The sequence below is a fragment of the Mytilus edulis genome, chromosome 6 (assembly GCF_963676685.1).
Source record: "Mytilus edulis chromosome 6, xbMytEdul2.2, whole genome shotgun sequence".
Classification (NCBI taxonomy): domain Eukaryota; kingdom Metazoa; phylum Mollusca; class Bivalvia; order Mytilida; family Mytilidae; genus Mytilus; species Mytilus edulis.
This window is the reverse complement of record NC_092349.1, coordinates 88496901-88548619: the sequence shown is the minus strand read 5'-3', so window position 1 is coordinate 88548619 and position 51719 is coordinate 88496901. Positions and strand designations below refer to the sequence as shown.

Below are 51719 nucleotides of genomic sequence, written 5' to 3'. Positions count from 1 at the left end.
TGATTAAACAGTGAGCAAATTGACATTAAATTTGGACTATGTGGAAATTTAGTTTTTTAAAAATATTTTTTTTTCAATTGCGAACAGCAAAATAAATAATGAAATTCGTCGCCTATATCACCGCACCTTCACAATGCACATGTCTTCAGTTAACACATGAATTTACATAAGATTGATAACATTTTTTTGTCATAAAATTATTCACGTAGTTCTTAAAGTCCAATGTTTGTTAGAACAGTCATTCAATATTTTATGCATTCTGGGAGTTTTGTATTGACGAGTACCATGTATTTTTTATATTGTTCAATTAGCCTCATTTTAATGTTCTAATAAAGCCACTTTGAGAAATGTCCATTTTATAGTTGAAAATATTTTAAAATCAGCACATGTTTAAAATATCTTGAACATTCTTGATCCATTCCATGTTTTCATTTTTCACACTGTTGATAGTATGCGATCTTGTTAATCAATGACTACAATTTTTATATAACTGTCAATCTGTCTAATATTAACAAGTACATATATAGAACATTTCTATTCGTCCTTATATATCAAAAGTTAAAATGTGTTGAAATGACACTAGTTAAGGAATACAGGAATATGTATGAGCTTAATCAATCTAGAATGATGCAATGGTAACAACAAAAAACATAAAAATTGTTTGCTAAAGATTCGAATAATGACTAACAAAATGTATGACAGAAAACCTTGTAAAAAATGTGTCTTAACAGGTTTATTGTAAAATTTATCATGACATATTCATATTATAAATATATCTTAACGATAGATAGTCTGTTAAAATATGTAGTTAGATTGCATCAAAACAATGTATGTACATGTGTTAAAGGCATTGGCTGTTTCTGTGATTTCTGTATTCTGTGGTACTTTTCTTGTGAAAGGGGATGCAGGTAAGAAAACTTTGTTTTTTCCAGATATTTTCAATATGATGTATAAGTTATTTTGTTTTAAATCTGATATCAACAACTAATTTTTGTTTTTACATCAAATTTAAATTCTATTCGAAATGAATGCAATGTAAACAAAGATTATTTGACGCCTGATGTTTGTATTTGCGTTGTTTTTCGTATTATCAATGTTTTTTGTAATATTTGGTCGGTTTCTTTTCGACTAGAAAATTCTGATTTTCTCAATTAAATATTCCGCAAATTTAGTTTACACATATGACAACGATCCAGTAAAACTGAAATTAAAAAGACCGTTAACTTATATAACACTGCTAAACATATGGTGATCTATAATTGCTTTGGAATATATAGATACAAGTAAAAAAATACAAAAAGAAGAAATTAGGATGGATTCGTGTCATTCACTAGTTAATAATATGAAGGAGACCGATCCTAAAACAGTTATTTACATTTAGGTAAGATTGATATGATTCAATATACCTGAGGTCATACCAATGTTGGAACAGTGTCACTGTTGCATTCAGCAAAATATATGAGCGGAAAAGTTTCATTTTTATCTTGGAGACTAAACAAGTTGTATGTTTCATGATAAAACAATATGCAAGTCTTTCAACATAGCGAACTATCTTTAAAATCTACGCAAAACAGCCACAGCATCTATTAACAGATTGAGATATCTTGGTGAAAAACTATAAATTATACGGAAAACTTGTAAAAAAAGAAATGAACAACTAAAATATGTCACAAGCATTCATTTCATGAAAAGAACAATAGCAAGTTGTTCTATATATTTGGAGAAATAAAACACAACATTAGTTGAATAATTTGCTTACGTACGTGAATTTAAGCGTAGATTACATTTGAGTATTCGTCATTACAGAATCAGGTCGTGTGGAAGTTTTTACTATGTGTAATATGTGGACAAATCATTGAATTGGTGAAACTATATAGTGAACAAAGATACAATTACAGAATAAACAATGAGAGAAAACTTTTGTGTAGATAATAAGTAAATGTTGGAGGATAAACATGTAGTTGATACCATACTAGTAGTTGGTAGATGTGATTATCCTTAATGAAATTGAGAATGGAAATGGGGTATATGTCAAAGAGACAAGAACCAGACGATATAGCAGAATACAGCCGAATCCTACCAATGGGTCTTCAACGAAGCATGAAAATCTCGAATCCGTAGACGGGTTTCAGCTAGCCATAGACTAAACTATGTACTAGTTCAGTGAAAATGGACCAAAACATATAAATGAACTAAACTTAGAAATCAGACAGTACTTACAAAGACAAGAGGCTCCTGACTTTGGCAGGCGCATACATACGGTGGAGTTCAATTTGTTGTGTGAGATCTCAACACTCCCCATGCCTCTAGCCAATATAGAAAAAAACGCACAGAATAACGCAGAGTAAAACTCAGTTTAAAAGAAGTCCGAATAGGTAATAAAAAAAGAAGCAAAATGGCAATGATACATTTATCAACAAAGAACTACTGGCAGTTACTGAGATGACAGCTTCAGACCTGAATTCAACTGATTGACAGGTTATGACAAGTATCATATGAACATCAAGCACAACCCCTCCCGTTAAGAGTTTAGTATCACACCATTACAAAATATACGTGAAGAAAATAACCAGTATCATGCCAACAAATAGTGTTCAAATAAATACGTTTACTTTCGATGCAAAGGCCCTATCAGTGAATCAATAATTATACCATATCATGACACCTTTAATGACCTGGCAACAGTATTGTAATTATATATCTTTTGTATAAGTCTGTTTAAAGCTTTGGCTAGCTTTTGGGTTGAATGCCTAAATTTTAGTGTTTTTTTTTCAAAGATATCACCATATTGGAGGTGAAATACCTGAACGTATAAGCTAGATGTCTGCGTTTTGATAGATATTTACAGAAGATGTCTTCGTACCGATAATACCATTTAGTAAATGTTTTGACTATTTTGTGACATCGAACACCCTAAGGTTGTAAGTTTTCAGTAATACAGAGATTTCTTTGGTTAACATCATATACGTTCTTATATACACAGGTGAATCGAACAAGTTGAGATTTATAATCACCAGAATATAGCGACAAGGGAACCTCAACATCTAAAAATGGATATATTCTTAGTCGATACCACAGCTGGATAAGATAAGAACTGTAAAACGAAAGGTCTATTTTGAAATTGCTCACAAGTATTTCATATTTTCTGTTTTTTCTTTCATTCCAGGAAACATGTGGGGATATCAAGATGGTATACGTAAGTCATTTGTTCATTTGTAGTCATAAACAAACATTTCAAATATAATGTTTGGATTTTATGATACAATATGAGATTCACATAATACAATACCACAACCCTGACTCCATTTAAGAATAAGTCTCTTATCCATGTGCTTCGAATAATAGATTAGCTAGAAGATCGGATTGCAAATGTATTTTAATTAATGATTAGATACAAGCTTTATCTTTTTTCTATCGGTGCTATATATCTGTATTCTCATAAACCAAAGTACAATGGTACAGAGACATACATGTATACAAATAAATTAACATAGTATAAATTTTAAATACAAATGTACAATAGAGACATTATTGATGCACAGTGCTTGATGGCCGAAAGGACGAAGTAATCAAACTCGCCTGCAAATATCTCTGTGAACGCACTCTTTAGTGATATTCGATAGAAACTATAGAGATAATACATATACAACCCTATTGAACACAATGTGAATATGCTGTTCTATTCAAAACCCAATTCATTAGAAAGCCTGACTAAAGTTATATCAGTATGGAATAATAAATTGTTGCATATCACAGCTTAGATTAGATTCGACACCATCTCGTCCCGAACATGCACAAGTTGTCGTTGGACGCTTGCAAGCAACGACCAATCAAAACATCACTAGAATCCAAAATCATAAAAAATGCTATTCTAGAGCCTGATAATTGGTCAGCAGATGAAATGTTATGGAAATGTTGTGTTATTATTTCTTCATCATATATTTTATATACTGTTTTCTAATTTCACCACAAATGCATTATGTTAGGTAGTTATTCTAACGAAATGGGAATTTTGGTTCCACTATAGCAGAGAAAAGGGAAATTTACCAATAGCTGCGCGTAACTCTTTATATCTTTCTTCTGTAGCTCGTGCTATATTGCCAAGCATATAATTAAAATATAAAAAACAGTATATAATAACTTACCAGGATTTATTAAGGTGACACAGCAGGTATATAAAAATAAACAAATCCATGCAATTAAAACCACGGTATACAATAAATACATGCGGTTAAAGTCAAAGAGTCACCGATCGACAAACAAACCAATCAAAACACGGTTTATCTCTTTCTTCTGTAGCTCCTGCTGAATGGCCAAGAGAATATAGAACATGTGGTGGTCGGCGTCAATCCCCGATCGACATACAAACTAGTCAAATAGTTGTAAATGAACGATTGGGCAGATTTGACCTGAGTGATTTGAATATGATCAACAATATTCGGTTGACATTGAAAAATAATGGACACACAGGTATATTGATGAGACAATTGTATTAACATTTACAGTAAAAAAAAAAAAAAATATCACGAGTTACAAATGTTTACGGCACCAATGTTAACAAATAATAATAACATGTTCAAATGATAGTTTCTGTTGAAGCTCAAATTACAACGAATTGCATTCACTTGTGTGCATATGTTCGTTTGCCTAAACATCCACAAAAATGAACAAGATTCCGACAAAAATGTAAACATTAAATGACACATTCTAAAAGTTAGGGTTTTCTATCGTTAATACTCATTACCTAGATAATCTACAAACAGTTGTAAGAATTGTACTAAATAGAAATCGTGACTTTGAAACATTATTTTCAATGGTAAATAAATTCATCAATCATTTCTGAAAGGCAGTTGTTCTTATTAAATCATTCAATGACTGCAAAATATTGAACATACATAGATCAATTGTAGGCACGAATGCCTATTCAAAATTTCTCTCACCAGTTTTCTCCCTTACATAGTACATTTCATTTAGTTGAAGTTGACGTAGAAGGACGTAACAACTTAGCAGTTATTGGTGGAGGACTACCTGGCCCTTATCTTGTAAAACAGTTCCACTTCCATTGGGGATCACAGGACAGTCGAGGATCAGAACATGATATAAATGGACGGTTCTTTCCTATGGAGGTATGGACAGCTCTAGATATTCTCCCTTAATGCAGTGGACAATATAGAATATCATTACATATCTATAGCCGAAAATAGTAGAAATAATGCATTAAATTTTCATTTATTTCATGATAATTCAAACGATTGTAAAGACCCAATGTTTAATGAAGTATAAATGATAGTAAATAGTAAAATGTATGAAATGTATCATCATTATACATATTTTCTTGTAACTTTAATTATTTTCGTGATTTTAGATGCATGTTGTGACCTACTCACAGAGATACAGAATGTTTGAAGAAGCTAAAAATGCAACAGGAGGCCTCGCTGTGCTGTCGTTTCTATTCGACGTACGTATATTGTAGGGCAGGAGATACATATTGTTGTTTCACGTTAGATCCCCACTTTTTTTTTTCTGAAACTTATCGTTTTAAAGTTATTTCTACTTAGTAATTACAGTTAAAGTGGTAAATAATCCACTCATCAAGATGTTTCCTGTTCGGAATTTCTCTAAGTTATTAATTCAAATATTCTCTGAAACAAGGCTGTCAAACGTGTTAAAAAATCGTTTGTATTCTTTTTGTATAAATGAATAACGCTTCGATAGTAATAAAGAACAATGATTTAAATACCAATTTATAAAGTTACTATTATTATAATTACCGCTTGTTTTAGGGACATTTTATTCATTTATTACACTCCACTTATAGCTTTATAATACCAGTCTAATTAGTTAATACGAGAGTGGCATTCAACTCAAACACATGGCTTTGATAGCGACAATTTTAAAAAGATTCATACACTGGTTTTAGATTTAATAGCAAATAAAAACAGTTCATTTAATGTAATAAATTATGACATATTTGGATGAAAGAGCGGATTGTAACTTGAAAAAAAAGTTTTCCATATGAGCTTTCATTTTGGTGGACACTGTTTTTTCCGATTAACATGCTCTATTACCCGTCCAACTACATGCATGAGTTATTAATATATATATGTTAGTTCTAGTAAAAATACTTAATATCTATAACAACTCTTTTTAAGGTTGGTGCTGATAATCCTGCATTTGACGAAATGATTTCTCATATGAACGAAGTACAACACAAAGGTAAATAAATATTAACATTCGAGCATTACGGTAGATATGGATAAAAATGACAAATACATGTGTATCATTTAGTCATAAAAACTGCATCTGAACACCTAGTTTGTCTTTAAGTCCTTTTCTTATTTGCTATGGCGTTGTCTATTTGAGCGATATCTTTTTGTGCCAAAGAGTAACTCCTTTGCGTCACAACTGAATTGCGCCAATACTTCATTTGCGCCACCTAATTTTCAAAACTATAGGTATCATTTACGCAAAAAGAATAACTTAAATCATCTAATTGTGCGAATTTCATTTATTTTTATTTATATATATCTATATGTCAACTTAATGATTGACTTCTCTTCTTCTTTATCTGGGCTCGGGACCGGCAGTTTACAGAATGGCGAAGTTAAAGTCATTTTAATAACAAAAAATATGCTGAATTAAAATGAATATGATCTAATTCTCCATTCAAAAAAATTGTACACGATTCATCTGTGAATAACCTAGCACAACACGACTTAACTGTACCTCTCCACCTTATTTCTCCAGTTTTCTTTACAAATGCCCGACAGAATTTGTGTTCTTCAACAATGATGACCGGTTTTCCTCTCTATTTTCTTGAATGGTATATCAGACATCTTGACTCGTGAACAAATATTCTATTACTAAACAATTTATTTCTTGGTGAGTTTTCTAAAATTTGTGTTCATGAAGGGTGTTTGTTACTTCATGGATTTATGTCCATAAATAAATGGTCTACATATAATTTGAAAGAATCAATGTTACCTGAATCTTTTTTTGCGATAACTGTCGACAGATTTTTCTGTTTACCAATATTATGTTTTGGTTGTAATCAGTAATACAATGGATCAACAGCACATGCGTTTGCTAATTTTGTTGCTTTTGATTTTGGTATCAAAGCCGTTTTTTGTGATATATTAATGTAATTGAGTAAGTAAATTGTTTATTATAGTGACATGTGTTTTTCACAAAATATTAAACAATACAGTAAAATATAAGAACAATAATTAGAACACCCGACCCTTTTGGTCTATAAGTCACTTTAAACATAAATTTTAATGGTACGACAAACAAAAATGAATAAATGATTATCGACAATTTTCATATAAAAAGTTTTTTCTCTTACTGAAAGCTTGCAAAAGATATTTAGCAGTTTTTCTCGGATGTTGACATAGTAAATATTTAAACTGTTCTTCATTTGATAGTATACATAAATTGTCTATTTGTGAGAAATGTTGCAGTCGCAGAATGTTATAAAAGTTACAGTTGATAAAGAAATGAAATTCGTTTTCCATACAGTTATCGCTACACATTTTACACTAACGGTCACATTCGTCTGCACCTACAAAACGACCAGTTTCTAACCTGAGAGGAAGAATACCACATCTGAGTTACGGTATTATGAATCGTTCAGTATGGTTAAGATTAAGTTCAATGTATTGTTCACAGCAGTATTCAGATTGTATGAGCCTGTATGATCGTAGTTTTGGAAACTTGTTAAACCTTTCTTCCAATCTGCGGAGCAGTTATCTTTAAGTAAATGTAAATCTGTTTTTTTCATCTTTTAGCCGTTCATATTGTTTTGTCCTCTAAATCTATAATATTTCTATCTTAGTAAAAATAATATACCCGAGTTCACGTGACATCAGCAGTGTACATTTAAAACTTCGCCTGCATATGGGATATACATTACCTATTTATTTGGTATTCAAAAGGTAAAATCACAAAAATACTGAACTTAGAGGAAAATCAATTCGGAAAGTCCATAATCACATGGCAAAATCAAATAACAAAACGCATAAAAAACGAACGGACAAGAACTGTCATATTCCTGACATGGTACAGGCATTTTCAAATGTAGAAAATTGTGGATTAAACCTGGTTTTATAGCGCTAATCCTCTCACTTTGGTGACAGTCTCATTAAATTTCGTTATAGATACATTGATGCGTTAACTAAACAGACACAATAAATAAAATAGTCAAAATATGGGTACATCAGTCATCATCGTATAACAATTTTAAAAGGAACCAAGAGCTTGCAGAAAGTTGATGAACAAGGTGTATGTCAAAGTATGTCGTCTCGTCTTTTTTCTAAAAAATAATTCATCGGAGGTACGAAGACCTTGTTGATAAATATTTCGTATCAACTTTACAAATGATACACAATTGTTTTGAAGTATATATTCTTAGTACTGACGTTGTTTATCATCTTAATAACGTGTTATAGTGTGCTTTTATTGTCTTTATTAATATATTAATATAGCTTTTAATGTTGAGTCAGCTTTTGGTTGTACATGTATCCACTTGTCCTGGCTCTGTGATTATACGTTATTGTTCTATGATAGTATTTGTATTTATGTCTTTTCATTTTTGTTGATATGCGTTGTCTATTAGACCTTTTGCGATTCTTTGTTACATATGACGTGACTGTATTTATGCATACCGTCATTGTGTTACGTATTATTCTTTTATAATTTCTGTCATTCATTTTTTCTTATATTCTTTGTCTATATGACGTTTTGTGTTTTCTTTTTACGTATGACTTGGTTCTGAATTTAACCATCCCGCTATTGTGTTATTTTGCCATAATCAATGTTTGTTACCTTATTTGTTTTTTTGACACAATAATGACTGTTGTACCCCTATTATTGACATTTTTGTATCTGCTGTATCTGTTAGTTTTGTTAATACATCGATGTCAATGTAATGAAATTGTATGCGACTGTCATACAAGTGAGAGGTTAAGCTAGCTATCAAACAGGTTTAATCCGCCATTGTCTACATGAGAAAATTCCTGTACCCAGTTAGGGATATGACAGTTATATTCCATTCGTTTGATGTGTTTGGGCGTTTGATTTTGACATTGATTAGGGACTTTTCTTTTTGATTTTTTCTAGGAGTTTTATATTTATGTGATTTTTTTTGTAATTGGACATATAATAATTTATTACTTTTCATACATTGTTACTGTTCTAGAGAGTTGTCTTATTGACACTCATACATGTAGCACTTCGTCTTAATTATATATACTGTAAACCAACTTATTTTCGCGGATACTTTATTTCGCGTTTATACCCAGCGAGTCAACTTCGCGGCAATTTAATTTCGCGATTTTCTTATTTCCTTAATGTAGTTTGATAGGGAAAGATCCAAGTTATTCCTTTTCGCGACAATTTAATTTCGCGTTATTTTTCTACTCGCGAAAGTCGCGAAAATAAATCGCTCGCGAAATTTAGTTGGTTTACAGTACATCTTTGTTTTCAGACGACCATGTAGAAATTCAAGCGTTTCCTTTAGGATCCTTGTTTCCACGTTCCACTGATGTATTTTATAGATATAACGGTGGATTGACAACGCCGCCATGTTATGAAAGTGTAATTTGGACAATATTTCAGGAGCACATACGAATTTCTGAAAGACAGGTGAATGTTGAATAATATTTAAATAGGTACCCGCCAAATGCAATTACTCGTATGGTTCTACCATACGCGGATGTTCGGACCATGAGTATTTATCTAGTTTCGTTATAAACAAACCGGACCATGTGAGTATTGAAATAATATGGGTATTTTCTCGTTTGGTTATCATGGTAATCAACAGACCGGACCTGATGAGTATTTAAACAATACAGGTATTTTCTCGTTTTGTCATTAAAAAAACGGACAAAATGAGTATTTAGATAATATAGGTATTCTTTGAATACAATCTTTCTTTCTTAGCTAGAACACACTGATTTTTTCCTGAACCTAAAAGCTCAAACACACCAAACGAATGAATAACAGCTGTCATATTCCTGACTTGGTACTGACATTTACCTATGTAGAAAATGGTGGATTAAACCTCGTATTATAGCTGGATAACCTCTCTCGGGTATAAAATTACAAAAAAAAAAAAAAAAAAAAGAAAATATATGTCAACAGCTTTCTTGGCCTTTTATAGCTGACTATATTTGCTGTATGGGCTTTGCTGTGACCTACAACTGTTAATGTCTGTGTCAATTGGACTGTTATGGTGAGTTGTCTCATTGTTAATCATAAATGTACCACATCTCGTGATTTTTTTTTATGATACATCTTTGATTTATTGTGTATTACTTTAAATATTGTTCAATTTTTATTCCTTTATAGATAAACCAATTCAGACATCTAGGCGATCGTCATTTTGTTCGTTTCCGAGGACTATCAGACAATTATCGACCAACACAGCCTTTAAATGGAAGATATGTTTATACCAATACTCCAATGGGCTATCAATATCGAAGGGAAGGTACATTCGGAATACAACCTCAGCAACCAATGTCTGCTCCGAACAGACAGTTTGTTATTAGTAAATTTATCATGCCGCAGGTAGATGTTTATAGTTTTTTAAATGAAGGCAACAGTAGTATACCGCTGTTCAAAACTCATAAATCCATAGAAAAAAACAAATCCGGGTTACAAACTTACACTGAGGAAAACGCATTAACTATAAGAGGAGAACAACGACACAACATTAAAATGTAACACACACAGAAACCAACTAAGCATTAGACAAATTCCGATGAGAATAAACACAATAATATGAAGGGAAATGTTAGTAAAAGATATGGGATATCCATCTCTGACACATAATAAGTATATGTGCACAGCAAAACACACAAACAGTAAAACTTAAGGAACAGTGCTTGTATAGCTAAACAAATGTTTATTTATTTGATTTATTAAAGTGTTAACATTAGAGCTCCATATGCTCTTAGAGAATCCCGTAATGTTTTCACATAGTTTTCATTGCTAAGCACTTGAAAATTAGAAGTTACGGTCAGTACTCAGATAATGTACGGTTATTGCATGAATATTGAAGAATAGGGTTCCTAGTTTTTAAAATTTATTAATAACATTGATGGCAAGATGGATAAAATAATTCAAAATAAAATAATATGTGATACGTTAAGGGGGTCTTTAGTATTATTTTTTTGGATGTACGTATATCAATAAAAAAAACTCTTAACATTCTTATCTTTTTTGTAATTGTCTTTTTTCAGTTTCTTTCATCAAATACCAGATTAATTGGGAGGATAAACAATCTCAGAAGAACCTCACAAACACGCCGTTATAATTTAAATGGAGGACTATTTCCAAGATACATTAACTTATATTAACTGTGTACATGCTTGATGTTTACAGTAAATAATGGAGTCATAATTGAGTCAAATTTGTTTAATTTCAAATAGCAAAGGATGATACAGGAAACACTTACAGGCCAAACATCTTGTTATGAGAACAACAGCGTTTGATCTGTGTGTGAAGAATTATATAGCACATTGAAAAAACGCACCAGATAAAATTGTGTTGAATGATCGGTATACATGTACGAGTTACGGAAACAACCAAAATAAATAGGGGTGTCAAAGAGACAATTATATCTAGATGTAGATCAAGGCTTTACACAAAAATGGTGTCACAAAATAAGTAACGTTTGGAGTGGGACAATCATGTAATGTAAATAGTCAATGCACTAACCATATATATAGCTCCATTCAAGAGTTTCAGGCACCCCGTCCCTGATTCTGATATCATTACTGACTTGAATGATCAACAATTTATATAGTCCTCGTTTCTCATCTATTATATAGATAAGACCGTTAGTTTTCCAGTTTAAATGGTTTTATATTAGTAATATTTTGGAGCCCTTTATATCTTGTTGTTCGGTGTGATCCAAGGCTCCGTGTTGAAGGTCGTACTTTGAACTATAATGGTTTACTTTTATAAATTGTGACTTAGATGGAAAGTTGTACATCTTATTGGCATTCATACCTCATCTTCCAGTACCACTTTAATGAGATATTTTGCCTTATTTCATTTTTTTATGTTTATATTAGGCTCTGTCCGGTATACATTAGAGTTTTTTAAATAGTTATCTGATGGCTTAATATTGTGACAAGACCATAGGTCCTTGGGAACAGGGCAATTATTTTGAGATCCCACCCTATTTTATTTCCAAAATCCGTTATATTTTCGTTTTATTATCCTTGATGGCAGTCACTGATATATATTAGATAGAGCCAGTGTCCGCCGTGGATAAAAAACTTGGAAATAATAGTTAAAATAGCAAATACAAATCAGTTATACATGTAGTTTATTTAAAGTCAAAATATACAAAAAAAAAACGCAAAAATAATTTAAATTGAGAGAAAACCAAAAAATAATGGATTTGGAAAAAAAAGGTATGGCCTGTTTCCAAGTAGCTATAAACAAGAAAGATAATTGCAACACCAGTTTATTGAAGGCGGTCTGGTACGGCGTGTACATAATTGTACAAGCATAATAAAACTGAGAATAGAAATGGGTTTATATACAATATCAATTGAATAAAACAGTTTATCAAAATTTCTATTAGTTTGACAATAATAGTTTTATTTCAACAGCTAGACAAAGATATATACCCATCAACCTGGCTTTAAATGTCACAAAGCTGGATAATTGACAGTTGTAGAACTTGCGTGTGTCCAGTCTAGTGATAAGTTAAGAATATGGCATACATGTACTTGTATTTACATGTAATTTTAACTATTTAATAGAACAGCATTTCTAAATCTTAGATTGGTATTATTTTCTTGATGACTTATTTTCCCTGTGTTATTTTTTATTCAATATTATTAAACATAATTAAGAATATATAAATGTTCGAACCCCGCTGAGGGAAGACAATTTTTAGATTTAACATTGTTGTGCGTATATTTAGATTCAAATATATGAATTATGGATATAATATGTATTGCCTTCTCTTATGATCTGTCGTAGACTTTCACTTGCTTAGACGTACTTATATATAAACATATTACGGTTTGAATACCGCTGAGGGAAGAGCAAACATTTTCAGATTTAACATTGTTATATATATCTTAAGGAACCCTTTCTGAAAATAATTTAATTTTTTTTTTAAATCGATAAGAATATAAATGCGGCCTTGCAAAAAAAATCATAAACAATATTATTTCAACAGTTTAACATCTGAATGTCCAGCAGTTCAAAGCTCAAAATGTTCTTGAATGGAATAACTCAGCTGTAAAACATCACGGATCAAAACATTGGAATACAAGAAAAATAGACGACTACTTACTGTGAACAGTCTTTATAACCCCGACTCCGGTTAACTGCTCCTTCGAACATTGTTGTCAACTCCAACAATCAAATTGGTTGTCTGCAACTCCTACCCCTATCCTTCAAAAGTAATGCAATTTATACGGCTGTCGTTGATATTAATACGACTTCCATGTGATCAACCAACCGTCGTAGATATTACTCCAACCTCAATGTGATCCATCAACCATCGTTGATATTTCTCCGTTCTCCATGTGATCCACCAACCGTCGTTGATATTACTTCGACCTCAATTTGATCAACCAATCGTCGTTGATATATTTCTGACCTCCATGTGATCAACAAATCGTCGTTGATAACCCGTGACTTCCATGTGATCTACTCACCGTCCTTGATCATCCCGACCTCCATGTAATCCACAATCCGTCGTTGATATTACTCTGTTCTCCATGTCAACCAACAACCGTCGTTGATGATATTCCGACCTCCATGTGATCAACCAACTGTCGTTGATATTATTCCGACCTCCATGTGATCAACCAACTGTCGTTGATATTATTCCGACCTCCATGTGATCAATTAACCGTCGTTGATATTATGTCGACCTCCATGTGATCCACCAACCGTCGTTGATATTATTCCGACCTCCATGTGATCCACCAACCGTCATTCATATTATTCCGACCTTCATGTGATCAACCAACCGTCGTTGATATTTTTACCCCGACCTCCATGTGATCCACCAACCGTCGTTGATGATATTCCGACCTCCATATGATCAACCAACCGTCGTTGATATTATTTTGACCTCCATGTGATCCACTAACCTTCGTTGATATTATTCCGACATCCATGTGATAAACCAACCGTCGTTGATATTATTCCGACATTCATGTCAACCACCAACCATCGTTGATATTACTCCGACCTCCATGTGATAAACCAACCGTTGTTGATATTATTCTGACCTCCATGTGATCCACCAACCGTCGTTGATATTTTCACTCCGACCTCCATGTGATCCACCAACCGTCGTTGATGATATTCCGACCTCCATGTGATCAACCAACCGTCGTTGATATTAATCCGACCTCCATGTGTTCAACCAACCGTCGTTGATACAAATGACGATGTGATGACGATGTGATGCCAATTAACATTAAGCTGTTCAATCTGACCTTTGATTCTGAGATTGTCCAAGACAGTTGTTGTAATGATTACTATGTTAAAAGATCAAGGATCAAGATCATGCAGAAATATACATCTCTAGGAATCACACTAAATTCATATTTTAGTAAAACTTTTTTTTAAAGATAACTATATATATTTTTATTTTATAAAGAGCTAGAGCCATTTTCCCGTGAATTCTTTTCATTCGATAAGATAGGTAAATCATGTTTTAAATAGCCAGATAGATGCTAATTATAGTACATGAACATACGTCACATTATTTATTTTTATACCTTGAAAGGTATTCCAACCAAAAAAAAGGCCAAGACTATTGAATTTTTATATTGACTTTGTTTAATTGTTAACCCCCTTTATGCGTATAAGGTACAGTTCCACGTAACTTGTCAACAAGCCAAATAATATCGAACAAATTCAAATGGGATGCTGTTTTTCTCATTTTGAATATATGTATATCTGTATTTGTCTTTTAAGGTTTTATCGTCTATAAGATAAGATAAGATAATATATATTTTAACCGGAGAACATCTTACCTTAGCCGTATTTGGCACAACTGTTTGGAATTTTGGATCCTCAATGCTCTTCAACTTTGTACGTGTTTGGCTTTATAAATATTTTGATTTGAGCGTCACTGATGAGTCTTATGTAGAAGTAACGCGCGTCTGACTTACTAAATTATAATCCTGGTACCTTTGCTAACTATTTACATCAGTTGGTCATAGAACACCTTGCGTTACTAACACATGTTATATGGCCTTTTCGGGCATTTTAACAAATCGGCCCTTCGTTGTGATACACATGCAATAGCTTCTTGATGCTTTACCTACAATCACGATTTGTAGTGTAATTGATTTGTTCTGTGGAGTTGGTCTGATGACTTAGGTACCGGTGCAGGGACGGTGGTAAACATGTCATTACTAGTATCTACACAGTTAGTGAATTTGCGACAAAATTGCTATTGAATGCATTTGTTACACATAATACCATGTTCAAAAAAGGTTTCGAAAAAAATTGTTTGTGTAGTTTTGAAACTTGTATACAATGGCCTCATTTAAAGATATGTGTATATTACACACGCAGCATTTGGGCTTCATTGCTATATAATAAATGCTCGTGTTATTGGTTAATAATGTACAGGCACCGACATCAGTTTGACGGCACATGTTTCTTGCATATATGTAATAAATGTAAACTTTGAATAGAAACTAAGTCAAGAGTATGGACAGTCATGGGAAGGCACAGCGATACATTATTTTTTCTTTAATGAAATTGTATACTAGTATACTATAAAGTCAAAATGAACCAGAATGACTCTATGAATTAAGCCAACATCCGAAGAAATATATGGTAGAAACATTCAAATTTAATATAACAACACAAAAAATGCAAAAAGTCTAAGCGAGAGTCGAACCTTATCTTCAAAACAGTCTTTGATTAGTAGTTCTATGCTCGCTCTACTGATGGAGCCACGGCGACGGTTAGTTATTCTGTCTTATTTAGGAGCTATATCAATACAATTTAGCGATGTTTCAATTTTTTTTTATTAAAAAGTTGTTTTTTATGTAATAAGGACACACCAAACCAATTTCATTTTTGAGGGAAAAAGTACTATAAATTACAACAGTCACAAAAACATAACTTTTTTTTTGGTTTGAAATGTCCTTCTGGGGGGGGATTCCCTGTTTTCCCCACCTAAAATCACCATGAATTCCGCATATTGGACTTTCATCCTTTTTGAGAGTTAAATTAACTATTTATCACACTTATCATAATATATGTAAATCGATATATTGATCAAAAAGCATTTTTATTTTTTGTTTTTATAGTAAATTCTATTCTGTCGGCACTTTTTGAAATTGGCCCTTCTGTGAAAAAAAATCACGACAAATTGGCCCTACCTCAAATTTATTTTATGACTATACACATCTGCACATGTGATTTTTTTTATTTATATATATATATATATATATGTGTGTGTGTGTGTGTGTGTCTACAAAAGAAACAATTAGATATGATACATTGTAGGTGTACATATAAAGGAAAAATATTCAATAAAAAATGTCAGAAATAGTGATAGATACATGATTAATAATAATATACATGCATAACTATCCATTAGTTAAACTGTACATGTCCATACAAAAAATGTCTGTGATAAAATTAGTAGCTTTTCAAGTGATTTCTGTATTATATTGTTCTGTTCTTGTGAAAGGGGACGCAGGTAAGATCTTCATTATTTTTACAAATAACTTTTAAAGAATAAATTTCATATTATAAAGAGGTCACTTTGACAATGATGAAAATAGATAATATTTAGTTGACCAGATACAGTAACACGAGTAACCCACGGTATACACAGTGATAAACAAAATCATTACCTTTCTTATGAACATAAAATTTAAGAAATAGAAATCACAAAGAAATCATACGATTTGTTTATCATTTGTTACCATTATTTGTTCCTCAATCTTTTTTGTTTGGGTGTGTGTCAAATATCTGACCCAATAGTTATTTCTAAAAAAACAACACACCATAAATCATGCAAACAGGATGTTAAACAAACGGAAGATCTTCAACAGTTTCATGTTTTTCAAAATGTTTTTTAGACTTTGGTTCATTTATAATTTATTGTGTTACAACGACACGTGTTAATGTTCCAACCCGTATGCTTTATTCTTAAGACTGTATAAAAAGAAAGAGATGTGATATGATAGCTAACGAGACAACTAACCACCACCTTTCAAATGAAGAGGATGGAATCAATAACAGTGTTTCTTTTTATACAGTCTTAAGAATAAAGCAGACGGGTTTTAAAAAACGTTTTTTTATGATATCGATGTCAATTTGGGAAACAATGCTATGATATTTGCGAATTACAATGCATTAACTTTATCATACATTTATTAGTGTATATATACAGTAATTAACTAATGAAGAGGTATATATGTTACAGGGAATTTGTAAAATCAGGGATTTTGTAAAATCACTAACAGTTCCTGACCAGTGGTTTTGTAAAATCCCTGAAATTGTTAGGGATTTTACAAAATCACTGAAAATAGAGCTAGGGATTTTTTAAAATCCCTGATTACAATTAAGTAAAACTTTCTATTAGAAATGTGTTTTTTTTTAATTAAAAAAAGACTACTGATCAATAATGATTTTGACATATTTTCGTTAATAAACACTATGAGCTAGCACTAATGTATAATGATAATGACTAAAAAAGCATTTAAACGGATATTTACACCATGCACTGTTACTATTCATTTTAGCATGACAAGTTTGGGTGACATCTACTGTTACAAAATTATCTGCTTTTCGATGCATATCTGAATCAAATCAACTTGTCTTCGGAAAATTTAAATCTTTGCTTATTTTATACTTAAAGACAATGCCTTCAGTTTACTGTAGCAGTTCTACGTATTTTTTAGTTAGCATTCCTCTCATAGTTCCTTGTAAAGTTCTAAAGCTTTGTAAGAAACATTTGCACACTTTCTATTTGCGCACTTTTAATACCATTTCGTCACTCTACCATGACCTTGTGATATGTGAATTTTCTGAACTATGCTGTACATGTCTTCAAGACATACATTACATTTTTAAAACATCTTCCTCTGATGAATAGCGTTATTTAACGATTTTATCAAATCCCCGTAATGAAGAACTCCATTCCTACATTAAAGAGTTCAGAGAGAAAGTTTAAAAACTTATCCAAAGTTTTATCACTTTGTGATAGAATATATGTATCTGATATATGACCAAAGTAAGTAAAACTTTTTTTTTATTTTTGCTTGGTTAGAACCTATTCATAAACATGCAAGTATACAAAACAAATTATTCTTACCTATATTTTCTGTTGTCTTTATTATTATTTTATTTTAATATAAATGTTATTTTGTAGGCATCAAATTAATAATACAACACTTATTTGCTTTTTATATATCAAATTTCATGCAGCAATAAGATGATCTTGCTCTGATATGAATGTAATATTTGCCACTGGATCACATACCCTTACCAACCCAATTTCTTATTATACCTAACATATGTGTTTTTCTTCTATTATGACAGCAATCAACCTAATTTTCCATCTCTATATTTGATTTTAAAAATTTTATATAATTGGTTTTTTTTACAGTATAGACAGAAAAAAAACCTATATTAAACAGCAACTTTCTGTCAGACAAGGTAGTGATATCATATTTTCCAACGGGTTTCATATGTTGCATTTTAAATTTACCTCAATTATTTGAAGTAACTTTTTGTGTGTATGTTTGTTCTTGATTTAAAGACATCTGCGCCTTAGACATTATTCTACAGTATGTCAGTTGTATAGTGCATGAAAACAGCTCACTTAATATTAAAATAAAGGCTAGATTAACCTCAAACTTATTGAGTGTTACTGTTGTAAGCTTTTTCACAGAAATTCTTAATTAAAATGAATAAATTTATTTTACAAATTATTCCCTGAATTTAATCAGTGAATCTGTAAAAATGTAAAAAAAAAGATGTTAAGTATTTCAAGGTTTTTATAAAATCACTTATTAGTTCAGTGATTTTACAAATTCCCTGAAATTCCAGTGATGTTACAAAATCTCTGATTTCACAAATTCCCTGTAACATATATATATGAGTGCTAAAATTATGTCAAACATTTCCTAAAATTCTCACTTCTTTCGAAATCATTACCGTCTTTAGATTATATTGCACTATAATTACATTAGATGTATGTTTCACTACAATACTTTATTCTGATTGGCTCGCGTTATTCTAAAATCAACTCCATTTCAAAATAAATTAATTATAACCTCCATGATGGCACGTTCTTCTACAATAAAATACGCAGGTAAATAAAAGAAAAAAACTTGATAGTAATCGTGTTTTAAAGATTTTAACAAAAAGATGTAACCATAAGTATTGAATGCTTCTCTAAGTAATTTCATAGGGTTGTAACTGCGTTGAAGGTGTGCATAGGTGCTTGAGGACAGGATCTTGTTATGAGCACCCCATAGTCCCTCCCCCTTATTATCATAAATCTCAGATTTTTTAATATATATCACTTATTTGTACCATATAATATACTACTATACCATATTTTTACTTTAAATATGCATGTTTACTATCAACGTGAATCTCGACTATAGAGCGAAGCGAAAGGTTGCCAACTTCGTTTCATGAAATTGGGGCAACGGTCAGGAAAAGTTGTTTTAAAATGTAATAAAATTTCACTTACCGGTTAAACCAACGAGTCCATGCTCTTCCAAGATGATTTTCCTTATTGAATTTGGATATCCCGATATAATATAATACCGTTTTAACACTTTTATTTCATTTTTTCTGCAAGTGATGTTGCTTTTTTTACTCCATTCAACTTCGATCAACGGAAGTAACAATACAACGACATCTGTGTGGTATTCAGCTCAAGAAGGATAACTCCACATGTAACCGCGGGAAATTAGATGAGTTCCAGGGTAGAAAAAGTAAGAGATTTTCGAAATGTATACATTCGAAATTCTCGTATGTGTACTTTCCCTGCATATACCCCGGAACTCATCTAATTTCCCCCGGTTACATTTGCGGAAAAAATGAAATAAAAGTGTTAAAACGGTATTATATTATATCGGGATATCCAAATTCAATAAGGAAAATCATCTGGGAAGAGCATGGACTCGTTGGTTTAACCGGTAAGTGAAATTTTATTACATTTTAAAACAACTTTTCCTGACCGTTGCCCCAATTTCATGAAACGAAGTTGGCAACCTTTCGCTTCGCTCTTTAGTCGAGATTCACGTTGATAGTAAACATGCATATTTAAAGTAAAAATATGGTATAGTATACATATGGTACAAATAAGTGATATATATTAAAAAATATATACAAAATGTTCTTCGATCAACGCTTTTACACCCCAATGAAGTAACAATAAAGAAACATTCAATTCCTTAATATTGATACAAATGTTTTTTTTATAAAATGTTATATTACTAGGTGCAAGTCATGTAAATTACAGATTTACTTTTGGACAGTTGATTTAATTTTGAAACGGGTTTTTGCTATTAATTATGAACGAATTTTGTCGTCTATTCTTCCAATAATCCGCCATTTTATAATATTGTAAAATAGCATGGATCTTGCTACTTTTTCTTTAAGGCCTATTTGGTTTATAATCTTGAGTCGACAAGGATATTTTGGATTAGTCTATAAAGATTTTCTAGATTTTCATTGTTTTTTTTTCTATATATATTACAGGTAACACGTGGGGATACCAAGACGGAATACGTAAGTCATGTGGTTTTTATCAGACATGCAAACGATTGTTTGTAAGGTATTGTGCTCGAGTTTGACAAGACGATGTATTGTTTATTTTTAAACAACTATACATTGAACAGAGAATCCAAGTACGAGTTATATATTTATATATGTGTGTTTCTCTTACTTGCCAATGGATAATAATATTAGACCCAAAATAAAAACAAGTTGCTTTCTTTAAAAAAAAGAAATGCAATCGTAAACCCAAATGCTTGTTTGGCATTATAGTAGTCTCAGGCATTATATATTAGAAAATTGTTTAATAAAGATGTATTGTTTGATATTACTTTTGTTGTATAAGAATTAAAAACTGACATTGATTGTTTGCTCAAGGTAATACCGGCGTCACACATCAGCGTGTAACTCCAACGTACGTCGGCCGTGGGTAAAAAATCATGCACGCTAGTAATTTTGGATGCATTCAACCTGTCAATCATATCTGTATCGTGTGCACAACGAGCTTAAAGCGTGTATTGGGCGTGCGGGAAGCGTACCTCAGCGTTTATCGGGCGTTAAGGTGACGTATGTTGGCGTATGTCTGGCGTTTGTCTAACATAGATGGAATGTAGGCTACGAAATAAAAAAAAGTCTATTGAACGTATTTGAGACGCGTCCCGGTCGTATCTGGAACGATAAAAAAATGACTCATAAAAGAGTTACAGCAGGTTTTGAAGCAGTTTGAAAAATATAACTATATGTATTGTGGTGTTGTGAAGAATCCGTGCTGATGGAGTGTCTGGGACGTTAAATTATGGGGTGTTTGTACTGGCGTCACACATCAACGTGTATGTGCTCCGACGTAAAAAAATCATATACGCTACCAATACGCTAGTAATTTTGGATGCATTGAACCTGTCAATCATATCTGTAACGTGTGCACAACGAGCTTTAACCGCGTGTATTGGGCGTACGAGAAGTGTATCTAAGCGTTTATCGGGCGTTCAAGAAAGGTATGGTTGCGTATGTCTGGCGTTTGTCTAACGTAAATGGAATGCTCACTACGAAGGAAAAAAGTTTCTTGAACATATTTGAGACGCGTCCCGGTCGTATCTTCGACGTTCTATTATGGGGTGTTTGTTGCAAACACACATGCATACGTTTTAGTTAAAGTACGATCTCGAAGCGTATACAACGTGCCCTAAACGTGACTCAGCTTATCTGTAGCGCGTTAAACGCGCTTGTAGAGTATGTATAACGTGCGTGTAGCGTATAGGTATACGCTAGACACATTCTTGAGCTGGATGAAATTTTTTATTGCTGCATAAAAATTTCACCAAGCGTTTACCGTTGTATTTCGACGTACTTCAAAATTATACAACGCTCGTTTAACAATTGCTCAAAGCGTTCCTCTGGCGTGCAACTAACGTATACCGACTTTGTCAATTTTCGCTGTACATCTAGTGCACGTCAATATATACGCCAATGTCTGACGCCGGCATTAGTAATGTGTGACGCCGGTATAAAACAAATACCCCATAGTTTAACGTCCCAGACACTCCAAAGCCGGCATTAGTAATGCCGGCGTCACACATTGGCGTAAATACCGGCCTGCACCAAACGTACAGAATAAATTGACGAAGTCGGTGTACGTTAGTTGCACGCCTGAGCTGAATGAAATTGTTATGCTCCATAAAAATTTCCTTGATTAAAAGCGTTTACCCAGCGTATACCTTTGCATTTCGACGTACTTCAAACTTATGCAACGCGCGTTTAACGCTTGCTTAAGCGTTCCTCTGGCATGCAACTAACGTATACGGACTTGTAGATAGTTGTCTTATTGACATCATACCACATCTTCTTTTTTATATTTGATATCTTATCGCCGACCCTGTTCAGTCTGCTAAAATTAGATGCATGATTAATTTTAATGTAATCAGCCGTAATTAAAGCGGCACATTTGATTCCTTGTTTTATTGCTTGAAGTATTATTTCTTACATCTGCATGGTCAAATGTATTATTTTAAAATATATTTTAGATTAAGATTTCAGTTTTACTTTTTTTTCTTCATATTGAATATCAGTCACACACAGACGAAAAGGATCCAGAGGTTATGTGACCTCCTTGTTTTAATAAAAAGTAAATAACATTGCAATATTTAAACAAAGAAAATAACTTTAAATTTGCAATTTTAATGAAAATAAAACGGAAATATACTTTCATAATTAATTTTAACGTTATTTTCAATAAACAATATTTCTTTTTGAAAAATCTTCGTTTTTTACCTCAGTCTATTCGAGGACGTATATTAGATTATGTAAACACGCCCTTGGTCTATCCTACACGTAAAATTTCAAGAAAGTGCAAGAAAGACTTCCTTTTAATTTCAGTATGAAAAAAATTAGCCTGTTTTGTACATCATGTACATATTCCCTAGATCTGAGACTACTATAACACATGTGTTATAGTAGTCTCAGCCTAGATTCATACTTTTAAATAAAATGATAGTACATGTAATACTTCTTTTATAGATTTTAGTTAACAAATCTCGTTTCGAATATAAATCGTATTGGTTACATAAAATCATATAACGTACATGTATCTACGCATATATTGAAAGTAAATATTAGCAGCTTGTAATTGCATGCAAGGAAGTATTCAAATGCTAATTAAAGTAGCTTGCGTCTTAATAAATCTACATTTGAAAATGCCTGTACCAAGTCAGGAATATAACAGTTCTTGTCCATTCGTTTTTGATGCGTTTTGTTATTTGATTTTGCCATGTGATTATGGACTTTCCGATTAAATTTTCCTCTAAGTTCAGTATTTTTGTTATTTTACTTTTTATGCATCCTCTCTATAGCAAATTTAAGATGCTGATGCTTTTTCAACAGGTAAATTAATAAGCTATAGCGCATGTATATGCAAGGTGGGCATGGAAAGAACAGATGTATTCCGAATAACATCTGATGTTCCGAAAGACTACGGACATCGTCCAATATATACTGCGTAAACCCTCAGGGGTTTACACAAAAAAAAAAAAAACATAGGGTACATGTCTTTCCAACACAAACGATGCAAATTACTGCTAAGCGCGCACATGTTTTGATATTTTTTTTTTCAAACATTCGTTTGCAAAATTTACATAAATTTTGACAAACTATGCAAACGATAAAAATGCATCTGCAGTTTGTCGTTTGTCGTTTGTTCGTACAAACGCTACATTTGTTTCTTACTTCAACCTGATTGAACGAAGTATTTGTTTCTACGATTGTAAAAAGTCTATTTACCAACAACATATGCATGCATTATTGAAAGTTCAAACAGGGTCAGTAAAGACTTATTAAACGATGTTTTTGTTTCTACTTTTGTAGCGTTTAGAAAACAACAACAAACGCGACACAACGTTTATAAAACTTGGTTAGAAAGAAATGCAGCCTAAGTACTATAAAAAAGAACTGTTTGTACATAGTTCGTTCTTATGTCGTTCTGTTATAATACTGTCCCAGGTTAGGGGAGGGTGGGGATCCCGCTAACATGCTTAACACCACAACATTACTTTTGTATGTGTCTGTCCCAAATCATGAGCCTGTAATTCAGTGGTTGTCGTTTGTTTATGTGTTACATATTTGTTTTTCGTTCATTTTTTGTATATAAATAAGGCTGTTAGTTTTCTCGTTTAAATATTTTGACATTGTCATTTCGGGCGTTTTATAGCTGACTATGCGGTATGGGCTTTGCTCATTGTTGAAGGTCGTATAGTTACCCTTAGTTGTTATTTTTTGTGTCATTTTGATCTCTTGTGCAGAGTTGTCTTATTGATAGTCGAGGGCCTATTGTTAATAAGTCGAAAAATGATATTGATATAGAAAATGATATGCCATTTATTTCTTGTTATCATACTTGACTACAGTAGTCCCTTATAAATAATGAAGATAGTATTATGAGTGTGTTGTCCTCAAAAGCCAATTGAGCGTAGGCACAATAAATGTTTGGGTATATATGCGCGTAGATAAAAAAAAATACTGTTCGGGAATATGCGCATACACAAAATAACTCCTCGGGAAAAATCCTTGAACATTCCCATATGTTAGTCACCGCTCGTCATACAACCAATCATAACACGGTTTATATCTTTCCTCTTTAGCTCCTGCTGAATGGCCAAGAGAATATAGAACATGTGGTGGTCGGCGTCAATCTCCGATCGACATACAAACCAACCGAGTACGTCTGAATCAACGATTGGGCAGATTTAACCTGAGAGACCTGAATAATATAAACAATATTCGGTTGACCCTTAAAAATAATGGACACACAGGTAATTTATAAATCAGGAAAATGAATAATGGATTTAAGAAATATATTATTATAGCATTTATTTACAAAGACTACCAAACGAACGGATATGATTTAGAAAAAATAATTCAGAACAATCTTTTTACTTAGACAAAAACAAAATTTTTACCTTTACCCTGCAATCTGTTTAATGGTATTGACCTCTGGTAAATATGATATAAACAGGTCGGTATATAACTAGTGGATCTAGCTGAACAGGTCAGTATATAACTAATGGATCTAGCTGAACAGGTCAGTATATAACTAGTGGATCTAGCTGAACAGGTCGGTATATAACGTATGGGTCTAGCTGAACAGGTCAGTATATACATGTAACTAGTGGGTCTATCTGAACAGGTCGGTATATAACGTATGGGTCTAGCTGAACAGGTCAGTATATAACTAGTTGGTCTAGTTAAAAATCCATAATGGATAATATGCTCATTACTGCAACTTCGACCAATCATCGAATAACATGCCAAAGGAAAGAACAACTTTAGCATGTTTTTTTTCTTTCTCAACTACCATCTATCTAATAGTATATTTCGTTTTATTTAGCTGAAGTTGATGTTGAAGGACGAAACAACCGTCTGGTAGTAAATGGCGGAGGTCTTCCCGGTCCTTATACTGTTCAACAGTTTCACTTCCATTGGGGATCACAGGACAGCCGCGGATCAGAACACGACATAAATGGTAGATTCTTCCCTATGGAGGTAAATTTAAAAGTTTTGTTCGTCGGTAAATTCTATTCTTATTTATATATTTAGCAGCAATTATATACAATTAACCATCACTACTATGTTAAATGTTTTCTTATAACTTTTAGTATTTTCGTAAATTTAGATGCATGTTGTGACCTACTCACAGAGATACAGAATATTTGAAGAAGCTTAAAATGCAACAGGAGGCCTCGCTGTGCTGTCGTTTCTATTCGACGTACGTATATTGTAGGCATTAAATACTAAACATTTAAGGTGGTACCTAACAACTTGACTAACATAAATTTGTCTCGTTAAATTTTCATAAAATTTTGACAAAATGTTTTCTTTGACCATATGACAAAAATATATAAATTTCAAAAAACATGAACCACACACTATATCGGAAAATTGTTGTTGAACAAAATATCCAATTGACTAACACCTGTTTTGATCATCGATGCACATAACATTTCTCGAACAAGAAACGTTCATCTGATTTTTACAGAGTTATCTCCCTATAGTGTTATGTACCATCTTGACTATTAATCTTAAATGTCATTTAAATATGTCTTAAGTTTGTCAGTGGTTCTCTCCTTAAAATCTGTGACATGTTCGGCTAATCAAAAGATTCATGTTTTGTATTTTACTTTTATATTATACAGCCCGCTAAAGTTAAGCACCATTAAATATAACTGTAAATATTTGTTTAACTGTTGCGATTACATTATAAAGTGTTATGAACTGCCTTAACATACGCTCTACACTTAGATTATCCCCATCGACTAAAAAATTGAACTCTGAAAAAACCCGCCAGGCAACTTTTTATTAAAGGTCATCTGCATTTTTCCAAATACAATGTTTCAAATGGATACCTGTAAATCATCTCCCCACTGTCACGCGTACAGGTGCAATTTGACCTTCATTATTCAAATCATTGTGTAATATGACAAGATTAGGTGTACGTGATCTGGTGCTGAACGTTGACAAGTTAATTGGCATGTCAAATGCCTATATAAGCACTAGGAGCATAGGTACCCTTCAATGTTAATCACACCGTTATTGCATGAAATTGGTAATTTTTCACCGTGCCCCATTTTATTTCAGATTGGTCCTCATAATCCTGCCTTTGACGAACTGATTAGTCATATGAGCGATATACGACACGAAGGTAACATTAGTACACGTGTATATGTCTGTAGACGTTTGTTATTAGTATTCAAAAATTTTAAGAGTATACTAACATCTTTTAAATCATTTGAGATGGTACTTTACCTAATAGTGTAAGTATATATATATGCAAATCTTGATCATATAAATTTCACAGAAATCTCACATGAGTTTCTCCTAAAAAAAGCTTATATATGAAACATTTGCTTGGGGAATTAGATTTTTTTTTACAATTGTAATAAAATTCGGAAATATAGATGTTATTTTTACTTTGATGAAAAATTTGCATGAATTTTACGTAAAATTCACAATTGTTTTACATGAGATTTACGTGAAACTCACATTAACTAATTACATGTGAATGTATAAGCTTGTGTGAGGTGAAACTCAAGGTGATTTCAAGTGAGATTTACATAAATTTAAATTCTCGTGAAATTGGTGCAAATGAACTTCAAGTTTCCCTGTGTAATATCTGCTTTGATTTATATGATCAACACCTCTTACACAGAACTTGATCAAATTCGTAGCAAGCATTACTGAAAATACGTGGTTTGTTTAGTAATATACTCACTAAAGTACAAATATAAGTCATATACATACACTTTAATTTTAAGCTGTAACCCGCTAAATAATGGAGGTACATAATTTTCATAACCTTATCTCGTAAAGCACAAATTTAAAAAAAAATCCGACAAGTATTTTTCAGACAAGCTTGCCAAATCTCACGTTTGTAATGCTGAATTTATCAATCAAATTAAGGTCATCACTCAAGAAATTTTACGATCGCCATCACGAACTAATTGACCATTATGACAAAAGTGCGTCAGAAATCATATCTTCCTCAGTCATAATAACCTTCCTTCATTATCGAACTAAAAAGGAAATAACACGACGGGTACCGTATATGGTGCAGGAAATGCTTACCCTTCCGGAGCACCCGATTTCACTCCCGTTTTTTAGTGGAGTTCGTGTTGTTTCTTATTTATTATTTAACTGTTGATGTAAATGTCTTTTTGTTTTGTGAATCTTTGTTTACTCCTTGGTTTTGATTGTTATTGTCTTATTAACAACTCTTGTGCAGCCGTGTTAAGTATGTAAAAACCATCCCACATTTAAAACGTTTAGATCAAAATGAATAATTAAGGAAATATCATGATGCTGCAAATGCAAACTGAATTTACTGAAGAAATGAATGTCTAAACGAACACAAACATTGAGAAACATAAAACTACGGCGAGTCCGAACTTTATTTTGTGATCTCCGAATCAACTTTCTCTTCTTAAATGCCAAAGCAAAAACAAATAAATCAGTGAAAATGATTGATAAAATACCCCCTCTCAATCAAAGAATGAATAAAAAATTAAAATAATCAAACTCATACATAAAAATCACACACAAAAAAAAAAACCAAGCATCAACACAACAACGACAAGAATACAACAAACACATCCAACCATTAAAGTATCATAGGTTGATTTGGTAATATACATGTGTTTATCCAGACCTCTCCCATATGGCAGTATGGCCAATTATAAGCTGTCTTCCGTTGTCATGTCCGAGTTTTAAAACGTTATCATCTCACGTTGTCATAACTTTGTGTAAAAAAATAACATCCTCTTCCAAAAAAAAAAAACCTTGTTACAACGCTAAAATAATGTTCTGGTTACCTGATACAAAATATATATTTACCCATAGCCATCATATCAGTGTTTCAGTCCGACTTTTCTCTGACATCTTTATTAACTGCCGTACCTAATTATCTGTTATATTTTATGATTGGTTTTTATGGTCATTGCAGTACCTAGTTATCTCATGTTTTTTTATGATTGATTCTTATGTCATCTGCAGTACATAGTTATCTATTGTATTTTATGATTGGTTCTCATGCTCACTGTAGTACATAGTTATCTATTGTATTTTATCATTGGTTGTCATGCTCACTGCACTACCTAGTTATCTATTGTATTTTATGATTGGTTCTCATGCTCACTGCACTACCTAGTTATCTATTGTATTTTATTATTGGTTCTCATGCTCACTGCACTACCTAGTTATCTATTGTTTTTTTTTATTGGTTCTCATGCTCATTGCAGTACATAGTTATCTATTGTATTTTATGATTGGTTCTCATGCTCACTGCACTACCTAGTTATCTATTGTATGTTATGATTGGTTGTCACGCTCACTGCACTACCTAGTTATCTATTGTATTTTATGATTGGTTCTCATGCTCACTGCAGTACCTAGTTATCTATTGTATTTTATGATTGGTTCTCATGCTCACTGCACTACCTAGTTATCTATTGTATTTTATTATTGGTTCTCATGCTCACTGCACTACCTAGTTATCTATTGTGTTTTTTTATTGGTTCTCATGCTCACTGCAGTATCTAATTATCTATTTATTTTATGATTGGTTCTAATGCGACTGAACTTAACCAAACAACATTTTATCTTATTATTTTTCAGACGACCATGTGGATATTCAAACGTTTTCTTTAAGATCCCTGTTTCCACGTTCCACTAAAGTATTTTATAGATATTACGGTGGATTGACAACCCCTCAATGTTTTGAGAGCGTAATCTGGACAATATTTCAGGAGCTTATTCGAATTTCTGAAAGACAGGTGATAAGAGGATAAATATATTTACTGTATTACTTCATGCAAATACATAACTCGTACGGTCAAACACTGTAACGGAACAGTAATGGTAATGAAAACTAGAAAAACAACATTGAATTTCATCGAGCTGGGTCAAAAAGACATCGAACTCATGTAAATAAATATCAATACATGGTAACCTGTTTTGTGCCGAAAAATTCTATATGCCAAGTCTGTAACAGTTTGCAAATAGAGTTGAGTTAAGAACACAGCAAAACAAACATCATTCATCATTAATTATAATTAGAATGTTTCAAAAATCAATCAGAGTCTTTTACATGTAGATGTATATGTGTATACCTACATTAAGTGGATTTCTATAAGACACAGCTCATTATGCTGTAAAAAAAAACCCAAAGACATGATGCTTACATCTTATTTGTAATAGGTGCTTCAGTATGATAATTTCAAAAATGTTTTTTTTTAGCTTTGGTGCTGAAATCAAAATGCAGGAAACCCAAAATAATCAAACAATTTCAAAATTAAACAAAAATCAAATCACAAAAGGGAAACTAAAAAAGCCACCTAAGTTATGTATGAATGTGTGACTAATTTTTATTATTCATAGATAAACCAATTCAGGCACCTAGGCGATTTTTCATGATTATTTTTCGTTCCATCCAAATCTATTTGTAAATAAAAAGTAAAATCACAAAAATACTGAAATCTGAGGAAAATTCAAAACGGAAAGTCCCTAATCAAATGGCAAAATCAAAGGATAAAACACATCAAACGAATGGACAACAATTCCTGACTTGGAACAGATACTCTCAAATGTAGAACATGGAGTATTGAAGCTTGTTTTATATCGCTACACCTCTCACTTTTATTACAGTCGCATCAAAATCCGTTATTTTTACAACGATGCGCGAACAAAACAGACATAATCGGTAAAATATTCAAATAGATATAGAAAGATGTGGTACAATGTATGAGTGCCAATGAGACAACTCTCCATTCAAATAACAATTTATAAAAAGTAAACCATTATAGGTGAATTTACGGCCTTCACCACGGAGCCTTGGTTCACATCGAACAAAAAGCAATAAAAGGCCCCAAAATTAGTAGCGTAAAACCATTCAAAGGGGAAAACCAACGGTCTAATCTATATAAAAAACGAGAAACGAGAAACACGTATATATTACATGAATATGGTTATAGCAGTCATCACTGTGTTACAATCTCAAGACAGTCTCTAAACCATTTCATATCTCTTTGCAATTGTCTTTTTCGTCTAGTGGAAAAACTTATTCAAACACTTCTTTAGCTATTGCATTACGAATTATTTCATTAATAAACCAATTCAGACACATATACGTCTATCTATGACTGTTGCTGTAATAAAAAAATAAAAAAATAAAACACTATTGTTTTACAAATAAATTTGTAGATAAACCAATTCCGACGTCTAGGCGATCGTCATTTCCTCCGTTTCCGACCACTGTCAGATAACTTTTGACCAACACAGCCTCTAAATGGAAGATGTGTCTATACCAATGACCGACGAGGTTATCGATACCAAAGAAAAGGTACATTTGGAAGACAACCTCAGCAACCTGTACCTGCTCCAACCAGACCGTTTGTTAATAGGCCACAGGTAAAGTATTTAATTGTATAAACAAAGTTGGCACGTAACCGTTGACATGACAGCAACACTACTCCAAAATCATAAAGATTTATAAAAAAGAAGATGTTGTTTGATTGCCCATGAGATAAATCCACATAAAGAGACCAAATGACACAGAAATAAACAGCTACTTAGTCAGCTATGAAAGGTCCAAAAATCACAAAATTAATGTAAAACGATTCAAACGAGAAAACTAACGGCCTGTAGCTAATAAGTGTAAAAAAAAAAAAAAAAATAAACGAAAAAATAAATGTTAGACTGCATTAAACTACAACCAATGAATGTCAGGCTCCTACATTTTTGTACATACATAATGTGGCGGGGTTTAACATGTAAGCGGGATCCCAAACCCCTAACCTGGGACAATTGTGTAACAGTTTGTCTATTGTAGCTCTGATCTATAATTCAGTTGATGTTTGAAGTAAGTTTCTTATTTCTAAGTCTTTATTTTTTTGTGTAGTGTTTAGTGGATTTTCGTAATTTTCGTATTCTTACCATAACATTGTCAGTCGCTCATAGCGGAATATTTGACAGGCAGTGACGTATAGGAACCGAAGAAAAATATCCTGAGTTATATGAGTATAAAAAGTTAAGTAGAATTTCAAATGTCTACCTTACATTTGCTCTCTCATTTATTGTGGAGGTTTTATTGTTAAAGCATTTTTTGATGTTCACGTTTCGTCAAGTATACCGTTGAATGGTTTTACACTAGTGATTTTTTGGGCCCTTTACAGCTTGTTGTACGGTATGAACCAAGGCTCCGTGTTGAAAGCCTACCTTGAGCTATAATAGTTTACTTTTATAAATTGTTTATAGGATGGAGAGTTGTCTCATCGGCACTCATACCACATCTTCCTATATCTACCATTTAAAACTAAAGTAACTACTCATCTAAGATTATATTACTTATATGTTGCCATATTAACAATGTTTTAATTAGTTATGTGGAGGAACAGATCGAGATTGTATTTGATTAATCATAAAATAAGGCCTCTGTAGTTTTGGTGAGTCCAAAGATTTGATTTACTTTCATTAGGAAAATAGAGTAATAATGTATACCGATGATTTATGAGTATTTCAATGATGGAGAAGCTTTACAAACAGAAATATTCATAGCATAATATCCATTTTCACCTAAGGTCAGCTTTTCCCGAGGAAGATAGAGATAAATTGGCTCATAAAATGTGATCAACATATTTACTCTGACCTTTTGAAAAAAATATAAAAACTTTAAAAATACTTATACCACACAATTTATCTGAACATTTTCATTGGTTGAATAGCACCAATTTTAATTTGAGAAGTTTAATTTTCCCTTTACAATAAAAAAATGATTAAAATATTCAGCTGATTTTTACAGAGTTATTTTTCTGTAGTCTTTTGTAAGAATAATAAGCCCTTATATTCTCGGTGATTAACAATGTTAAAAAAGGGAAAGAAGGTATTTGTTTATGATAATCGATAAGATCATCATTCCAGTAGTGACCGAATGACTAATTTTTGCTAAAGGTTACAAACATCATCCTACAATGAGCAAAAACAGTTGGGTGAAGACTAAGCATTACATGTAGACGGACGGAAAAACGCCGCGTTTACTCGCGTGAACTTCCTGTAAACGCCGCGTTAACTCTGCGTAATTAAAACACCGAAATTTCAGTAAACATCAAAAGGAAACAGACGTTTACTTTCGCGTTTTTCTCCGCGTTGACGCGAAAAAAAAAGGTGCGTCACCTGTTTTTGTAAAAAGTAAACGGGCGTTTATTTTCGCACTGATTTCCGTGTTTACGTTGAAAAAAAGGCACGTCTTTTAGTTTCGAAAGAAATAAACGCACGTTTATTGTTAAAAGTAAACGCGCGTGGACGCAAATTGTCAGCGTATCGTGGATACAACGACCTAACATATCACATGATAAGGTATATCAAAATGACCAACTGTCCTTTTTCGTTTGACATATTGACGATTACTGTTTAGGGTATAACACCTCTTTCATAAATTGAAAACTAATGTAATATATATTAAGTTAAAAAAAAAAATGATATTTATCCTGGAACTCTAAAACATACAAGACTCTCAGTTTACATTCATGCGGGGATACTTTTAAGGAAATCTGACAAAACCTGAGCTGATACGATAACTGTTCAAGTTTATAGAAAGGATGCGTCGGTGATCATAGTTGAAAAAGTTTTGTGATTATTAGTAGATATCATTCTCTTTGTGAGGCAGACATACGTCTGAATTCAACGGGACTACCATCTCACAATTAGCAGATATCCTTCCCTTTTGTGAGGCAGACACACGTCTGATTTCAATAGGGCTACCATCTCACAATTAGCAGATATCCTTCCCTTTGTGAGGTAGACAAACGTTTGATTTCAATGGGGCTGCTATATCTCACAATTAGCAGATATCCTTCCCTTTGTGCGGCAGACAAACGTCTGATTTCAATGGGTCTACTATCTCAGAATTAGCAGATATCCTTCCCTTTGTGAGGCAGACACACGTCTGATTTCAATGGGCTGCTATCTCACAATTAATTGATATATTCTCTTTGTGAGAAAGACACACATTTGATTTCAATAGGGCTACTATCTCAAAAACAATGGTCGGTAGTACTACACCAACAGTGCATAAATAAAAAATTAAGAGAAAACAAAATGTATGATATTAAAAATATGAGGTATATTTATTAAAATGAAACAAATATCTAAAGCTCGGTTGACACAATCTTAAAAATAGGAAACAATTGTATAGAGGTTGATTGATACATTTTTTACAGCAGTAAACACATATCTACATGGAGAGAGGGCTCGGTTGACACAACCTAAACAACAGGAAAAATATATCTAGAGCTCGTTTTATACAATCTAAACAACAGGAAACAAATATAATATCTAAAATTGGTTGACACAATTTATACAGAGGAAACGAATATCTTGAGTTCAGTTTACAAAATTTAAACAATGAACAGAGTGAAGGAATCATTTTAGCATGTTTATTTCATATATTGGTGAAATTGTACTTTTTCAGTTTTCTGTATCTAAAACCAGATCCAATGGTTTTCCTGTATCTAAAGCTAGATCCAATAGTTTTCCTGTATCTAAAACTAGATCCAATGGTTTTCCTGTATTTAAAACTAGATCCAAAAGTTTTCCTGTATTGAAAACTAGATCCAAAAGTTTTCCTGTATTGAAAACTAGATCCAATAGTTTTCCTGTATCTAAAACAAGATCCAATGGTTTTCCTGTATCTAAAACCCGGACCAATGACAGACGACAAAATAGGAGGAGGACTTCACAAAGACGCCGTAACAGAGTGTAAAGCCGCTTAAGGTAGATGGGGTGTCTAAATTATAATCCATAGAATCTTTTAATAATTTGCCAAAATGTAGTTCATATCCTGCTTGTTTAAAAACATTAATAAAAAGAATGGGTCACCGGACTTATTTTCACGCTACAGGTTGTTCAAAATTGTCAAGATTTTGTATAGATTATGCATGGAAAACCCATTTTTCCGCCATAAAACGCAAACCACACCATAGAATTTTGAGATAAAATATGAGAAGATAGCTTCAATATTATACTTTCAGATAAGAAAAAGAAAAAATGGGGTCACCGGACTCGTTTTCTAGCTACATGTAAAAATGGGAAAATTCCTAACACATTCTATTGTAAAAGTAACACTATCTCGATTATCTGCCCTTGCATTTGAGTTGCCTCCCCTTATTTGACAAAGTTGAAAAAAAATTAATCAAACAAAAGAATTCATATTTTTGTAAAATACAATCATAAATATGATCAAACATGGCATTTTCTATATTATAATGAAAATTCTGACACATGAATTACCTACTTCTATAAAAATTTGCACATTTCATCAAAGATCTAGACCTTGTTTTCTAGTATTTCAAAATTGTCTGATGTATGAATTAGATAAGTCAGTCAGAAATAATACGTGTTTACAAAAGACAGGAGCATCATATTAACACATGTTAGAAAGCAGATCATACCGAACATTAGTATAACAAAATGTTCTGTAATTATTAAAATACACTACTAGTATATTTCCGAATAAACTACGGTAAATAAAGGCAAAAGTAGTATACCACTGTTCAAAATTCATAGATCAATGGAGAAAAAAAAAGTCCGGGTTACAAACTAAAACTTAGGGAAACACATCAAGTATAAGAGGAGAACTACAACACAACAGAAACAACACTAAAAAGTAACACACACAGAAACGAACTATTATATAATAATGGCCATTTTTCTGACTTTGTACAGGACATTTCAAGAAAAAGATGGTAAGTTGAACCCGGTTTTGTGTCATGCCAAACCTCCCACTTAAATAGGAACGTTAAATATAACATTAAAATGACAACATTACATGATCGGACGTACTAAAATACAAATAAATGGGAAAAAATATAGCACAGAGAGAAACACGAATAATTGCTAACAAAAGGTAGCAGGCTTAAAATTTAATACGCCAGACGTACGTTTCGTCCACACAAGACTAACCAGTGACGCTTATGAAAAAACTCGAAAGCCAAAACAAGTACAAAGTTGAAAAGCACTGAAGAACAAAAGTTCAAAAATGTTGTTACCAATACGGCTTAGGTTTTCTGCCTGGGATAAGGAAATCCCTATAATGAAGAATAATTTATATTTTGCAAACAGTAAATTTTATAAAATGATTATATAATAGATGTACATGATAAATAAAGGCAATAGTAGTATACCGCTGTTCAAAACTCATAAATCTATGGACAAAAAACAAAATCGGAGTAACAAACTAAAACTGAGGGAAACGCATTAAATATTAGAGGAGAACAACGACACAACATTAAAATGTAACACACACAGCAACGGACTAAGCATTAGACAACATCAGATGAAAATAACCAATATAACATCAAAACCAAATACATGAATTTTGGATAGAAAAGTACCGTGACACGTCTTATAGTAATGTGAATTCACACTCAAAAATAGGAGAAAACAAACGACACAACGGAAACACAACGTAAAAATGTTACACACACAGAAACGAACTATGATATAACAATGGCCATTTTCCTGACTTGGTACAGGACATTTTTAAAGAAAAAAAATGGTGGATTGAACCTGGTTTTGGGGCATGCCAAACCGAAGTGCTGACTAACTGCATAATAAAAACGAATGCATTACATAAAACAAACTGAAACCAGCACATCAGCCCAGTTAGCCAAAGTCAACAACTCACTTGATGACGTCACAATTGAATTTCTAAAACGATTTCCCAAAAATACGATTGAATTAGGATAAAATTCAATAGTAGTTTTGTACCAAAAGAGGGACGCAAGATACCAAAGGGACAGTCAAACTCATAAATCTAAAACAAACTGACAACGCCATGGCTAAAAAATGAAGAAGACAACCAAAAAAACAGCACACATGACACAACATAGAAAACTAAAGAATAAACAACACGAACCCATAAAAAAAACTAGGGGCGATCTCAGGTGCTCCGTCAGGGTAAGCAGATCTTGCTCCACATGTGGCACCCGTCGTGTTGCTTATGTGATAACAAATCCGGTAAATAGTCTAATTCGTTAGGTCACATTCATGAAAGGGAAGGGGATTGTAGTTACGACGTAAGGAACATATCCGATATCATTTATGAAACGGTTATTCCATAACAGTCAACCAACTCGGGATGGCGTCCGTAAAATTTACAAAGGGATACCAAGTCAGGGAAATGGCCATTGTTATATTATAGTTCGTTTCTTTGTGTGCTACATTCTAATGTTGTGTTTCTGTTGTGTCGTAGTTCTCTTATATTTGATGCGTTTCCCTCAGTTTTAGTTTGTAACCCGGATTTGGTTTTTTCTCTATCAATTTATGAATTTCGAACAGCGGTATTCAACTGTTGCCTTTATTTATAGGTGGCACGGTAGTATTTGCATTCAAGAGTTTAGGTTGCTCTTTTGTGTACCCTACTTAGGTAAATGTATCTAAACAGTGTGATTGGACAAAAAATACAGTATCAACTGAACACACTTTCCCAAACTGAGGGATGAATCAGGTGTAGAAAAATATGAAATAATTTTACATACAGATGAAAATGAATTTTTGAGAATTGTTTTAAATTTTGTATTCACTGCACCATAAAAGACCTAAAAGTACTAGTGGCCTTAGGTTTTTAAAAATAGCAAAAAAAGTAAACGGTCATGATACATATTCAAATTCATTTCTGAATAGTAAAATGAAAGTACTTCAGTTAACTGTGAATGTAGATTTTTTTGCGGTGTTAGAAAGTGGGGAAAATTCTAAAAAGGCTATTATTATCCCTTATGGGCCAGGAAATACTACCGTGCCACCTTAAGGGGGATATATATGTTTACACTAAATCAATAAAGGAACTTTTTTTACCTATGCAATTTGTAAGTTTATCAATAAAAAGTTGATTAAGGGCAACTATTATAAAAACAAGCCTTAAATTCCACCCCTGAGAGTAAAAATTGCTGATTCAGCAAGTTTTGCCTGATCTGTAGGTAATAATGTAAAAATTTACCTAGAAAGTAGAACTTCATTATTTTTATGTAACTTGCAATACATTTTTAATTATAAATGCTCGCTTTAACTTTTCGCAGTGTCTGACACATGTGCAACCACTGAAATTTGAGACGCGACATTCTTCGGTTGCATGTACATCCTACTATGTTCACCGAAATAAATAAATTGCATAATTTTTTATTTTTTTCAACACAAGTACAGCTCTACTAGTTTTCTTGAGGTTTAATTTGTAGTTCTGATGTAACATGACACCAGTAAGAGCTTTTAGGGAACCAGTAAGTGGTTAAAGGGTCCTTCCTTATTCATTTAGCTCTCATATTGGTCTGAAATAGAGATAGAAATAGGGGTTTCTATACATTGACTAGACATTATTTTTGACAAAAAATGTATTTATGATGTTATATCAGCAAGATTAAATGGTTTATTCATTTTCCATTCAAATACCATTAGTTGTTAAGATTTTCTGACAGTGAAAAGCACAATAAAGGCAAATTGATTATGTAAGGGGACATAATTTAACTTAAAGCATACATGAGAAATAGACAAACAGTCAACTTAGAGATATATTCTAGTACATGTATTGTCAAACAGATTTTGGAATAATAGTTAACTGCAATCTAAAGACTTTTGTTGTATTGCCCTCATAATCTGGAAATGTTTAAAGTAATATAAGGCATGCTGTAAAATGTGGAATGAACTTTAATATCAGTTTTCATGATTTGGTGCTTAAACTGTTTCTTTCAGTCAGATTAACCATAAACAGAGTTGGCAATCCAATAATTCCTCCTGAATCACCATGTTTGACTTCTGTGTTGATTTGAAACATCATATATTTAGGTTTTATTCACTCCTTAAGTAAAAATGGTAAGATGAAAAAAAAGTGAAAATCTGCCAGATGGGGTAGGGATGTAATGTTTCTTTTTTTTGGTAAGAAATGAGTGCAGACTAGTATTCTTTATTGTAATATGTTCCAAAGTAAGAAGTCTATGCATCATAGGTGTCATGACTGGTTTCAAGTTTGTTATGGCTTGGTTAAGGTGGCACGGTAGTATTTGCATTCAAGACTTTTTGTTGCTCTTTTGTGTACCCTACTTAGGTAAATGTATCTAAACAGTGTGATTGGACAAAAAATACAGTATCAACTGAACATACTTTCCCAAACTGAGGGATGAATCAGGTGTAGAAAAATATGAAATAATTTTACATACAGATGAAAATGAAGTTTTGAGAATTGTTTCAAATTTTGTATTCACTGCACCATAAAAGACCTAAAAGTACTAGTGGCCTTAGGTTTTTAAAAATAGCAAAAATAGTAAACGGTCATGATACATATTCAAATTCATTTCTGAATAGTAAAATGAAAGTACTTCAGTTAACTGTGAATGTAGATTTTTTTGGGGTGTTAGAAAGTGGGGAAAATTCTAAAAAGGCTATCATTATCCCTTATGGGCCAGGAAATACTACCGTGCCACCTATAAGACTGATATGAAATGTATTAATAACTATGAAAATTACAATACTTATTTATATCAATTTGTGGAAGTAATTAGATAATTACTTATATTATCTAGATATGTCGGTGTTTCTTCTGAATCAAAATGTAAACCATCACGAAAGACATCAATTGTCGAAATGAAGAGACATTAATTGTCGAAATAGAGGGACAGTTAATGTCTAAATACACATATCGTACAATAAAATGAAGACCGTTAATTCATTTAAAGGATTGCGGTCCATTTGTTCATTGCTCTGTTAATGTCAATTTTGTTGCTTTCAATGAGATAAAAAAAAAAGGTTGCGAAAATAAAAAGAAAAACATAAAACCGAACTCTTGGAAAAATTCTAAACAGAAGGTCCTTTATAAAATGATGGCAAAATCAAAAGTTCAAACATGTCAAACGAACGGAAAACAACTGACACATTCCTGATTTGGTACAGATATTGATTTACGAAGAAATGGTGGATTGAACAAGGTGTTTAGTTTAATTTAAGTTAAAACATATTTATGGAAACACGTTATCTCAACCTATAAAAATCCCTTTCCACTATGTGGGTTCGAGTGCTGCCTTGAAGTTATAGCTAGCTCTCACTTATATGGAAAGTGCATAGAGTTATATTAACAACAATGTGCGCGCAAATTAATCCGACATAATCGGTAAGAATTGGAATACAATTAGGTTACAGCAGTCAATATTGTGTACAAATCTTAATCACTATAATATGAAAACAATTATCTATGCCAACAAAGACCAATACAATAGCATATCAAAATATTATAAATAAAGCATATCAGCCAAGAATGAAAGATATTTAAACAAAAACAAAGATGACCACAGTACAAAAAAAAAAACAAATACCAAGCCACGCCAAATGATCCATAAACAAACATGGACCAAACAAAATATACAAAGACAAAAGAAGTAACACGTGCATAACAGTAAGATGATGATGTTAAAAATATCAGTACCTAGGATCTATACTTCAGGACGATCATTATGTATATTTAGGGTGCATTTCTTTCTAACACAAACGATGCAAACGGCTAATCGCGTACATGTTTTGATCATTTGTTTCTAAAATACGTTTGTAAAGTTAACATAAACTTTGACAAACTATGCAAACGCTAAAAATGCGTCTGCAGTTTGTCGTTTGTTGGTTCAAACGCTACATTTGTTTCTAACTTCAACCTGATTAAACGAAGTATTTGTTTCTACGATTGTAAAAAGTCTGTTTACCAAAACATGTGCATGCATTATTGAAAGTTCAAACAGGGTCAATAAAGACTTATTAAACGATGTATTTGTTTCTACTTTTGTAGCGTTTAGAAAACAACAACAAACGCGATACAAAGTTTACAAAATTTTGGTTAGAAAGAAATGCGGCCTTAATGAAGTTGAAACGAAATATTTATCAACAAATTATCGGTATCTTTTGAAGAATCTGTTTTAGAAGAAAAGGGTGAGTCTTTCTTTCATTATTCCTGGCTCATCAACTTTTTGCTCAGGTACTTTTGACGTCTGAGTAGCAGCTGTGAACTCTTTCAATAATACTGAATGATATATCGAATATTAGAATATTACTGGTAAGGTGTGAAAATGAATAATTTCCCGGGAATAATCAAACTCATCTTGAAACACTACCTAAACATTGTGTAAAAAATAGGTAAATGAACTTCACAACAAACATACTTTTTATTTTATGCTACGACTGTCAATAAGACATGATGTATATATATTGCTTATTATTTATGAACATTAAATAGCCTGTAAAAATTGTATTCGAGTATATGACCCATGCTTGTTTAAGAATGATCGGGATAAATGCGTTGGCTTCTATTCTGTTTTCTGTATGTTGTTCTTTCTTTATGGTCAAGGCAGATGGAGGTAAGACCTATTCTATTTTGACAGATAACTACATTTTTATCGTATATTAAAAAAATAATCATCTATTGAAAAATAGTGTTGAGAACAGTGGTGTTTCTGGTATTGTTTATATATTTTATATTACTTTTTTTATATTATATAAAATTGAGAATGGAAATGAGGAATGTGCCAAAGAGACAACAACCCGACCATAGAAAAAAACAACAGCAGAAGGTCACCAACAGGTCTTCAATGTAGCGAGAAATTCCCGCACCCGGAGGCGTCCTTCAGCTGGCCCCTAAACAAATATATACTAGTTCAGTGATAATGAACGCCATACTAATTTCCAAATTGTACACAAGAAACTAAAATTAAAATAATACAAGACTAACAAAGGCCAGAGGCTCCTGACTTGGGACAGGCGCAAAAATGCGGCGGGGTTAAACATGTTTGTGAGATTTCAACCCTCCCCCTATACCTCTAGCCAATGTAGAAAAGTAAACGCATAACAATACGCACATTAAAATTCAGTCCAAGAGATGTCCGAGTCTGATGTCAGAAGATGTAACCAAAGAAAATAAACAAAATGACAATAATACATAAATGACAACAGACTAGTAGCAATTAACTGACAAGCCAGCTCCAGACTTCAATTAAACTGACTGAAAGATTATGATTTCATCATATGAACATCAGGCACAATCCTTCCCGTTTGGGGTTCAGTATCATACCATCATAACATATATGAGAAGAACATAACCCGTGTCATGCCAACAACTGGTTTTTGAATAAATGTGTTTAGTTCCGATGCATGTTAAAGTTTACACACACGAACTGACATTTATATCAAAAGAGGGGCAACATATTCCAGAGGGACAGTCAATATCATAGATCGGAATAAATTGAAAACGCCATGACAGAAAAACACAAACAGACAAATAATAGAACACAAGACACAACAAAACTAAAGACTAAGCAACATGAACCCCATATTAACATGCATGTAAAGGCGATATATAATGTTTTTGTAGATATTTATTTGATAAAAATGAGGCTGCATAAATATGAAAATACTATCGAAACCGTATTTTAAAATCGTTTTTACTTTCGTTCTAATTTATCTACCATGACTTCAAATAATTCTGCATGAAAAGATCAATATTGTTTCAAAACGTCCGGAACAACCAAATTCTATAAAGCTTGAAAAAACTGAAATAATCCTAGTCAAAACACAATCAATAAACAGCTACTTATAAAAGGTAAATACATTGAGCAATGCGGTAAAGGTGTGAAAAAATGAACATTAAGTATGACAGAACATAAGATAGGGTAGCTTTTTAAAGTCTTTTGCGTATTACTGAGACACACGTTGCCAGAGGGTTTGTTTGGATGTGCGGGATGTATACATACAATATTATGTCGGACGTTCTTTCTAGTCTCGTGTGTAAGTAAAATTTAATGACAAAGTACTTTTTCAAGTAGTAGTCCAAATTACCAGTTTAATTTTGGATAATAAAAACTGCGGAAACGTATCAATAAGAGAAATGGTTAAATAAAATAACTATGATTACAAATATGGCCTTAAATCAAATCATAATTAAGTTGTCACACTTAATGAATGAAATGGTTTTTAACCGGTCATCGATCTAAGAAGTAAATAAATATCCTCGTACACGTGATGTGCCATATCATAACACTACAGTAGAACATTGAACTGATTCCAAAAATATGTATATCTTCTACAAAACATATGAAAAATGAGGGTATATTAAAAAGGGGTCGAAATTTATCCTTACAACAGGCCATTTACTGATCCCCTCAAAAGACACGTTAGAGGTCTTTAAACGCGCAGAGAGCGTGGCACTTTTATCTACAATAGGCCTTGATAACGTCATCCAATTGAACGTTCATGTTCTAGCATTGATAACGTCCTCCAATTGAACGTTCATGTTCTAGCATTGATAACGTCCTCCAATTGAACGTTCGTGTTCTAGCATTGATAACGTCCTCCAACTGAACGTTCGTGTTCTAGCATTAATAACGTCCTTCAATTGAACACCCATGTTCTAGCATTGATAACGTCCTCCAATTGAACGTTCATGTTCTAGCATTTATAACGTCTTCCAATTGAACGTTCATGTTCTAGCATTGATAACGTCCTCCAATTTAACGCCCATGTTCTAGCATTGATAACGTCCTCCAATTGAACGTTCATGTTCTAGCATTAATAACGTCCTCCAATTGAACGTTCATGTTCTAGCATTAATAACGTCCTCCAATTTAACGCCCATGTTCTAGTCAGTCTTTGTTGCATTTTTAAACATGCCGCCAAACCAAACGCTATACTTTTAACGTTGACAAAGGTTTAAAGAAGGACATAATAAAACCCAAAGTGACCATGTTTCTATTCACAAATCACTTTCACAGGATGTACATTATACACAGTACTCTTGTTTTTATTACAGAGGAGGATGACACATTATTCTCATTATTTATTTAATAGATGTGTCATCTCAAATAAAATCCCAATTTTTTTATTGTCAATACTTTTCCTTTAGTTTTTGCTATAACCAACATAATTCTTACGGTAGAAGCGACTACATCAATAAGGTTTCTTTTAAAAAAATATGCACTTTTGTATATGTATTATAGGGTTATTGCATTTATATTGGGGAATATTGTCCCGAGTAGAATTATATTGCACGAGCTTGCGAGTGCAATATATGTTCTACGAGGGACAATATTCCCCAATATTCATGCAATAACCCTTTTATTGTATAGCAATATAATATTTGAAGTAAAAATTGGTTTAAACTGAGATTTAAACGTTGATGACGTCATGAATTTTGAAGATTTATTGCACTAGTGTAATATTAGAATTTATTTCACGCTAACTTTTGGATACATTCTGTGGGAAATATTATATTGCTATACAATAAATATAGTTATTACATTCTACTTCATAGTTGTTGGCCTTGAAGATTGAACTAGCCATGTCTTTTCTAAGAAATTAGATTGTGTTTACTGTTAACATTAAGATTTAGTCTTGACAGAATCGATGGCATCTAAAAAAAAAAAAAAATACATTCAAATGATGTACTTTCCTTTGGACGATTTACAACCCTTTTTGACCAAATCAGTCAAACATTCATTGTAGTTTGTCAATTAGGTAAGCCAAGAAACTATAAGCTAAGCATCAAAGACAAATCAATTTCAGAATATAAAGGTTGTGTTGCTCATGTTGCTGTCTTTGAGTATGTAGGGTGGTCAAAAAGCCTATATGCGTTTTCGGGTTTTATCCGGCTACCATACGCATGTGTTACTTTTCACCAAGGAAAAAGTAATCACCAAATTCTTCAAAACAGTGAAGTATACAAACTATTAATTTAAACAAAACCTAACCTCGAGAAAGAACAAAGAAGCATCTCGCCCGCTTTGTGTTATTTCTCCAACGCTGCACATAACATCGCCATCGCTTGAATTTATATATTCTATATTCTACATTTGCGGCGCGAAAGTAAACATCTTCAGTGTTGGACTTCAAATCTACAGCTCTCAGGATTTTATACAGCCAGCGCTGGACTAAACAACTTTTAAAACTGTATACTCTAAATTGTAATTGATCGATTATGAATCGTCATCACTTGACTTTTAATCATTATCGCTTGGTATAAATCGTCATCGCTTGACTTTTAATCATCATCGCTTGATTTAAATCGTCATCGCTTGACTTTAAATCGTTAACGCAAGACTTTATATCATCAGTGAACAAAATTAAACTTTATATGTATGAGACCAAAGGTTAAGGAATATTTGAATGTGACATTCTGTAATCTGTAATAGTTATCCCATGAGGACGCGGTGTGACAATGTAAGAGGGTGATCTTACACTGACACACCAGGTCCGAATGGGATAATTATTTTACATCCCAGCGATTGTGAATTAGTTTCAATACTTTTACACTAGTATAGAGAATCTAGTTTAGAACGCCACACAATCCTTATTATAAAAACTATACATTATATATCGTACAAATCTAAATAACAATCTTGAAACAATTTATCGAGCATCAATAAATATGTTAAACTTTTATTCCAACTTTATGTAGTAAAAGCTACAAACAATATCTTTTTATAGAACGTCAATAAATATGTTAAACCTTTACTAAAATTCTGTGTAGTTTAAGCTACAAAAATATTTGTTTGTCATGCATCCGATTTCATCTTGAGAGATGCACACGCCTGATGAAGCTAATTTTTTTTAGCGAAATATTGCGTATTTTATTTTAAAATCTAATAGAACTTTTTAAGTTTCGTAATTTCGAATCTAGTTGTCCTGGTGTAGGTGTGTGATTCGTGGGTAACGTTCTTGAGTTCGAATTCCATCATGGATTTCTGTATATCAATTTTGATAGTTATTTTGATAGTTTCTTTTCCGTATAAAGAATTCTTAGTTTTATTGTGGATTAGGTATTCCACCAGTGTTACATAACAAAGGAAAAATTCCAAGCTAGGCGTACCTGGCAGAACAAAGGAGCTGGGATGTAAACTATTATTATACATTTTTTACATATGTAAATGTCAGAAGTAAATATATTAAGATATACTATTATAGAAACCCATCTACTTTCAAATTAGTTTAATTGCTATCTCTAAGAAATATTAAGGAATTAAATAATCTGGGTAAATACATTTATGAGGCAGAAAAGAATTCGAGATATTTGATTGTTTGTTATGTATCTTTATTACCAATGTAAATTGTATGCCAAACTCCGCTATATATTAATGATGTATATGTATATATAAAATGTGTAATTTGTGTATCTGTTTACTCATATGAGCTGTATTTGCTTACAAAATAAAGTATTATTATGATTACATTTACAGGAAACTCGTGGGGATATCAAGATGGCATACGTAAGTGATTTTATTGTTGGCACCTGCAATACACATGTGACATACGTGTAATTATTAATTCTGTTTACATACGTTTCAGTATGTTTTTTACCTATTAAAGCAAGTTATATTGCCATAAATTGTCTGTTTTTATTAGCAAATTATTGTGATAGAGATTAATTATATATCGGAAAAATAAATGGAGATCCTCGAAAACATATGCAAATATAGTATACTTTTTTGAACAGCTGAAAAAAACCCACTACGCGAAACTTGTTCCGTACAAGCACATCTTCAACTATCTTATAAACAGTTCTTTGATAACTAGTTTTGAATCTCCAAATTATTGTTTACATTTATGATTAGTTTTCTTTTAACCCAAAATTTGATGAAGATTATTTCAAAAAAATTGGAAATACGTACAACATAATTAAATTTATTTTAATTCATATATGATACAGCAATTCATCACCAAATTGTATTCAATCTTTATTTATTTATCTTATATTTACATTATTTAATCATGATTATATTCTTCAATCATAACACATGGTAGCTTCTGGTTCTTGATTACAATTAAGTTAGTATATAAAATGGAAGCAACTACAAAGTTTCTACCTGCATGAATATAAAGTGAAAATAAAGAACATACCAGATGTGTCAAAAAAAAAAAAAAAAAAAGATACTCCTGAAAATATTAAAGGAAAGCTCTCTTTCAAAGATACTTTTTCATTTAACATTGAATTATTTCTGTTTAATTTTGTAGCTCCTTCACAATGGCCGATTGAGTACAGAACATGCGGAGGTCGTCGGCAATCACCAGTTCATATAGAGATGAAGGATGTAGTCCTCAATCAACAGTTAGGGGCTTTTGACCTGAATGATATAAATGTTATTAACAATATACGGTTGACGCTGAAAAATAATGGACATACAGGTCTGTACTATACGGCAAAAAGTCAAATAAATGAACAAAAATATCCTAGACGATCACTTTGTATAAAAATAACAACTATGTTGTACAAGGGAAACACCACATTCTGACAGAGACTGAAATAAATAAATTATTTATGAAAATTATACAAGAAAAGTCACAAAATGTATGTTAGCTTTGGTATTTGGGCATGCCAGCTCTGGCGGACAGGCTTGAGCATCCTTATCCAGGACGAAAATGTGAAAACATGACAATTTTGTAATCTAGTGCATGGATCATAAACAAACATGAGTACGTTGATCTTTCAGTATAATTTAATTCACAGATATACATATAAAGAACATAAGATACAAGAGTATTCAAGTTTGGGATAAAACAAAAAACATTACTGGTAAAGCAATTACCCCCTTGAGTAGTAAATATAGGCTGATAAGTTGTATTCAGAGCAAAGTGGAATTTCAATTTCATTTTGCAATGCTTTATTGCCCTTTTTCTCATTATGTGAGAAAACAATATTCTCCTTTTAATCGCGTAAACTGTCTTTTTTTTCTTACAAATATGTTGTTTTGGTTTTGTTATTTCAACAGAAAACTCTAAACATCCTTTTTTAAGTTCTCATTATTTATCAATTAGTTGAAGTTGACGTGGAAGGTCGAAACAACCTATTGGTAACTGGTGGAGGACTACCAGGGCCTTTTATGGTTAAACAATTCCACTTCCATTGGGGCTCAGCAGATAACAGAGGATCAGAACATGACATTAGCGGGAGGTACTTTCCTATGGAGGTAGATATATAAATATGCATGTTATAGGTACATAAAACAAGTGACAACTCTACGAGAATTCAATCTAATAGAACACCAGTGATGGTGATACACGTCTGAAAACAATTATTATATTATATTCATAATTATAGTTAAACTTGTAAATATATTCAGAGAATATATGTGTTTCAGCCGTGTATCATCTTCACTAGTGTTCTAATGGATGGGTTTACGCAAATATGCAGAACTCAAACAGTAAGCATGAATATGCATATTATAATTAAACATAAAATAAAATATTATAATTAAAACCTGCTGACTAAGACATGTGAAGGTCTATGATTAATAAGAAATACACGGAAGATCGATTTTTTCAAGAAAGTAGAATTATGGATCAAAGTTTTAATATATTGAAAACTTTGAAATTGCAGTTGTATACATTCAGTTTTTGCATTCCTTGTTCTTTATTTTGGAAAAAAATCCCCAGAAATAAAACACGTACATCATGAAATAAAATGCAACGGAATAGATCTATCAGTTTTAGTGTGATTTCTGAAATTTTGTACATTTCATATGGTAAGGTAAGTGATCATGGCTTTTATAGTTAGTTTTAATATTACACCATTTTATGTTTGTTCATAGTAAATTTTATTGTGTTACTAACGCATGTAATTTCACAAATGACTAAATAATTCAAAAATACCAAAAATCAACAAATGCACCGAAACATATTAACCTTCCTTTAAACACGAATAAAAAACTACTACTACTATAATATTCATAATAAAAAGTAAACCACTGAGTCAGATGATTAGCATGTTTTCATAGGAAACTTATATTTTATTTCTAGATGCATGTTGTGACTTATTCTGCACGATTTAAAATGTTTGAGGAAGCTAAAAATTCCACAGATGGCTTGGCTGTACTGGCTTTTCTGTTTGATGTGAGTAATATCGGTTGAGACGCTAAATTTTTTAAATTAGAAAAAGAATACTATACAAATGATCACCATTTTTCAAAACATATTGTTTTCAAATTGAACAGGGAATACTCAAATAGAAAAAAATCCATGCTTATTTCAGATTATAGCTAAAAGAGACGACAATTTATACAAAAGTAGTCATGGTTCAAAGTTGTATATATCAAATCTAACGTTTGTAGATTGGCGATCATAATCCTGTGTTTGATGAAATGATTGGTCATATGAACGACGTTCGTCACAGAGGTAAAATAAGATTTAACGCTTAATTGACGTGTATTTAACCTTTAAATAAGAAAACAAAAAAATGGGGCTTCTTTTTCCTGAACACAAGCTACCGAACATTTAACAAACCCCTTTCAGTAATTGTACTTATAAGTCGTTGAGAAATCATCAGTTTATTGGTGTACAGACCCCTGGAGAGGATGAGAAACTGAAAGTACAAAATAACAATAAAAAGCATACTATTAAGACGACACTAACACAATAAATGTCAAATAGTAGTACATTCACAATGAGAAAGGTTATAAAGTTCAATACAAGTAACTCTTGTACACTACACTTATAATAAATTAGAAAACTGTCGTATATAAATTGGCAAGCAAAATGACAGGTTGTATCTGAACTTTTCATTAGAAGCACGATAAAAATGTGTACACACGTTGAGAATGTGCTGTACTGTAATTCTGGAAAATTCAAGCGTGACCCTTGTCTACATGTATAAACCACAAAAATAAATCCTTAAATGTGGGATTTATAAATAATGAAAGGTGTTTAAGGGCAAAATGTATACATAAAACAAACAAACAGTTCTGTTTACTAACCGCGGCAACAATTACTGATGCCGTGAGTAAATGAACTCCAAAATTCAAATTTGAAAAAAAAAATAAAAGATTAACTGACTCTAATGGTGGCTTAAACTTCAAGTAGAAACAACAACATGTTTTTTCAGTTTTGACAATGATCGAGGGACTGCGGAGTGAAATCACCAGAAAGCACGACAAGGTCAATTCGACACTTACACCAAATAAGACTAATACAGTAATGTTCAAATTCATAGGTTACGAATTCAGAATGTTAATGTAAATGTGGTTAATTGTTCTCACCGTACAATGAATAATCTGATTCCTCCTCATAATGTATTGTTCAACTCGACGTAACCGAACCAAAATAAACCTTACTTTATGTTTATTGCAAGTTAAAGACAATTAAATCTGCATCGTGGTGTCACTTTACATACTTTTCAGATTTCAGAAATATACATCGTTACCAGGGTATGATAGGATAACATACACCTTAGTTATTTATATCCTTCGTTAGTTCTTACCTAGACACTTTACTTTTAATATATTTTTTGTAGATGACCATGTAGAAATTCAGACATTTTCTTTGAGCTCGTTGTTTCCTCGTTCTACTGAAGTATTCTATAGATATTATGGCGGACTGACGACTCCTCCATGTTACGAAAGCGTTGTGTGGACAATTTTTCAAGAGCATATACGAATTTCTCAAGCACAGGTGATCTTTTTTTAGTTCCATAGTGTTAAGCAAAATCTCAAATAATACTGAACTCCGCGAAAAATTCAGAACGGAAGTACCCAATCAAATGGCAAAATCAAAAGCTCAAACAAATCAAACAAATGAATAACAACTGTCATATTCTTGAATTTAAACAGGCATTTTTCTTATGTAGAAAACGAGAGATTAAATCTGGTTTTATAGCTAGCTAACCCTTTCACTTGTACATATATGTGTCCTTTTCTACAAAAAAAACTATTAATATCAGTTGTACTCTCAATATTATAAAAAACAAATATATGTATATAGTGACGATAATGAATGAGTAAATATGATCATACAGATATGCACCAGTCCAGGGAAAAGTTTACACATACAACTTCTGCCAAAAAAAAGAGCGAAACGTGTGAATAAAATTAATCCATTTACATGTTTAACCCCTCCACATTTTTGCGCCTGTTCAAGTCAGGAGCCTCTGGCCTTTGGTAGTCTTGTATGATTTTTAATTTTAGTTTCTTGTTTAGTTTCTTGTGTATAATTCGGAGTTTAGTATGACGTCCATTATCACTGAACTAGTATACATATTTGCTTGGGAACTAGCAGAAGGATGCCTCCGGGTGCGGGAGTTTCTCGCTGCATTGCAGACCCACTGGTGGGCTTCGGCTGCTGTCACCTCTTTGCTTGGGTTGTTGTCTCTTTGACACATTCCCCATTTCCATTCTCAATTTTACTTAAGGGTTCAAACAACTATCAACTTGAGACCTCATTACGTAGATGTGAGCAACTTTAGAGAAATGTACTTCCTCTAACAACAAGCCCTACATGAAACTATACCCCATAGCATGTTATTAAAGGTCCGTTATGTCATAAATTGAAACAATTCAAACGAGAAAACCAAACGTACAAACATAACCAAGACATACAATATAACATAACACTTTTAATAGCATCTAAAAACTTTATATAGATATTGTTAAATTTAAATAGTTTATATACATAGCTATACGAAGATGTGGTATGAGTGCCAATGAGATAACTCTCCATCCTAGTCACAATTTGTAAAACTAAACCATTATAGGTCAAATATAAAAACAAGATGATGTGTTATGATTACCAATGAGACACTTCTCCACAGGAGACCAAAATGACACAGAAATTGACAACTAAAGGTCATCATACGGCCTTCAACAATAAGCAAAGCCAATATCGCATAGCTAGCTACCAAAGGCCCCGCAATGACAATGTAAAACAATTCAAACGAGAAAACTAACGGCAAAAAATGAACGAAAAACAAATATGCAGTACGGTCTTTAACACGGAGCCTTGGCTCACACTGAACAGCAACCTATTAAATGTCCAGAATTTTGTGTACTTTGATTGATGTTCTTTTTTTAAATAGATAAACGAATTTAGGCGTCTCGGCGATCGTTATTTTCGTCGCTTCCGAACATTATCAGATAATTTTAGACCAACTCAGCCTATAA

The 51719-nt window shown here is 32.4% G+C and overlaps 2 protein-coding genes across 3 annotated transcripts; both read left to right on the top strand.

Annotated features, from left to right (window-relative positions):
- Window positions 1–777: 777 nt before the first annotated feature.
- Window positions 778–11404, top strand: LOC139528812 (carbonic anhydrase 1-like). Of its 2 annotated transcripts, none has more exons than XM_071325017.1 (9): window positions 778–908; window positions 3167–3196; window positions 4300–4470; window positions 4975–5126; window positions 5390–5458; window positions 6153–6216; window positions 9485–9642; window positions 10348–10566; window positions 11241–11404. In XM_071325017.1, the coding sequence occupies exons 1-9, from the start codon at window positions 827–829 to the stop codon at window positions 11355–11357; spliced, it is 1062 nt and encodes a 353-aa protein (XP_071181118.1). In that variant the 5' UTR covers window positions 778–826; the 3' UTR covers window positions 11358–11404. The 2 variants fall into 2 exon arrangements, with proteins under 2 accessions (XP_071181118.1, XP_071181117.1); XM_071325016.1 differs by having other exon boundaries at window positions 5366–5458.
- Window positions 11405–19302: 7898 nt separating this feature from the next.
- On the top strand, window positions 19303–50250 carry LOC139526738 (carbonic anhydrase 14-like). Its single transcript, XM_071321902.1, has 7 exons — window positions 19303–19333; window positions 20737–20766; window positions 24882–25052; window positions 25628–25782; window positions 48589–48681; window positions 48900–48963; window positions 50078–50250. The coding sequence occupies exons 1-7, from the start codon at window positions 19303–19305 to the stop codon at window positions 50248–50250; spliced, it is 717 nt and encodes a 238-aa protein (XP_071178003.1).
- Window positions 50251–51719: the final 1469 nt, after the last annotated feature.

Coding starts and splice junctions, on each gene's coding strand:
- LOC139528812 (XM_071325016.1), top strand. CDS start 827: ATGTATGTACATGTGTTAAAGGCATTGGCTGTTTCTGTGATTTCTGTA. Junction 909..3,166: donor TCTTGTGAAAGGGGATGCAG/GTAAGAAAACTT, acceptor CTTTCATTCCAG/GAAACATGTGGGGATATCAA. Junction 5,127..5,365: donor GACGGTTCTTTCCTATGGAG/GTATGGACAGCT, acceptor TCGTGATTTTAG/ATGCATGTTGTGACCTACTC.
- LOC139526738 (XM_071321902.1), top strand. CDS start 19,303: ATGGCACGTTCTTCTACAATAAAATACGCAG. Junction 25,053..25,627: donor TAAAAATAATGGACACACAG/GTAATTTATAAA, acceptor CGTTTTATTTAG/CTGAAGTTGATGTTGAAGGA. Junction 48,682..48,899: donor TACTGGCTTTTCTGTTTGAT/GTGAGTAATATC, acceptor TAACGTTTGTAG/ATTGGCGATCATAATCCTGT.